Source organism: Ostrea edulis, chromosome 4 (assembly GCF_947568905.1).
Source record: "Ostrea edulis chromosome 4, xbOstEdul1.1, whole genome shotgun sequence".
NCBI lineage: Eukaryota > Metazoa > Mollusca > Bivalvia > Ostreida > Ostreidae > Ostrea > Ostrea edulis.
This window is the reverse complement of record NC_079167.1, coordinates 74294224-74366312: the sequence shown is the minus strand read 5'-3', so window position 1 is coordinate 74366312 and position 72089 is coordinate 74294224. Positions and strand designations below refer to the sequence as shown.

At 36.9% G+C, this 72089-nt stretch overlaps 3 protein-coding genes and 1 long non-coding RNA gene across 11 annotated transcripts; 3 read left to right on the top strand and 1 right to left on the bottom strand.

The window, feature by feature from the left end:
• The first annotated feature begins 13523 nt into the window (after positions 1-13523).
• On the top strand, positions 13524-28893 carry LOC125670836 (uncharacterized). Of its 7 annotated transcripts, none has more exons than XM_048906234.2 (10): positions 13560-13933; positions 15049-15097; positions 15468-15530; positions 15635-15731; positions 27262-27375; positions 27466-27533; positions 27903-28138; positions 28292-28355; positions 28438-28470; positions 28568-28893. In XM_048906234.2, exons 3-10 carry the CDS (start codon positions 15524-15526, stop codon positions 28624-28626), a joined length of 678 nt encoding a protein of 225 aa, XP_048762191.1. In that variant the 5' UTR covers positions 13560-13933; positions 15049-15097; positions 15468-15523; the 3' UTR covers positions 28627-28893. The 7 variants fall into 7 exon arrangements, with proteins under 7 accessions (XP_048762194.1, XP_048762191.1, XP_048762195.1 ...); XM_048906233.2 differs by having other exon boundaries at positions 13926-14105; XM_056163770.1 differs by lacking the exon at positions 13560-13933 and adding an exon at positions 14172-14858.
• Positions 28894-39308: 10415 nt separating this feature from the next.
• On the top strand, positions 39309-45384 carry LOC125670639 (eukaryotic translation initiation factor 4E-binding protein 1-like). Its single transcript, XM_048905932.2, has 3 exons — positions 39309-40546; positions 41753-41926; positions 44100-45384. The coding sequence occupies exons 1-3, from the start codon at positions 40408-40410 to the stop codon at positions 44138-44140; spliced, it is 354 nt and encodes a 117-aa protein (XP_048761889.1). The 5' UTR covers positions 39309-40407; the 3' UTR covers positions 44141-45384.
• Positions 45385-46842: 1458 nt separating this feature from the next.
• Positions 46843-63839, bottom strand: LOC125670698 (DNA polymerase beta-like). 2 transcript variants are annotated; one of them, XM_056163768.1, is made up of 14 exons: positions 63594-63839; positions 63323-63441; positions 60760-60884; positions 60497-60571; positions 59302-59360; positions 59064-59113; positions 58282-58333; positions 57820-57874; positions 56539-56611; positions 56245-56315; positions 54965-55051; positions 52959-53035; positions 50063-50202; positions 46843-47414 (listed from the first exon to the last, which is right to left on the bottom strand). In XM_056163768.1, the coding sequence occupies exons 2-14, from the start codon at positions 63384-63386 to the stop codon at positions 47320-47322; spliced, it is 1023 nt and encodes a 340-aa protein (XP_056019743.1). In that variant the 5' UTR covers positions 63387-63441; positions 63594-63839; the 3' UTR covers positions 46843-47319. The 2 variants fall into 2 exon arrangements, with proteins under 2 accessions (XP_056019743.1, XP_048761993.1); XM_048906036.2 differs by having other exon boundaries at positions 63706-63838.
• Positions 63792-66829, top strand: LOC125651638 (uncharacterized). Its single transcript, XR_008802633.1, has 5 exons — positions 63792-63911; positions 64476-64575; positions 65357-65493; positions 65759-65895; positions 66135-66829. It is a non-coding gene; the product is annotated as an uncharacterized LOC125651638 (long non-coding RNA).
• Positions 66830-72089: the final 5260 nt, after the last annotated feature.

The window sequence follows — 72089 nt, the reverse complement described above, 5'->3', positions numbered from 1 at the left end:
ATACAGTATCAGGTATTGTATCATGCAGTATCAGGTATTGTATCATACAGTATTGGGTATTGTATCATACAGTATTGGGTATTGTATCATGCAGTATCGGGTATTGTATCATGCAGTATCGGGTATTGTATCGTGCAGTATTGGGTATTGTATCATGCAGTATCAGGTATTGTATCATGCAGTAATGGGTATTGTATCATACAGTATTGGGTATTGTATCATGCAGTATCGGGTATTGTATCATACAGTATCGGGTATTGTATCGTGCAGTATTGGGTATTGTATCATGCAGTATCGGGTATTGTATCATGCAGTATTGGGTATTGTATCATGCAGTATCGGGTATTGTATCATGCAGTATCAGGTATTGTATCATGCAGTATTGGGTATTGTATCATACAGTATTGGGTATTGTATCATACAGTATCGGGTATTGTATCATGCAGTATCAGGTATCATGCAGTATTGGGTATTGTATCATACAGTATCGGGTATTGTATCATGCAGTATCGGGTATTGTATCATACAGTATCGGGTATTGTATCATACAGTATCGGGTATTGTATCGTGCAGTATTGGGTACTGTATCATGCAGTATTGGGTATTGTATCATACAGTATCAGGTATTGTATCATGCAGTATTGGGTATTGTATCATACAGTATTGGGTATTGTATCATACAGTATCAGGTATTGTATCATGCAGTATCGGGTATTGTATCGTGCAGTATCGGGTACTGTATCATGCAGTATCAGGTATTGTATCATGCAGTATCGGGTATTGTATCATGCAGTATTGGGTATTGTATCATGCAGTATCGGGTACTGTATCATGCAGTATCGGGTATTGTATCATACAGTATCGGGTATTGTATCATGCAGTATCGGGTATTGTATCGTGCAGTATCGGGTACTGTATCATGCAGTATCAGGTATTGTATCATAGAGTATCGGGTATTGTATCATACAGTATCGGGTATTGTATCATAGAGTATCGGGTATTGTATCATGCAGTATCGGGTACTGTATCATGCAGTATCGGGTATTGTATCATACAGTATCGGGTATTGTATCATACAGTATCAGGTATTGTATCATGCAGTATCGGGTATTGTATCGTGCAGTATCGGGTACTGTATCATGCAGTATCAGGTATTGTATCATAGAGTATCGGGTATTGTATCATACAGTATCGGGTATTGTATCATAGAGTATCGGGTATTGTATCGTGCAGTATTGGGTGCGTATCATGTAATGTAATGTAATGCAGTATTGGGTACTGTATCAGAGTATCGGGTATTGTATCATGCAGTATTGGGTATTGTAGTATCTGGTATTGTATCATGCAGTATCGGGTATTGTATCAGAGTATCAGGTATTGTATCATACAGTATTGGGTATTGTATCATGCAGTATTGGGTACTGTATCATACAGTATCGGGTATTGTATCATGCAGTATTGGGTACTGTATCATACAGTATTGGGTATTGTATCATACAGTATCGGGTATTGTATCATACAGTATCGGGTACTGTATCATACAGTATTGGGTACTGTATCAGAGTATCGGGTATTGTATCATACAGTATCGGGTATTGTATCATGCAGTATCGGGTATTGTATCATGCAGTATTGGGTATTGTATCAGAGTATCGGGTATTGTATCATGCAGTATTGGGTATTGTATCATGCAGTATTGGGTATTGTATCATGCAGTATCGGGTATTGTATCATGCAGTATTGGGTACTGTATCATGCAGTATTGGGTATTGTATCATGCAGTATCAGGTATTGTATCATGCAGTATTGGGTATTGTATCATGCAGTATTGGGTACTGTATCATACAGTATCAGGTATTGTATCATGCAGTAATGGGTATTGTATTGGGTACTGTATCATACAGTATCGGGTATTGTATCATACAGTATCAGGTATTGTATCATACAGTCTCAGGTATTGTATCATACAGTATCAGGTATTGTATCAGAGTATCAGGTATTGTATCATGCAGTATTGGGTATTGTATCATGCAGTATTGGGTATTGTATCATGCAGTATCGAGTATTGTATCATACAGTATCGGGTACTGTATCATGCAGTATCGGGTACTGTATCATGCAGTATCGGGTATTGTATCATACAGTATCAGGTATTGTATCATGCAGTATCGGGTACTGTATCATACAGTATCGGGTATTGTATCATACAGTATCAGGTATTGTATCATACAGTATCAGGTATTGTATCATGCAGTATCGGGTATTGTATCATACAGTATCAGGTATTGTATCATGCAGTATCAGGTATTGTATCATGCAGTATCTTGAATCTGAATAGATGCATTATGTAGTATTGTCTACTGCAGTATTCGCAGATTGTTATGGTATGGTAGCAATCAGAATTTCTTGTACATTTTATGGCATTTGCTAGTATGTAAATTCGCTCAACTAAAAGTCGACAGTTTTCAGCATGCAAGATGGTTTACATGCATTATAGCATTTTAACAATACTCATTAGCATTATGCCCATGCTTTATTAAGATCGAAGATCAGGGGGAGTATGTAGTTTTTTTTTTTGGTCTGTCTCTGTCCGCAACTTTACTCTTGGTCACAACTTTGATAAGAAATTCCATAATTGGCGGCCTGAAAGGTGAAGATCAGGTTATACGGCTGATAGGGCATGGTAGTGTATCAAGTAAATGAACTTGGTTATGATCTGGGGCACAGTAAATATTCCACTACAATGTGGATACATGCTTCTACCAGATCTAAATCCATCCAATAAAGTGGGACTAGACAATTTTTAATCTATGTAATACGCCAGTTTCGAGATACACCCGAGTTATTTCCCTTTGGAGAACTCTCGTATATAGTGAGGCGCGAAACAATTTGTTTACACGCGGGAGTGGGACTAATATCCATCACTGCGTAAGTGAATGTACTCAGTAAGTTTCACATACACTCTTAGATCACCCGAATTCGACTGATACACAAAATAAGTAAGTTATAAGTATTTAGGGAGTAATTAAATACATAGAATTCTTATCATATCACGTTATTTCGTTGGTCATAAGTACCATATCTAAGACATTACTTGCAAATATGACATTGTTTTTATGTTTCCACTTTAGTAAAACATTTCTTTCGATAGTATATTGTATTTCCCACATTTACATATTAAAAGAGAAGCCACTTTTAATACATTTCGTCATCTTCCTCGCTGACTGTAGGTCCACTCTGTCCCACTTCGTCATTCAAAGTTTCATTAAATGCACCTCCTACACAGAAGAGTTCGTATCTCGAAAATCCAACTCTCCGTTCAGGGATTCATCTAGTTTCCCTGAGAGTATGCAAGTCTTTAGGCCGGGGTTCGAATCCCGGCCGCGACAGACCCAAATCGTTCAAACGGGTAGTGACAGTTCCATCTCCAAACGCTCGGCATCAGGTGTGAATGTCACGGGTCCTCGGAGATGACCTTAAAAAACGGATATCCCGTGTCACAGTAGGTGTGGCACGCTAAAGAACCCTCACTGCTCAATGGCCGTAAGCGCCGAGCATAGGCCTAAATTTGAAGCCCTTCACCGGTCTTTGTGACGTCTCCATATGAGTGAAATATTCTCGAGCGAGACGTTAAGCAATATACAATCAATCAATCTATGACTCTGGACATTTATGAATTTTTCAAAAGTTGCTGTTGCTTCTCCAGTTTTATTATATATGACAAACTGTAAATCTACACCAATTCATCGTGAGACCCGTCATTCTGCATGCATTGTCAATGTTAAGTTACGTTTGTCGACAGTCACACTTGGCAATTGTCATGTTTGTCAATGGTAACGCTCGTCGGTGGTCACGCTTGTTAATAGCCACGCTTGTTAATGGTCAGGTTTGATAATGGACTTTTGCGAGAAGGGTTGACTTTGACAGACTCAACGGCCGACTTTGACACAATCATAAAATACGGAAACCTTTTCGTGACATATCTGTACATACATGAATAAGTGATGAACCGATGCATTGTACAGAAATGTTAGTTGTCCAAAGAGTACCGAGTTGTCCCGGTTCATTTCCATATTCGTACTGTTTCTGGAACAGTAAAGTCTATGTGACCTAATATCGCCACATATTCCTCCTGCACCCCCGCTCCCGTGGGGATCCGGGTTAGAATAGGTCCTCAGTACCCTTGCTTGTCGTAGAAGGCGACTAAATTGGGCGGTCCTTAGGACGAGACCGCAAAAACCGAGGTCCCGTGTCACAGCAGATGTGGCACGATAAAGATTCCTCCTGCTGAAAGGCCATAAGGGCCGAGCATAGGCCTAAATTTTGCAGCCGTTCACCGACAGTGGTGACGTCTCCATAAGAGTGAAACATTCTCGAGAGGGACGTTAAACAATATCCAATCAATCCTGCACCCCCGGAGCCTTAAGGATGGGGAAAAAATTTATCAAAGTTAAAGCATCTTCCCTATAACCTCATAGGGTTCACGGCGGGTGTGACCGGTCGACAGGGGATGCTTACTCCTCCTAGGCACCTGATCCCACCTCTGGTATGTCCAGGGGTCCGTGTTTGCCCAACTATCTATTTTATATTGCTTATAGGAGTTATGAGATTGATCACTGTTCGTTATCTTCACCTTTCATCTGTAAGAAAAAACTAAATGCATAGATCTAGGCCTCTACCGAAATAGTAAATTATATGATCTCCGGGGTAGACAGTGTAACGGATTTTTGTATACTGGTATGGGGCATACGATAATGTCCGATAGAATACAAATGTATATGATGGAAAACACCCGAGGTACTGCCGAATTGATCATACATGGTCACGTGGTAAAACCCTATTAATACGGCGCAAACTTGCAGCTGTGAGTTAGTCTGACGAAGATTATTGCAGCGTTAAAATCGGTGAGATCAAAGTTGAGTGTATTAGATAGTTTACGTATAGGCCTAAGAGTTTAACAGTGTTAGTAAGTCACCATTGCTATGCGATATGCTTAACATTGTCAATGTATGTTCCTTGATATGATTTAGTGAAGTAACTTTAGTCGCTTCGGGATCTAATACTGGTTATAAGCAACGCTGGTTGCTTGTGTTATATGTAACGCTGTTGCTTCAAGTTCAAAGCACCGCGGTCGCTTTGATGTGACTTGGCTAAAGAAACTATTTGATTGTTAGTTTGAAAGAAGCCGTGTGATAACTCCGTATACATCAATCAGTAATTTATTAACGTGGAGAATTTTCTATTAGGTTAATATGTTTATAATCGTTCCTAAGTAGAATATGTATATATGTGGATCTACAGTTGATAAATTCAGATCCTCAGCAAGTTATCTGAGGGGACCCTGTTGTAAATAGTATAATAACGGTAGCTAAAGATTAATCCGGAACGTGGACCAGAGTGATGACTTTCATAACGTATTAGGATTACTTTTCAATATTTACGTCCAATATTCGTGTTTATTATAAATGAAGAACGAATACGTACTTTATATTGGATAGAATAAATAGATATAAAAATCAACGGGGTTTGCATTGACTGCTACGTAACATGGCTATCTTTAAAAACGAAATCATTTGAAGTTGCGAGTTTTCGGTTCACATGGGGATTTGATAAATGTTTGAACAAAAATATACTGGGGAAATATGCCAGGACTGTTTTGATATTATGATGCAAGAATACAACGACCTGCTCCGTAAATCGAAGATTCTTATAGGGGTGGATCTGTAGATCTCTGGTATGACGAAATGTTTTCCAAGAGAGCTACAGATCTGCATTAGTGCAGATGCACATGTAATTCCGAATTGTCGGTACGCTTAGCATGCACTGTGTTGTATCTGTGTGTGTTTGATTAAATAAGCCTGTATAACGACTTCATGCATTTTTATGATAAAAGAAAACGCAAAGCTCTTGCATAATTTGCGATGACTTTTTGTAAAGTTTGAACATGAATCAATTCATGTGTGCGAGTTAGGATTTTACACCTACAATATATGCATGCATGCAAAAATGAAATGAATTGTTTTTATTGTTTGGCAATTGTCAGATAAATGAAAGAAGTTCAAGTGGTTTAAGACCTAACAGGCTTTAATAATTAGCATTTCGCAAACTCTATGGTCGTTATAACGATCTAGTTCGTCAATACAACCTATCATTAGGTCAAATGCCGTCTGACCTGTTCCATACCGATTGTTTAGCCGTTGTTGGCACACTGATTTTGACTGCGGAACTCCGTTTACCTGAACAGGATATAAGGCTCACGGCGGGTGTGACCGGTCGACAGGGGATGCTTACTCCTCCTAGGCACCTAGAGAAATATTACCATATCACTAGAAACGCTACATGTGGCTCTCTAGCGAAGCAGTAGAAATTCCTTACATACTGTTCGCTTCACTTCCTACGCTCGGGAAAGCTTCGTTCCGAAGCTTAGTATGGATCTTCGACGATTGTTTGGCACTTCTTTGGCAAAGACATCCGCCCTTCACGACAACCACCGTCGTCCGTACATGGACACAAAGTCCCAGAAATACTCTATCTGAAGCAGGTCTCCCACCAAACATCAGTCACTACCCTGCCACGAATTTGTAACGTGCAGTGGTTTGAACAGCCCGCCTTTGCTTTTGCGTGATCAAGAGACCCCCCCCCTCCCCAATCTAGCTCAATAGCGAGGCAGTAGAAGTTCCCTGTATAAATGTTAACAAGTCGATGTTACATAAATTTAACAATATTGTGCTTCCATACCATACTCAGGTTTAAATGTCCAAGTCAGCCGTTGACTGTGAAAGTCAGTCGTTCTCGCAAAAGTCCATTAGCCACGCTAAATGTTATACATCGTCCACCCTGTACCTGTGCCAAAATGTCGCCAATCCGTTACACAATGTTAATTCATAGAAGACAACTCAAACCTTTTGTACATTTCAAATTTGAAAGGTGAAGATAACGAACAGTGCATGATCAATCTCATAACGATCGCGGTAGCTCAGTGGTAGAACGTTCGCTTCGTAACCGATAGGTCATGAGTTCGAGTCCCACTCTTGCCATAACCGCGTCACACCACGGACGTAAATGTACAGAGTCCCACGCCAAACGCTTGGCATTCAGAAGTGTGAAGAGGTCTTTCGAATATGACTTTAAAACGATGGTCGCGGCAAGTGTTGGCAAGTTAAAGAACCTCACTGCTACGGCCCTGAGCTCTAAGCATAGGTCTAAATTTGTGATACGAGGGCGAGTCAATAAGTAACCAGCCTATCCCATTTCCGATTGACCGAGATGGTCACGATTTTCATGAAAGGTGAAGATTACGAATAGTGATCAATCTCATATCTCCTGTAAGCAATACAAAATAGAGAGTTGGGCAAACACGGACTCCTGGATATACTAGAGGTGGGATCAGGTGCCTAGGAGGAGTAAGAATACCCTGTAAGCATTCATGTCTTGTTCCGATGTTTATGGGTCTTCTGCACCATCTTATGCTCAGGTTAAATTCTGGGTAGGGGAATTCAAACGCGGTAGAACGTCTGTAGAAGATGAAACCAGGTATGGATGCCACCGACGAAGAAATGTGTAAGAAAGTTCGGGATCTGGTATACTCTGATTGGCGAATTCAGGTGGAAGAAATAGCGCAGGCATTAGGCATTTCACATGGTAGCGTTTCAACAATCTTACATGATCGTTTAGGTATGCGCAAGCTAACAGCCCGTTGGGTCCCCAAATCCCTTAGCGAAGAGCAAAAGGCAATCAGAGCATCAGTATGCAGCGCCTTGTTGAAGCATTTTAGGTCAACATATTTTCTTTTGCGTCTGGTGACTGTAGATGAGACTTGGGTTCATTATTATGAGCCAGAGATTAAAGCTCATAGTCGTCAGTGGGTAGGGGCTGGGTCCCCGAGGCCAAAGAAGTTCAAGACACAACCATCTCCTGGCAAGGTGATAGCCACAGTATTTTGGGACGCAAAAAGCGTTAATGTGTTGACTTTTTACCAAAGAGAAGTACAATAACTGTAGTGTACTATGCAAACTTGCTAGACCAGCTGAGAACCGCCATCCGTGAAAAACGACGAGGTAAACTCTCTAGAGGTGTTTTGCTGCAACAGGACAATGCGAGAATCCACACTTGCAAAGTTGCAATGGATGCTGTAAAGCGAAATGGGTATGAATTAATACCACATTCTGCCTATTCGCCTGACCTAGCTCCTAGCGACTTCTTCCTATTCCCAAACTTAAAATAGGATATCTTTGGACGTCATTTCCGGTCTGACGAAGAAGTGATGGCAGTTGAGGAGTGGGTCAATGGAAAGGACCTTGACATTTTCAATTCTGGGCTGACTGCACTTGAACACCGTTGGTCTATTTGCATCACACTAGAGGGCAATTACATCGAAAAAGAAGAGGTGGATCTCAACCGGAAATAAGTTAGACTGGTTACTTATTGACTCGCTCGTACTTCACCTACAGCTAGTGATGTCTAAATATGAGTGGAAAATTCTGAACGGGACGTAAAACAAAACAACAATCACTGTGATCCATTCTTTACTGTTTCAACCTGTATAATTTGGCTTATACTCCCATATCAAGACCAATGGACTCCACTTTTCCGCACTTAGAACCCTCTGTGCTGCGACCATAAGCAAGGGTAAAATGACAACCTGAACATTCTGCGGCGTCGTCCTTTCAATAGTGTTAGTTTTCACAGCTTGTAAATTCTACAATGTCGGTGCAACCTGCGGAGGACAGCGCGCAGATTTCACGACGTTCATCCTTCGTACAGTGTCAACTCATAGAAGATAGCCCATTTACCACATAATTACTGTATTATCGGTATCAACCCATATAGAAGTTCTAAGTTGTCCATTCTTTACACAATGTCAGCCTGTAGAAGACAGACCCAGATAAGGTAACGGCTCTATGTAACCTATCCTTCCCACAGTGTCGTCTTGTAGACTAGAGCCTATCTCGTCGTTCGTATTTTCCACAGTGCAATTTTTTTAGACGAGAGCCAATAAACCGCTGCGGTGGTCTAGAGGTTAGAGCGTTTGTCCCGCATGCGGAAGGCCGGGTTCGAATCCCGGCCGCGACAGACCTAAGTCGTTAAAGCAGGTAGTGACAGTTCCATCGCCAAACGCTCGGCATCAGGTGTGAATGTCATGGGTCCTCGGAGATGACCTTAAAAACGGGTGTCCCGTGTCACTGCTCAATGGAAGTAAGCACGGGGCAAGGGTCTAAATTTGAAGCCCTTCAGCGGTCTTGGTGACGTCTCCATATATGTAAAAAAAATTCTCGAGAGAGACGCTAAACAACCTACAATCAATATAATCGTCTTTTCCACAGTATCATCCTACAGATGGGAGCCTATAAATTCCTCGTCGTTCGTCTTTTCAACAGTAAATGAGAGCCTATTTATAAATTCCTCTTCGTTCGACTTTTCCACAGTGTCATCTTGTAGATGAGAGTCTATAAAGTCCTCTTCGTTCGTCTTTTTTTTTTTTTTTACAGTATCATCCTATAGATGAGAGCCTATAAATTCCTCGTCGTTCGTCTTTTCCACAGTATCATCCTGTAGAAGTCTTATGGTTTCTGAAGAGATGCATTTTAGCAGAATTTGCATCGCATGATCATTAATTAATTAAAATTGATGATCCAGAGGTTTCAACAGTCTCGTTTAAAATCAGCATTTTGCAAATATGCTCGTTATAACGATCTAATTTACAAATACAACCGGACATAAGGTTGAATGATGTCTGACGTGTTTCATATCAATTGTTAGACCGTTCTTGACATACTAATTTTGATTACGGATTACTCTGTTTACCTGATGAAGATATAGGGTTTATGGTAGGTGTGCTCAGTCAATAGGGAATGCTTACACCTCCTTTGCGCCTGATCCCACCTCTGGTGCGTCCAGGGGTCCGTGTTTGCCCTACCCTTAATTTTGTATTCTTTATGGAAGATTGATCCCTGTTCGTTATTTTCACTTTTTCATACATTGCCCATTAAAAATACATATTGCTGCAAAAGAGGTTGTGACTGTTTTAAGAGTCTATATCTTTCGGTGACAAAGTGGACTTATCCTTTGTGCTTTCTTTCGATGAGAATGCCGACATCTTCATTTAGACCATTAACTTCATATGTAAATGAAATTCAAGACTGTTCAAGTCATTGCATTCAATTATGATGTGAGGATAAAATTATTTTTGGAAGACGAAGCTTGCATCGATTCTCCATCCTACTCACTTCATACTCAGTATGGACACAGGCATGGACTGATCGTCTGCAGTGCCTACGTCACTCAGTATGGACAATACATGAACTGATCGTCTGGAGTGGTACGTCCCGTCGTCACAGTGAGGTTGGGTCAACTGTCACTGAGTGTCATAATTAGATACAGTATTCGGGTTAATGGCAACTGTCTTGGGTAATTTTGCCATGTGACAAGTCATATCTTGTTTTAGTAATATTCGGTAGTTGGTTGGTTGTAGATTGTTTAACGTCCCGCTCGAGAATTTTTCACTCATATGGAGGCGTCACCATTGCCGGTGAAGGGCTGCAAAATTTAGGCCTATGCGCGATGCTTACGGTCTTTCAGCAGGGAGGGATCTTTATCGTGCCACAAATGCTGTGACACGTTTGCCTCGGTCTTAGCGGTCTCATCCAAAGGACCGCCCCATTTAGTCGCCTAATACGACAAGCAAGGAATGCTGCGGACCTATTCTAACTCGGATCCCCACGGAACCTGTAGTTGATCATGAGTAACCAGTAACTAAGGAAAACTGACGGAAAAACAGTAGCCCCAAGGTTCACTGAATTTTCTTAGAGCTGGAAGCACCAACACCTGAAAATCCACAAAAACAGTTACAATATACCAAGGCTCAGTAGTTCAGGCTCTCAATAAGGATATCAGAAACTGGCTGGTGGTAAACTTCTAGAAACCAGCCGGTGGAATATTCCGGAACTCATTGAAAATTGGATTACTATAGTACTCAATCAATGACTGAAAGGGAAACCCGCCAAAATTGCAAAAGAAATTATATTTGATGCTTAGGCATGTATGTGGTTAACGACAGAAAGAGACCTTAATCTATCTAGTCTACGAAGGATAATGTTCCACACACTGAAGCTGTGCGTACTACGTTAAGTAAGGAGAGGAATAGCGGGTCTTTAGGATATGACCTTAAAAACGGTTGCCCCGTGTCGCGACTGGCGTCGGCACATTAAAGAGCCCTCACTGCTACGGCCCAGAGTGATAAAGTCTAAATATGTTCACCTACAATTGGTGACGTAAAAGTTTATGGAAGGGAAGAATAAAAAACCAATAAGCAACAACAAAAAACACAAAGATATATTTCTATGCCAGATTAATCGTGAAATTAAACTTGTTCCAGGTAAGGTATATAAGGCACCATTGTAATTTGTTTGTTTCTTTGATATTGCATGTCCCATTTGGGAATTTTTTTAACACTAATGTGGAAACATCACCATGCAGTGAAATGACACGAATTTTGACCTATGCATGGCGCACAAGGCCGTATTAGTGTGTGTCATTTTTCGTGCTAACGCCTACTGTGACTCGGGACCTCTATTTTAAAGGGCATCTCCCAAAGACCCCTGACTTTGAATTTCGCTTCTAATTGCTGAGCGTTTGGCGAAGGGATGGTCTTTGATACGTTAGACACGGAGATGGTATCTAGAAGCGAACACATGATCTTCAGGTTACGAAACAAGCGCCGTGTCCACCAGCGTACTGCGACCGGTGTAATAAAATTGATAATGGATGGGCTCCTTAAAGTATAAAAAGCTACTTCCAAAGATAATATATACAGATGAAACAACAACACTGAGAATCATTATTGAACTATCCCTGAAGTGTCGCTCCCTATTTCCTTGATTTTGAGGCATTTGAAAAATAGGACAGGGAATCATTATGAGAACATGGTGAAGATAACAATAATGGTTGTCTAAATTGGAGTACTACAGGATGCCTTCCTCTCTCCCCATCTTTTCTTGCTCGGAGTACTACAGGGTGGTTTCCTTTCTCCCCATCTTTTCTTGCTCGGAGTACTACAAGGTCGCTTCTTCTCTCCCCATCTTTTCTTGCTCGGAGTACTACAGGGTCACTTCCTCTCTCGCCATCTTTTCTTGTTCTCTATTATATAAAACAGCACACGCTGGACGATCTCAACCTCCGTCGAGTTGGCCCTAATAACACATACCAGAGATCAAATGCAGAGTAAATCAACAGTGGTAACTAAAAAAAAAAACAAAGTAAGGAATGATGACAGATATAGATGTTGGTTGGTTGTACGTGTATTTCTATAGAAAGTCAACAATATTGCTTATTATATAATCATAACCAGGCAGCATTGTCTCTAGTGTTCATGGTGAAATATGATTGTACTTTATATGTTAATGCATGTACATATTGAATTCATACATTTAAATGTTCTTTTGCATTTAACAGCAAAAAGACTTCCAAAAACCTGTATACACATGAAAATACATATGTTTATACATTGGTTCATTTACTGTTTTCACAAATAAATTTTCCAATCAAACATAAAACTTCTTAACTTTCATTATTTAAAATCCATATTAGTTTCTCAGAAGCTTCATAACAGAGAAATTTGAGTTGATTCTTGAGATGGTTTCTATGAATTGTAACTTCTCATCGTTATATTTTGAACAAACAAACAAACACGAAATGATGTTCGTCTTCAACCTCCTGCATCTCATATTGAAAGCATACTCTTAACTCAGGGGGGAATTCCTGTATACCTTCCCTGTTAATTGATGTGCAGAAATGCGGAGTTTAGTTATACTCTTTCTCTGATTGAAGTTATCAACAATAGAGAGTTAGTGTTCTCTTCCAAAGTTGTTTTTGAAAGTAGCATAAGTGCTTAGTTTGTCATTGTTTTGCAGCTCCTTTTCTTTCACCCATAGGTTTATAAAATAACATCTTATAATATTTGTAGCGAAAACAGGTTTCCCTATAAAATTATCAAGGTCTCTAGCAAACATAAATCACAGTAACATATGAAAGGTGAAGATAACGAAAGGTGATCAATGAAAGGTGAAGATAACGAACAGTGATCAATGAAAGGTGAAGATAACGAACAGTGATTAATCTCATAACTCCTATAGGCAATACAAAATAGAGAGTTGGGCAAACACGGACCCCTGGACACACCAGAGGTGTTCTCTAGAAAACATAATCTTCCATATAAAAGTATGAAGGTTTCTAAAAGGTTTGCTTTACATAGTAATTAGTTTTGATGGTCACCAAGAAGTAGCGGCCAAATTTGACGCTTGCAGCGCAGTGTCCTCTCTCTTGTCATGGCATTCAGTAGCTGCAGAACTATAGCTCTCTGAAAAAAATATTGGGACAGCTAGGCATTCAGTAGAAGTATTAAACTCAGTATGGTACATGAAACTGTTTAGTATATATTCCACTCATGTCCAGCGACTCGCCATTTCCGTCTCTATTGTAACGTTACGTGTTCTTCTCCCGGTCTTCCTCTATTGATACATATACAAATTTAGTCTGGTCCCCGCCCCCAAAACGAGTGATCAAGGAGTGACGGGGACCAGACTAGTACAAATTATATTACGAATAACGCCCATGTCTGATATGATACTGTACGAAAGCACGAAAAAGTTTTTATATCGAGTAGAGCGTTGATTAACATTGATTTTTAATTAGAGAGACCTGTCTATTAATGAAAGTGACCCGACCGGCCACTGTCATTAGTGGTATTGTACTCAGTGTAAATATTGGCCCTCTCTCTCTCTCGCTATTCTGAACTGGATTCTGGAGAGGTACAGCAGGATAATCGATTTTTTACTCATGATTAAATCATGTCTGATTATACGTGTGTACTTTGACGCGCTATGTCAATCTAAGCACGTGCCCTACAACAAGGACTACCCCCGATAGTTGTCAGCAGGTATGTACGGTTAGGCACAAGACGTATCAATTGTCAGTTTAGATTAGTTCGTCTGTCTGTTAAGTTTTAGAGGGTGTGGATGTGTAGATAAAAGATCAACTTTCGTTTTCAAACTCAAAGTGCGAATTTTGTAAGGATTAGCTGTTATTCTGCATAATTAATCATCTACATGGTATGTATGTATGTATGTATGTATAGAACTAATATAGTGTAAAGTACAAGTATATACGCATGTGTGTTAGGTCATTGCACGTGTACACGTGGACTGGTATATCAATGTCCAGGTTTCTGGGCATTACTCTCCAATACTTGAGGTCTCGGACCCCTCCTCGGAAGACATCTAATCAGCATCTAATTTACAGATCTGGAAGCGTTTTCCGGGAACTTCTTTATATTGTGTCTCTAATGAACTTTATGTACTGTACCATGGCTAAAACAGCCATAATCGATATCCGCTGTTTTCGGTTTCCATAAAAGGGATACATCAATCAGAACAGGTGCTATTTTATCCACCATCGTTTTCTTCCTCCTCCGATGCTATGTAATCGAGTTTGGTGATTACGTTGAATTTAGTGCAGATATTTCGTTGGGCTCACTTAAATATTGCTTGATGAGGCCCAGTGGGACAACTTTATTTTTCCGCAATGAAAACACCCTATCGATCTGGCTTAGACATGCAAGAAACATGAAATAGGGAATATTTAAACAACTCGGTACGCTAGCTTTTAGAATGCTAATGGGTTGTGATTTCCTGTCGTTGAGTATCCAAGAGAACGGGTATTAGCCCGGACGAGGAAATCGCCTCTGGTCTGCACAGGAATCTGATATAAAATATTTATACTCACGGATAATTTCTGATTTAATTACACTGTTTATAGGATATCCGATAACCGTGCTCAACACTACGTGCATCATATTTTTTATGGCAAGTTAACTTACTGATTAATTAGTTACTTTGAGTTTTTACTAATAATTATTGTAATTATTCTGCACACCTCATTCGGTCATTGAAGCATTCTAAATTATATATTGTACTCCAGAGGAAAACGTATACGTATTTACACATAACAAGTGGTAGTCAACAATACACATGGTACTATTTTTTCTTCAAATAGGTATAAATCAACAACATATAGTGAAAATACAGCCATGACGTGAAAAAAGGTTTGTATTCATCCGCCAACTTTTTTTAAAAATCAAGAATCTCAGAAAAGCGCAGGAGCTATGAATATTCTAAGGGAAGATCGGAGAATCCCATTGAAACATATTTCACTCCCCCCGATTCTTAAATCAACTGCTCCAACGTCTTTTAATGGCTTGGTCCTGCTAAGTGGAGGATAGATGAGGTCAGTCCTTCGGATATATATTGTTTCTCTGACGTGAAACTTTGATCAATAGAACCCTCTCTTGGTGTCGGAAGATATCCTGGGTTGTTGAAATAGGTAGATCAATGATGATAACAAAAACGACCAAAACAAGTTCATCCTGATTGATTTAATTGATCGGATTTCTAATTACGCATTTGTTTCTCAAGAGGTTTTTAGAATTAGTCTTGAGGAATGTCTTGGACCAGAGGACAACTCAGACAGGATGACTGGTGAGTCACGCTTTGTAAAAGCACAAAAAAATCTCTCTTGTGTCTATTTTTTCTTCGTTATTAAATTCTCCCATGATTTATTTGCACGTTACCTTTTGGTGCAGACGTACTGAATGTGAGGACAGTGGTGGAGCGTTTGCTCCAGAGGGACATTCCTGACCAGATCGGAGAGACATCTGGTGTGCAGTTTGAGCTTACAGGGTAATTAATCACTGCACTCTTATTTTAATGCTACTTAACATTTTGCACGCATAAACTCAACTCGTAACAAAAATGTTTGTGATCAAGAATATGATTTAGATTTACAAATATTTTAAGTAGATTCTTAATGTTACGCGAGTGCTTAATATTCGCGTTAATTCGCGAGAAGCCCACCTAATGAAATCAGAGATCATTTGGATTAAAATCTTTCGCAAATATGATAAATGTATTTTCGAAATATTTATCCTCCCGCGAATTGACATAGAATGGTGATTTCTTCACATTTTAAATCATCACGCAATAAATCAAAGGGTATTTGCAGTATACGAAATGTTTGAGAAATTCATTCTGGGAATTGAATCTATAGTACTTGTAACCCTAGCACCTTCGGAAAACAGCATTTCTGCAGATGGCAGCAATATACAAATATTGTTATGAAATTAACACGACAAACACAACCATTCATCGCCTGTCCAGGCTTCTATACAAACATTCACAACTAACACAGGCTTCTATACACACATTCACAACTAACACAGGCTTCTATACACACAGTCACAACTAACACAGACTTCTATACACACAGTCACAACTAACACAGACATTCACAACTAACACAGGCTTCTATACACACATTCACAACTAACACAGGCTTCTATATACACATTCACAACTAACACAGGCTTCTATATACACATTCACAACTAACACAGGCTTCTATACACACAGTCACAACTAACACAGGCTTCTATACACTCACAACTAACACAGGCTTCTATACACTCACAACTAACACAGGCTTCTATACACACACTCACAACTAACACAGGCTTCTATACACACATTCACAACTAACACAGACTTCTATACACACACTCACAACTAACACAGACTTCTATACACACAGTCACAACTAACACAGGCTTCTATACACACACTCACAACTAACACAGACTTCTATACACACATTCACAACTAACACAGGCTTCTATACACACAGTCACAACTAACACAGGCTTCTATACACACAGTCACAACTAACACAGGCTTCTATACACACACTCACAACTAACACAGGCTTCTATACACACAGTCACAACTAACACAGACATTCACAACTAACACAGACATTCACAACTAACACAGGCTTCTATATACACATTCACAACTAACACAGGCTTCTATACACACAGTCACAACTAACACAGACATTCACAACTAACACAGACATTCATAACTAACACAGGCTTCTATACACACAGTCACAACTAACACAGGCTTCTATACACTCACAACTAACACAGGCTTCTATACACACAGTCACAACTAACACAGGCTTCTATATACACATTCACAACTAACACAGGCTTCTATACACACAGTCACAACTAACACAGGCTTCTATATACACATTCACAACTAACACAGACATTCACAACTAACACAGGCTTCTATACACACAGTCACAACTAACACAGACTTCTATACACACAGTCACAACTAACACAGACTTCTATACACACATTCACAACTAACACAGGCTTCTATACACACAGTCACAACTAACACAGACTTCTATACACACAGTCACAACTAACACAGACTTCTATACACACATTCACAACTAACACAGACTTCTATACACACATTCACAACTAACACAGACATTCACAACTAACACAGGCTTCTATATACACATTCACAACTAACACAGGCTTCTATACACACACTCACAACTAACACAGACATTCACAACTAACACAGACATTCACAACTAACACAGACATTCACAACTAACACAGACTTCTATACACACATTCACAACTAACACAGGCTTCTATACACACAGTCACAACTAACACAGACATTCACAACTAACACAGGCTTCTATACACACAGTCACAACTAACACAGGCTTCTATACACACACTCACAACTAACACAAGCTTCTATACACACAGTCACAACTAACACAGGCTTCTATACACACACTCACAACTAACACAGACATTCACAACTAACACAGACTTCTATACACACACTCACAACTAACACAAGCTTCTATACACACAGTCACAACTAACACAGGCTTCTATACACACAGTCACAACTAACACAGGCTTCTATACACACACTCACAACTAACACAGGCTTCTATATACACATTCACAACTAACACAGGCTTCTATACACACAGTCACAACTAACACAGACATTCACAACTAACACAGACATTCACAACTAACACAGGCTTCTATACACACAGTCACAACTAACACAGGCTTCTATACACTCACAACTAACACAGGCTTCTATACACACAGTCACAACTAACACAGACATTCACAACTAACACAGGCTTCTATACACACAGTCACAACTAACACAGACTTCTATACACACAGTCACAACTAACACAGACTTCTATACACACATTCACAACTAACACAGGCTTCTATACACACACTCACAACTAACACAGACATTCACAACTAACACAGGCTTCTATATACACATTCACAACTAACACAGGCTTCTATACACACACTCACAACTAACACAGACATTCACAACTAACACAGACATTCACAACTAACACAGACATTCACAACTAACACAGACTTCTATACACACATTCACAACTAACACAGGCTTCTATACACACACTCACAACTAACACAGACATTCACAACTAACACAGGCTTCTATATACACATTCACAACTAACACAGGCTTCTATACACACACTCACAACTAACACAGACATTCACAACTAACACAGACACTCACAACTAACACAGACATTCACAACTAACACAGGCTTCTATATACACATTCACAACTAACACAGGCTTCTATATACACATTCACAACTAACACAGACATTCACAACTAACACAGACTTCTATACACACAGTCACAACTAACACAGGCTTCTATACACACAGTCACAACTAACACAGGCTTCTATACACTCACAACTAACACAGGCTTCTATACACACATTCACAACTAACACAGACATTCACAACTAACACAGACTTCTATACACACAGTCACAACTAACACAGACTTCTATACACACAGTCACAACTAACACAGGCTTCTATACACACACTCACAACTAACACAGGCTTCTATATACACATTCACAACTAACACAGACATTCACAACTAACACAGGCTTCTATACACACAGTCACAACTAACACAGGCTTCTATACACACAGTCACAACTAACACAGACATTCACAACTAACACAGACATTCACAACTAACACAGACATTCACAACTAACACAGGCTTCTATACACACAGTCACAACTAACACAGGCTTCTATACACTCACAACTAACACAGGCTTCTATACACACAGTCACAACTAACACAGACATTCACAACTAACACAGGCTTCTATATACACAGTCACAACTAACACAGACTTCTATACACACAGTCACAACTAACACAGGCTTCTATACACTCACAACTAACACAGGCTTCTATACACACAGTCACAACTAACACAGACTTCTATACCCACAGTCACAACTAACACAGGCTTCTATACACTCACAACTAACACAGACTTCTATACACACACTCACAACTAACACAGACTTCTATACACACAGTCACAACTAACACAGGCTTCTATACACACAGTCACAACTAACACAGGCTTCTATACACACAGTCACAACTAACACAGGCTTCTATACACACAGTCACAACTAACACAGACATTCACAACTAACACAGACATTCACAACTAACACAGACATTCACAACTAACACAGGCTTCTATACACACACTCACAACTAACACAGGCTTCTATACACACAGTCACAACTAACACAAGCTTCTATACACACAGTCACAACTAACACAGGCTTCTATACACACATTCACAACTAACACAGGCTTCTATACACTCACAACTAACACAGGCTTCTATACACACAGTCACAACTAACACAGACTTCTATACACACAGTCACAACTAACACAGGCTTCTATACACTCACAACTAACACAGGCTTCTATACACACAGTCACAAGTAACACAGGCTTCTATACACTCACAACTAACACAGGCTTCTATACACTCACAACTAACACAGACTTCTATACACACACTCACAACTAACACAGACTTCTATACACACAGTCACAACTAACACAGGCTTCTATACACACAGTCACAACTAACACAGGCTTCTATACACACAGTCACAACTAACACAGGCTTCTATACACTCATTCACAACTAACACAGGCTTCTATACACACACTCACAACTAACACAGGCTTCTATACACACACTCACAACTAACACAGGCTTCTATATACACATTCACAACTAACACAGACATTCACAACTAACACAGGCTTCTATACACACAGTCACAACTAACACAGGCTTCTATACACACATTCACAACTAACACAGGCTTCTATACACACACTCACAACTAACACAGGCTTCTATACACACACTCACAACTAACACAGGCTTCTATATACACATTCACAACTAACACAGGCTTCTATACACACATTCACAACTAACACAGACATTCACAACTAACACAGGCTTCTATATACACATTCACAACTAACACAGACTTCTATACACACAGTCACAACTAACACAGGCTTCTATACACACACTCACAACTAACACAGGCTTCTATACACACAGTCACAACTAACACAGACATTCACAACTAACACAGACATTCACAACTAACACAGACATTCACAACTAACACAGGCTTCTATATACACATTCACAACTAACACAGACTTCTATACACACACTCACAACTAACACAGGCTTCTATACACACAGTCACAACTAACACAGGCTTCTATACACACAGTCACAACTAACACAGACTTCTATACACACAGTCACAACTAACACAGGCTTCTATACACTCACAACTAACACAGGCTTCTATACACACAGTCACAACTAACACAGGCTTCTATACACTCACAACTAACACAGGCTTCTATACACTCACAACTAACACAGACTTCTATACACACACTCACAACTAACACAGACTTCTATACACACAGTCACAACTAACACAGGCTTCTATACACACAGTCACAACTAACACAGGCTTCTATACACACAGTCACAACTAACACAGGCTTCTATACACACAGTCACAACTAACACAGGCTTCTATACACACATTCACAACTAACACAGGCTTCTATACACACACTCACAACTAACACAGGCTTCTATACACACAGTCACAACTAACACAGGCTTCTATACACACACTCACAACTAACACAGACATTCACAACTAACACAGACTTCTATACACACAGTCACAACTAACACAGGCTTCTATACACACAGTCACAACTAACACAGGCTTCTATACACACAGTCACAACTAACACAGGCTTCTATACACACAGTCACAACTAACACAGACATTCACAACTAACACAGACATTCACAACTAACACAGACATTCACAACTAACACAGGCTTCTATACACACACTCACAACTAACACAGGCTTCTATACACACAGTCACAACTAACACAAGCTTCTATACACACATTCACAACTAACACAGGCTTCTATACACACAGTCACAACTAACACAGACTTCTATACACACAGTCACAACTAACACAGACATTCACAACTAACACAGACATTCACAACTAACACAGGCTTCTATACACACAGTCACAACTAACACAGGCTTCTATACACTCACAACTAACACAGGCTTCTATACACACAGTCACAACTAACACAGACATTCACAACTAACACAGGCTTCTATATACACAGTCACAACTAACACAGACTTCTATACACACAGTCACAACTAACACAGGCTTCTATACACTCACAACTAACACAGGCTTCTATACACACAGTCACAACTAACACAGGCTTCTATACACTCACAACTAACACAGGCTTCTATACACTCACAACTAACACAGACTTCTATACACACACTCACAACTAACACAGACTTCTATACACACAGTCACAACTAACACAGGCTTCTATACACACAGTCACAACTAACACAGGCTTCTATACACACAGTCACAACTAACACAGGCTTCTATACACACATTCACAACTAACACAGGCTTCTATACACACATTCACAACTAACACAGGCTTCTATACACACACTCACAACTAACACAGGCTTCTATACACACACTCACAACTAACACAGGCTTCTATATACACATTCACAACTAACACAGGCTTCTATACACACATTCACAACTAACACAGACATTCACAACTAACACAGGCTTCTATATACACATTCACAACTAACACAGACTTCTATACACACAGTCACAACTAACACAGGCTTCTATACACACAGTCACAACTAACACAGGCTTCTATACACACAGTCACAACTAACACAGACATTCACAACTAACACAGACATTCACAACTAACACAGACATTCACAACTAACACAGGCTTCTATACACACACTCACAACTAACACAGGCTTCTATACACACAGTCACAACTAACACAAGCTTCTATACACACAGTCACAACTAACACAGGCTTCTATACACACAGTCACAACTAACACAGGCTTCTATACACACATTCACAACTAACACAGGCTTCTATACACTCACAACTAACACAGGCTTCTATACACACATTCACAACTAACACAGGCTTCTATACACACAGTCACAACTAACACAGACTTCTATACTCACAGTCACAACTAACACAGGCTTCTATACACACAGTCACAACTAACACAGGCTTCTATACACTCACAACTAACACAGGCTTCTATACACTCACAACTAACACAGACTTCTATACACACACTCACAACTAACACAGACTTCTATACACACAGTCACAACTAACACAAGCTTCTATACACACACTCACAACTAACACAGGCTTCTATACACACAGTCACAACTAACACAGGCTTCTATACACACATTCACAACTAACACAGGCTTCTATACACTCACAACTAACACAGACTTCTATACACACACTCACAACTAACACAGACTTCTATACACACAGTCACAACTAACACAGGCTTCTATACACACAGTCACAACTAACACAGGCTTCTATACACACAGTCACAACTAACACAGGCTTCTATACACACAGTCACAACTAACACAGACATTCACAACTAACACAGGCTTCTATATACACATTCACAACTAACACAGGCTTCTATACACACAGTCACAACTAACACAGGCTTCTATACACACAGTCACAACTAACACAGGCTTCTATACACACAGTCACAACTAACACAGGCTTCTATACACACACTCACAACTAACACAGACATTCACAACTAACACAGGCTTCTATACACACAGTCACAACTAACACAGACTTCTATACACACAGTCACAACTAACACAGGCTTCTATACACTCACAACTAACACAGGCTTCTATACACTCACAACTAACACAGGCTTCTATACACACAGTCACAACTAACACAGACATTCACAACTAACACAGGCTTCTATATACACAGTCACAACTAACACAGACTTCTATACACACAGTCACAACTAACACAGGCTTCTATACACTCACAACTAACACAGGCTTCTATACACACACTCACAACTAACACAGACATTCACAACTAGCACAGGCTTCTATATACACATTCACAACTAACACAGGCTTCTATACATTCACAACTAACACAGACTTCTATATACACATTCACAACTAACACAGACATTCACAACTAACACAGGCTTCTATACACACAGTCACAACTAACACAGGCTTCTATACACACACTCACAACTAACACAGGCTTCTATATACACATTCACAACTAACACAGACATTCACAACTAACACAGGCTTCTATATACACATTCACAACTAACACAGGCTTCTATACACACACTCACAACTAACACATGCTTCTATACACACATTCACAACTAACACAGACTTCTATACACACAGTCACAACTAACACAGGCTTCTATATACACATTCACAACTAACACAGACATTCACAACTAACACAGGCTTCTATACACACACTCACAACTAACACAGGCTTCTATACACACAGTCACAACTAACACAGGCTTCTATACACACAGTCACAACTAACACAGGCTTCTATACACTCACAACTAACACAGGCTTCTATACACTCACAACTAACACAGGCTTCTATACACACACTCACAACTAACACAGACTTCTATACACACATTCACAACTAACACAGGCTTCTATACACACAGTCACAACTAACACAGACTTCTATATACACATTCACAACTAACACAGACTTCTATACACACAGTCACAACTAACACAGGCTTCTATACACACATTCACAACTAACACAGACATTCACAACTAACACAGGCTTCTATACACACAGTCACAACTAACACAGGCTTCTATACACACACTCACAACTAACATGTGATTTCCATTGTCGTTCTTCTTGCATTGTCAACCTCCCTTCGATTCTGTGGAGCTATTGAATGAAAGGAAGATGAAAGTCGTTGCTGAAGAATGTCCCAATTTCAAAACAATTTCCCAATGGACCAAGACTAATTGAACGGCACTTTCCTTCTCTAGAGGAAACAGACTCTCGCTAATACTTTTTCACCCCCTCTTCCTTCTTCCAATATGCATGCAAGTAACGGTATACGTAATGGTATATACAGATATGCTAGTAATGAAAACTTTTGATGGAAGTTTCCGACCCTTTTAAAGAAAGATCTCGACTAACTTCTATGATAAAGAGAGGATTTAATTCTATGCCACTGTTCTTAACGATACTTGTTACAAACTTTTTTAAAAAAAAAAAAAGAACTAAATTTGTTTTTATAAGTAAAATATAAAAAAGAATAGTTTACTGCACGGAATGTAATTTATTCCCATGGTTTCTCAATAAATTCCAAAACAGTGGGGAACATTTGTATAGATTTACATGTGTATAGGAAGGGGTCATATATTTTAACTTTTGAGAATAGAAAATTTACAAGTCTTTTTTTTTTTTTTTTTTTTTTTTTTTTTTTTTATCAGAATTTTGCTTGATTTTATTCTTTGATAAGAAAATATTTTGGGAGTTGATTAGGGGTAGAATACCTTAACCCATTTGTGGTAGTGCTTTCTCGTCCATACGTAAATGACTATTTCCTGGCACCTGCTATAAACCATTTCCAGTCAATGACAATGAAATGAGCAACTATATCGACACCAAAGGAACTGTAACTGGGCGAAAACGGACCAAATCGTGATTCGAATCTCTAGTCAGATGCTCTACCAACTGAGCTAACTGGCCACTGGCGATCGAACCCGTCTGACCGCTACATTCGTCTCTCCTTAAATGCCTTCACCCTCGAAGACACACGGCAGGACTTTCACCAGCAAGGGGTGGTCAACGGCGCCAAATGTAATAGGAGAAGAGAGTGCAACAGACCAGACCTGAATATGAGCCCGGGCCCCCATGAATCTCTAGTCAGGTGCTCTACCAAGTGAGCTAACTGGCCCCCGGCGATCGAGTCCGTCTGACCGCTACAGAACCTTAAATGATATGAAGGTCACTTTAGTTCTTAACCAAATTATAGTGGGTCCAACACCTATTGCTCAATATTTTAACTACAGCAATCAAAGTAGCGCTCTTCCCACACTTCTCGCCGACCCAGCCGAAGAACGTGTAGCACGGGAAAGCACCGAGTACTTTGTTGTTGCTGTCATTGCCTTATTTGGTGATATTCCAGGGTTTAGGTTGGATCACAGTTTGGGTCTGTAATGACCTATGATTGGTTTGCAATTCGATAGTCTGTAATCCTAATTGCCCGTGTATAGAACTTCACTCTGTCCGTTGACCCTCAGAAGTCGATATAATGTTCCACTGTACGTTGAACTTCCATTCCTGTGTGGCATTGTTCCACTCCAGTTGTCTATATTACCGGGGGGGGGGGGGGCTTAGACTTTTTTGCATGTTGGAATTCCAGTGGTCACAGATTCACAGATTCAAAAGGTGGCTTCAGATAGAATTACAAAAGGAATATCAACAAAAAAATTCTTGGTTATTTAAAAATAGGGTTTCTGATTCCAATTACGAAAACGTACTGCTTCGTCATTTACTTTTCTCTTATATTTCTTTTAAAATTGGCATTGTTTTCACCCTCGACAGTTGCAAACTAGTTCGATCCAGTTTTTTTTAGTACCAACTGTCCGCGTAATCATTACACCATATATGGAACGTCGTGAAGGTCAAAGGGTGTATTGCCTATATAACGAATGGGTCAACGATATGATATGTATGCCCCTTCAAAGAAGAGGGGCATATTGCTCCGCACAAGTCTGTTGGTCGGTAGACCAGATTTTGTGTGCTCAATCTCTTGAGAACCATTCACTTCATCGTAGTGATGTTTCATAAGTGGGTTGGTTACGAGTAGAAGAGAACCCCTATTGATTTTTAGGTCACATGGTCAAAGGTCAAACTGGACATAGGAATATACTGTCTGCTCAATATCTTGAGAATCCTTTGCTTGACAGGCATCATACTTGGTACACTGGTACATCTTAAGGAGTAAATGACCCCTATTGATTTTTAAGTCACCTGATTAAAGGTCAAGGTTAAACTGGACATAGTAATAGATTGTTTCCTATATTCAAAGAATAATTTGCTTGATTGACACCAAACTTGGTACACTGCTACAGCACAAGGAGTAGGTGACCCCTATTGAGTTTTAGGTCACATGGTCAATCCACCCTGGACATAGGAAGATATCGTTTGCACAATATTTTGAAATGATTTGGCACTACTATCATTTAAATGATACATGTGTATAACCCTTTTTAATGTTGCACCATGGAGACATAGATGTTTTACAAACATTTCTTGTTTAGTACTTAGATATAGTTTATAAATATTTTTACGAGACCGATAGAGACATGGAAACTTCAGAAATGATAAAAGGATGTCGTGACCTACAATATAGTATCGTCCTTGACCTTGATGATAAAAATTCGCACTATTTACTTTGAATTTTATTTATCCTATATGCTTCCTGTACAAGTTTATCCACCTTACCCTCTAAAATCTTTAACCATGAACGAATCAAGTGGTTTCATTACGGGAAAATGAGTCCGTCTTTGTCTTCTTTTTGCACCACTTCCATTAAAGTGGTACATTATAAATATAAAAATTTAAATAAAACACACTCTTCAAAGATTGATAGGCATTTTCTATGCTTTATTTTGTCTCTCATTGACATGAATTTTATGCAAGGGAGTTAGGAATGTGGGGGGGGGAGGGACAGCAGTATTCAGAAACGCCTACCTCTATAGGGGCCTACAGCCAAGTACTTCGTTTGGAAGACTTTACAATCATATCTTGTTATTATTACATTCAATCTAAATATACACTGTTATGTCATATTCCACACTGAATTATCCCCCTTTTCATCTATTTTCCCCGCCAGGATGCGCACTACTAACCTTCATCTTCCATCAGCTGCTTTGATACAAGACAAAATCTCCGCAAAACGAGGAGGACTTAGCATGACGGGAAAATATCGTTTCACTTACGGTAGTTTGTAAGTATCATAAGAATTACTATTATTAATTATAGATGTTTGCAGTTAAATTTCGATTGGCTTCCAAATCCTCGTACTTCGTTCTTGTAGATTATCCGGTGACGGGGATTTTGACGTCATCGTTTCTGGTCTTTCATTGGTAATCAGCCTCCAACCGCGTAAGTGCCAAGGTTGATCGTAAGCAGTTAGAAAACTTTGAACACTTTTAAACTGTTTATAATGTTACACATCTACTAAATCTACATGTAATTTCCCCGGCAGTCCAGAACAGAATATTCAGTGCCAAAGTGGGAAGATGTCTCAATCTAGGTTACAGAGGATGAGACACATTTCAGGAAGATTTAATTGCAGTGAATTTGGAAATTTTACAGTTCTTGAAATACATGAAACAAAAATTGTTGTCTTGCGTATCATTAAATACTTTTGAAATCGTTTACAATGGTTAGATAAACTAATTAATTTTGTTTAATCAAAGCTTTTAATCCCCATCACCTTTAATGCTACTCCGTTTTTCCTCTCACCCACAGGACATCACCAACACCGACAACACAACCCTCGGCACGCCAGGGCTTCCCCAGTCAACTCCTCTCATGGGGACCAACACACTGCTGATCACGACACCATCATGAGGTTCATTCACCACGGTCACGTGGTGTGTCAGGTGAAAAGCGTGAAGATTAAGTTCCGCGGAAAATCTTCCCGCCTCTGTGGATTCCTGACAAAGGTGTTTTCCAGGTGGATTGCCACACAACTACAAGTCAGCGTATGTACCTTCCTCTTCAGGCGTGTATGTAAGATTATTGTTCAGGACGAGACGATGATATGGATAGATAAATACAAAGAGAGGGAATTACTATTTTATATGAGGTTTCTATGACAGAGGTTAAAGAAAATGATAGCTTGTTTTCATTTGTAGACGGCAGATTTCGTAAAGAGTTGGTTTAAGGAAGAACCAGACATGTCTGTTATAGCATTGATGGGTAAGATTTTAGCCCGAAATTTGTTTGTTCAGAATCATCATAATGTTACCATGGAAATAAAATGTTGCATCTTTTCTTGCAGCACTCTTTGCAATGAATGACCAAAATGCAGCCGGTAAGTAATGAAGCATTATACCCTTTAATGGTTTACATGTATTCATTGATTCTAATTGCTCCAGCAAGGTTGCTATACCATGTTTCATTTTTTTCAGATGAGGAGGAGTCTAGAAATCGATGCTGGAGATTCCGAAGGAGACGGGAGCTTCATTAGATCACGTGACATGTTAATCTCAAACTATGGTATTTTTTCCTCAACCAAGGAGACTGGATATGAAGTAGATCACATGCCCATGTTCTATGAAACTTTGCCTGTCATGATGATTCCGTGCTATAGACAATGCGGATATACCAGAGTTTTGTAGACGTCAACGTTTATTTTGTTATATTTTATTATATTTTTTAATTTTATAATATTTGTAAAGTTCTACATTTTGATTTACTCGTAAAACAAATAAAATACTCAAATTTATGTAATAAATGTGATTGGCCTCCGTACTTATACACTTTACATATATTTACATTCCCAATGCTTTTGCCCTTGATATCACTATATATTGTAATGATAACCATGTCTTCATGAATGCGTTGCAGATGTCAACAATGCTCGTACGAATCTTGACAAATATTAATTAACGGCTAGGAATTCCAACAAAAAGAATGATGGAATGTGAATTTCAACTTCGCTCGCGCTTCATAAAGGATGTTGCCGTGAAGCGTCGCAATTCATACCTTTATATATTTTCAAAAATGAAAGGCACTGGCACAACTTTCAACATATAATGCTCATGGCATCGATTTATATTCTTACACTGTGATCTCGTAATTGCGTACGTCATGAAATTGTTATTTATATAAAATTAAGGATTATCTCCCTCATTCATAGCTCGTATCCTCAGACGAATTTGGCTCCAGTCTTTGGCACTCTGTTTTTCCTTTTAGTTCTTACAAGTTCATTGTTATTTCGGATTTCCAAAATTTCGGCTTGAGCATCACTGAAGAGACATTATTTGTCGAAATGCGCATCTGGTGTATCAAAATTGGTACCGTATAAGTTTTTCATTATTTATATAAAGCAAGTGTTCTTTGCTTTTGCGAAGCCAACAACTGGTAAGACAATCGGGCATTAGCATGAGTGTTAAAGTGCTGTGTACTCTGGAAGGTGGTGTCATAATGCAAGGTGGTTTTTTTTTTTTTTTTTTTTACTGTGTGGGTGTAAATACAAAATTAGAAGTAGTTGTCATATTGTAATTTTTGTATTTATCCTCGCATTAAGACAATGGTCTCATAACACATGTGAGTTATTGTGCCTTCCCAGCCCGTTTCTTGGCTGATTCTTCGTCCCTATCGATGTCGGCAGTACCCTGCCTGCTACTTGGCTGGTTCTTCGTCCCTCTCTGTGTCCGCTCCCTGGCTGGTTCTTCGTTCCTCTCCGTGTTGACAGTGACCTGGTTGATTCTTCGTTCCTCTCCGTGTTGACAGTGACCTGCCCGCTCCCTGGCTGGTTCTTCGTTCCTCTCCGTGTTGACAGTGACCTGCCCGCTCCCTGGCTGGTTCTTCGTTCCTCTCCGTGTTGACAGTGACCTGCCCGCTCCCTGGCTGGTTCTTCGTTCCTCTCCGTGTTGACAGTGACCTGGTTGATTCTTCGTTCCTCTCTGTGTTGACAGTGACCTGCCCGCTCCCTGGCTGGTTCTTCGTTCCTCTCCGTGTTGACAGTGACCTGCCCGCTCCCTGGCTGGTTCTTCGTTCCTCTCCGTGTTGACAGTGACCTGCCCGCTCCCTGGCTGGTTCTTCGTTCCTCTCCGTGTTGACAGTGACCTGGTTGATTCTTCGTTCCTCTCTGTGTTGACAGTGACCTGCCCGCTCCCTGGCTGGTTCTTCGTTCCTCTCCGTGTTGACAGTGACCTGTCCGCTCCTTGGCTGGTTCTTCGCCCCTCTCTGTGTTGACAGTGCTGATAATTTATGTAATTAGTGTAAATGCCCTCTCTTGTTGATATTGACATCTTTTAAAGGGGCATTAGCTGTCATTTTGTTATTAAGAATTAAATTCAATGAAAATTGTTCTATATTGATATATATTTCAGTATTTAATTATTTCATACACTTAATTTTCAATCTCGAAAGCAGGCACATGAATGTGTAATTTTGGTGATTAGATAAGTATTACATGTATCTTGCAAGATAATAATTCTTCCTTATATATTTCTGGCTATTGGTACTTACACCAAAAGTGGTTATCTAATGTAGTTTTATTAGGTCTCCTCTTGTATTTGTACAAAACAAATGTTTTTCTTAGTCATTAATATATATTCCTATGTCATTGAAAGATTTTGAGAGAGAAAGGTTGCCATCACTTTTACAGCTAATGCCCCTTTAAGTGGATAGCATGTTTAATTTATGATATAACTGATATAAAAGTGCCAGTCTATTTAAGAACCATTCAGATGGTGAATTTCCCCCAATAAATTCTCCCGCATATAGATGGCTAATTTCTCACGTTCTTGAGAAAAATCGAGACAAGCTACTGTCAAATTAGTTAATGTTACATGGTTTCAACAGTCTCGTTTAAAGTCAGCATTTCGCAAATTCTATGGCCGTTATAACGATCTAATTTGCAAATACAACCTATCATTAGGTTGAATGCTGTCTGACGAATTTCATGCCAGTTATTAGGCCGTTCTTTAACTTCTGATTTTGACTACAGATTACTCTGTTTACCTGATCGAAATAAAAGTAGTCATGACGGATATGACCGGTCGATAGATGCTTACTCCTCTTGGGCACCTGATCTCCCCTCTGGTGTGCCCAGGGGGTTCGTGTTTGTCCTCCCTTCAAGTTTGTATTCTTTAAGACTTATCAGACTATCTTTGATCCATTCCATTTTTATTCTATATTTACCATTTCTGTTATAAAATTGTTCATTTGTATTATCTAATTTTTCATTTGTATTGTATCCGAGAAATTGGTTTTTTTTATTTGTTATAGAGGATTTCATTGGTCAATTATCAAAAACGAGCGAGATGCTCGGTTACTCAGCTTATGTACAGGACTAGATAAACACGGGATTGACAAGCGAGGGGAAGTTCAGTAGAATCTACATATAACGATATAGTTCGTCAATACAACCTATCTTTGGGTCAAATGCTGTCTGACGTGTTTCATACCGATTGTTAGGCGATTCTTGGCACACTGATTTTAACTACGGATAATTCCGTTTACCTAATCAGGATATAGGGCTCACGGCGGGTGTTACCGGTCGACGGGGGATGCTTACTCCTCCTAGGCATCTTATTCCACTTCTGGTGTGTCCAGGGGTCCGTGTTTGCCCAACTATCTATTTTGTATTGCTTATGGGAGTTATGAGATTGATCACTGTTCGTTATCTTCATCTTTAATATAGGTAAACAATAGTTATGAAAAGATATGACCCAAGGCTTGATAATCGAACCATGATTTAAACCAATGAGATCCTAGGTAACAAATAAGAATAAACAATCCTCCGGATACAATACAAATAAAGAATTATACAATACAAATGAAAATTATGCAATGCAAAGGAAATTTTTTACAATATAAATAAGAAAATTGTACAACACAAATGAAAAATATACAATGCAAAATTTACAATACAAATAACAAAACTACACAATACAATTGGAAAATTTACAATACAACTGAAAAGTTATATAACGCCAATGGGAAATAGAAAATACAAATGGAAAGCATACAACACAAATGAAAACACATCAACACAAATGAAAACTTATACAATACAAATGAAAAATGTGCAAAACATGATTTTTAACAATACAACTGAAAAACTATACTACATACAAATGGAAAAGATTAAAATTTGCAACGTTTGATATGCCACAGAACACTGGCCGTTTTCTTCACGTTCAATATTGTATGATTTGAAATAATAATGAAAAAAAGTTTTAAATACTTGTATTCCAACATTATTTTGCTGTGAGATATGCTGTAGTTTATTTGAAAACAACTTGCAATGATTGATTGTATATTATTGAACGTCCCTCTCGAGAATTTTTCACTCCGCATATGGAGACGTCACCATTGCCGAGAGAAGGGCTGTAAAATTTGGGCCTACGTATTCACACCGACGCGTACAATGAGCAGTAAAGACGTAAAATATATATATATATAAACGTAATATTATTGTAATTATTTTCAAAAGTACCGGATTACACAATAGTTGGAAGGGGCTGTATTTTGCAGCGAGTTGACATATTACAAACGAAAACACTGTTGTTTTCTTTTACATCACAGCAAAATTCACACTTCTAAATCTGGTGCCAGATATTCTAGATGAGAAGCATTTATACTTTGAAGAAGGGTTACTTAAACTCTGTATATGAATAAAATTATTGATGTTAAGTTGATAAGTTGATGCATCTTTCCATTGTGATTTCAGTGGCGGAACCAGGATTTGTCAAATAAAAAAGAAGGGAGGAGAATGAGTTGTGGGAGGGATCAATGTTTGGAGACTTTTTAGGTTACTATCACTGGGTAATTTAAAAATGTTGAAAACCTGGTTAACTGTTTTCAGGGAATACCAGGTATGTCCAACTTTTCAATTTTTATACTAAATCTCAAAATGTACTGAAGCTAACATGCTCTTTTATAAATAAATATAATTTATCTACAAATGACACATTATAATTAAGCTTTATTTGTAATTCACGCATTACAACAGTCTAAATGAGGTTAATGAATATGTTGGGCCTTTAGCAATTATTGCACGTGATTGTGTTGGTGCCAATAGATATTGTTTTGCATTGCATTTAAAACTTGAGAACTCCGTTGTATATGGAGGTGTTGGGCGAATAAACCATAAACCACAATTTATCGGGAATTCCTACAGTTTTTGTGACGTACAATATTACATATAAAACCAGTAGTATTATAGGGTTATTGAACTTATATAGGTGAATATTGGCACGAGTTGGCTGTGAAAATGCACGAGCTTGCGAGTGCATTTTGACAGCCAACGAGTGCCAATATTCACCTATATAAGTTCAATAACCCTTTTATTATATAGCTAAAGTATTTAGTTGTTAAATTATATCCCTTTTCACTCAAACTACTCCAAAACAGACGAGAATTCATCAATATTGGCATCTAAGGTGAAGGTGTGCAATAACAGCATGCATTTCTTAACTGTTCAATATTTAACCCGTCATTAATGCATGAAGCAAACTGATTTTGTAAATGGGGACATCATAATTTATGTACAGTAAAACATTTGGCTTGAGTAAATATCAAATACCGCCTCTGTCAGATTCGGAGGACCGTCGTCTGCCATTTTGGCTTGTTTACGTCGTTACGGTAACGTCAATATTGAACGCTCATACTCGGAATGTTTCGGGCGCATACAATTTACGCAATGCAAAGTTAGCGTTCAATAAATTCTCAGGATATTGAACGCTAACATTCTCTAGATTTTACGCAGATTTTATAATAGACTATTTATTAGCTATATAATAATAAGGTTTATGTCTGTAGCCACTTACAAATGTGTAATATATTCGTTGTGAAGCAGACAGCGACACGGTTCCTGTCCAACGTTCTGATATTGGTGACCCGCTAAACCGTTGTATTGCTATTTTGAATTATAAGAAAATGGACAAACACAGGACTTGAATAAGTATGACATTTATTTCACAAATGCGTGTACTTTTTGTGCTTTCCTCTAAAATCACGCATTAGTCAACTGTCTTCGAAAGTAATTGCTACCATTTCCAATTTGATACATTTAAAAGAAAAATTCACAGTATTTGAAAACACATCTTTCTGTATAACGTTCTGTATAAAACAGCACAAAAATCAATACTTTCATTGTGCTGATTAAACAGAGAAACATAAAAGAAGGCGATTTATTCTCATTTTATGGACATTTTCAAAACATCTTCGCTTTCAAATGGTTTTCTGTATTTGTAGGTTTGTCGATGTGGATATATTAGTTCAAAATTCCTGGCTCTGTGGGTGAGGAACAAACGAAACCTCATTGGATCATATCATATAATATGTCGTCGTGTGTCACAAGATCTGTTAATATATGTAGGTGTTTTTATGAGCGCATTTCCCGGAAAAACGAGTAGGCCACTTGCGCATATGACATTTTAAGTGCAATGATATCAAAACAAATATCTTGAAGATCTTTCAGTGAATCTTCCTTAGATATGACCTCTCTTTGGATCAATTTTTTGTAGTTTATGTCATGTCCCCTAGCTAGTAGTTATTTGTCTTTGATATAAGTAGTTCCTGTGCCAATGGGATGAAACGGCAGCCGACGTCTGTTTCACCACATTCATTCTCTACCCAGAGTTCCGGCAGCGTCTCCATATGAGTGAAATATCCTCGAGAGGGACGTAAAACAATATTCAATCCGTGCGCAGAAGCTTGCGTAGAACGCCCTCTGGTGAGAGAAAACGCTGTGCACTGGTTCTGAGGTTCTTAAGTTTTGTCTCTGTTTGAAAATAACAGTCCGCTGTGAACAGTGCCCAATTTCATAAATCCTATAAAAATACTAACTTGAGAGTAGGGCAAACACGGACCATCGGAAACATCAGAGGCGAGATCGGATGAGTAAGCATTCCCTGTTGACCGGCTACATCTGCCATGAGCCCTTGACCAGGTAAACGGAGTAATCATTATGTAAAGAACGGCACGAAACACGTCAGAGCGCATTGGACCTAACGACAGGTTGTGTTTGCAAGCAAAAGAAAAAAAGGATCAATGTAACGACCACAGAATTTGCAAAATGCTGACTTTAAACGACACTGTTAAAACAACAGGGTTTTGACACAATCTGGGCAAACTTGTGTTTATAGTATAATCCCATATTATAATATATACACAAGTTTGCTCAGATTGTGTCAAAACCTCTGAGGTTGAAACCCCTGTAACATTATTAACATATTTGACAGTAGCCTGTCTTAGTTTAAAATTTGATCATACGCGAAACTTGTTCTCGTATTGAATCAGTTGAGAGATATTAACACTATTTGCAGGTGATAATGGAATATTGCTACTTTTAAAATACTGGAAGTTGACGATGGAATCATAGTTCAAATGCTGTTGGTTATTCTTCGGGTTTGTAATTCTTGCCTTGACGTCAAGAATACATGCATTATGTAACAAACTACACGAATTACGCAACTTCCGAGATATCAGCTCTTCTGTGATGGAGGTACGTTCAGTATTCTGTCGAACGCTTGGGTGGGTACAAGATGTCTACACGTAGTCCTATATATATTATAGACTAGCTATGTAAATAATTAAGGATAAAAGTTATGAAAGCGTAAATTTTGTTTATATCAGCCGTTGGTATGCATTAAACTGACCATATCAAGAATAATATTTGTTTGGATTATGCCATTAAATATATTTAATTGTTTTTATTTCCTCTTCCGCACCCGTGAGTGATATTTTAATCAAATAAAAATTGTGATTGCAGTGTTGTAAAAAGTTATCTACCCTTTGTGAAGAGTCCAAGACAGCTAGGCCAGGGCCAAATCAAAGCTTGAATATCCGAGGAAATCGTTCCTTTTATGTCTACGTAAAAATGTTTAAGCCCTAATGTGACTTTGCATAAGCATGGTTCAACGTAGAAAAAATTAATATTGTTTAATTTAATCAATGATCAAAGAAAATACATATGTTCTCACCTTTTTAAAGATGTCAAACATACATAAACAGAAAATCGCACATTTTCCGTTTTACAGCTTTTTTAAAAATTACATAAAAGCTGGTTGAACTGACAATTTTTTTTTAATTTGAACAATTTAAACACCTACGTTATAAGTAAATATGAATAAATTGTGGATTCAGGACATCATTGTATAATAGACATACCTACAGTAGAGGGAATACAGCATAGGAGTGAGTGTAATAATAGACATATCTACAGTAGAGGGAATGCAGCATAGGAGTGAGTGTAATAATAGACATATCTACAGTAGAGGGAATGCAGCATAGGAGTGAGTGTAATAATAGACATATCTACAGTAGAGGGAATGCAGCATAGGAGTGACTGTGCTTGACAACCTTTAAATGATTTTTCATATAGAAAAAAAAATATTATAATTTTTTCAGTATCAAATACATGTAGTTTACAACTTTTTAAAATTGTACTTAGTTAATAAAGTCTCTACAAAAGCTATATGCTATCATGCACAACGTTGTACTTAGTTAATAAAGTCTCTACAAAAGCTATATGCTATCATGCACAACGTTTAAAAAAAAAATTGAAAAAAGGACCTACATGTACGATGTCTATGGAGCCGAATTAACATAAACTCAAATAATTGAAGACATCTTCAGTTATTTGAAGATATCATCAATTCATTTGATGCGCACAACAATTGAATTAAAGATCTCTTCAAATAATTAATGATATCTTCAATTCTGAATTATTGCGCGCATTAATTGAATTGATGACAGCATTAATTCTTCAGCTGAATTGATGCGCGCTTTAATTGAATTAATGATCTCTTCAAATGAATTAATGATATCAACAATTGAAGAGAGCAATAATTGATATAATGCGCGCATTAAATCAATTGATGAGAGCAATAATTGAATTGATGCGCGCATTAATTCAGTTATTGCTCTCTTCAATTGAATTAATGATATTTTTAATTCATTTGAAGAGAGCAATAATTCTTTTAGAGAGAGCAACTATATAATTAAAGGTATCTTCAATTCAACATATCCACAATTGAATTAATGATATCTTTAATTGAATTGTTGCTCTCTTTAAAAGAATTCCTTATACAAAAGCATTATAAATGATTTAAAGATATCTTCAATTGAATTAAAGAGATCATCAAATTATTTATACCGAGCTCTGAATTAATTATTACGAACAATATTTCTACTAAATTGATGCTTTCATCATTAGCGCGCATCAAATCTATTATTGCTCTCATTAATTCAATTAATGCGCGCACCAATTGAATTGAAGAGAGCAATAATTGAATTAATGCGGCCATTAAATCAATTATTGCTCTCATTAATTCAATTGATGAGCGCATTATTTCAATTGATGAGAGCAATAATTGAATTGAAGCGCGCATTAATTCATTTGATGAGAGCAATAATTTATTTAATGCACGCATTAATTCAATTAAAGAGAGCAATAATTGAATTGATGATATCTTCAAATAAATGAAGATATCTTCAATTATTTGAGTTTATGTTAATTTGGCGCTCCATAGACGTCACTTAAGGATAAAACTGCTTTAAATGGACGTAGAACTACCCAAATATTTGACCGTTTTCTATATATATATATATAGAGAGAGAGAGAGAGAGAGAGAGAGAGAGATTATTTACCATTTGTAAGACTTACATACGTCTTTGTTTTACCGAGTTCCTTGGTTTATATTACCGGTATTGGTCTAAGGTTAATAGGCAGGCAAAAGAAATGCGTACCTTTCACAGAATTTCACGTTCTGGGTCTTAGGGCATATAATGATATGTTGATATGTGAATTCAGAGATGGAAAAATATACTAAGGAATGAACAGAAATGTAATATGTAACTTAAATGAAATAGGAGATGAATTTCATTACTTATATTCACACACACCATTCCTCCCAAAGGTAAATTTAACGCAAATTACCGTTGTCAAAAAATAGATATACATATATATATATAAATGCGAGGGGAGGGGCTTTCACTCACCTTTGGATGATTTAAGTAGCTATATAGATCGACAAAAGAGAGAGAGGGAGATTTTCCAAATTAGGGTCCAATATTGTTACTTTGTTTATAAACATATTTTAATACCAGCACCTGTAATATAGTACAATGCATTCACAGCTTTTCAGAACCTTTAAACTCTATAATACTGTACAGAACAAGTACGAATTTACATTAAATAAATGAAGAAAAAAACACCCCAAAACAACACCAGCTTGAGTTGCTACTGCACAAATATCAATATTTACTTAGGTTTGAGTAGTGTTAATCACGCAGAAGACACCACAGCGTCTTCCATATCTGCTTCGTACTCAGATATTTTATTGAACACCCATTATTACCTGCATATGGTGTTTATGTCTCTCAACTGATTTGATACACAAGAGCTTGTTATGAGTATAACCAGTTTTTAAATCGAGGCAGGCTACTCACAATTTGATATAACAGGGGTTTCAACAGCTTCGTTTAAAAAGTTAGCAATTCGCAAATTCTATGGTCGTTATAACGATCTAGTTTGCCAATACATCCTGTCATTGGGTTATATATGCTGTCTGGCGTGTTTCATACCAATTGTTAGGCCGTTCTTTATACACTGATTTTGACTACGGATTACTCCGTTTACCTGATCAAGATATAGGGTTCACGGCTGGTATGATCGGTCGACAGGGGATGCTTACTCCCCCTAGGCACCTGATCCCACCTCTGGCCCATATGTCCAGGGCTCCGTGGATTATAAAGCGTAAACTGACCCAAGCCAGGTTATACTCGTATAACTTGCCCCAGAATTAAAGTCATTCCTTAAATAACTTAAAGTTAAAGAGATATCTCTTTCAGAAAATGTAATAGAGATATATCTTGAAGTTGATGACCCTAATAAATTAACTACAATGGTTACTCCCGTCTATGACCTTCGCCTTTAATTGTATGACGTAATAATTAAGTGCACATGATCAAAATGGCTGAAGATGTAGAGAAGGTTGTCTCTACGATGTTGAGCAGTAGATCTAGTTGATTTGTTTGACAAGGTGAATAAAGATAGTATACATGTTCAAGTTTGTATTTTTCATTCATTCATTCATTATTATAATTATTATCATTACTATCATTATTATTATTCTAAATTTATATAGCGCTTTATTTAATTCAGTAACCGTGCACAATTAGGGCCTAACCTATTAAAGTGTTTTACATGTAAAACAAAATAAAACCAAAGAACAATAAATGCATAATGAAAAAAAGACATAAAATAATATTAAACTGTAGTAGGAAAAACTGTTTAATGTGTTTGTTTGTTTTGTTGTTGTTGTTTTTTAAAAAGATAACTGTAAACATGAATACCAAATTAAATGCAAGTTTAAAAAGATATGTTTTATGTAAATCTTTAAAAGCAGCTAATGAATCTAATTCATAAATGCCAAACGTGCAAATGCCTGCATCTCGTCTCTTCAAACTTCTGGTATGCAACACAATTTTGGTGCACTTCCGCTTTGGGGAGCATTCCATGTGCATTTAAAAATGATTTTTGAAAATTAATAGAGACAAATATATCTATCTTGAACTAAGAAATCTTACATTTAGAATCTTATAATGACATATCTAAAAGTGAAATAGATATCTCTTAAATAACTTAAAGAGAGGTCTTGATGTTAAAAAGATATCTCTCAAAGTCAAAGGGATATCTCTTTAAGTGAAAGAGATATCCCTCAAACTAAGAAAGATATCTTACTTTAATTAACTTTAGAACGGCTTGCCACATGATTTTCGCGTTATCACCCTACCAAAAAAAAAAAAAAAAAAGGCTAAAAAATCCGTTTGTCTGGAATGAAACTTCGCCAAACAAATAATACATCACACAGTGCTACAATGCTACGAGCATAGTCTTTGAGTATCAAGTAGAAGCGGGGGTGGGACCAGACTATATATAGTTAGTCTTCAAGAAAAAAGGGCCATCTTGAATATTCATAATTTAGATACTGGTTACATTCATTAGAAAAAAGTAACTTTGATTTTGACACTTATTTATATGCTAGCCATAGAATATGAATATGAACAGATGTTAGTTTAACCTTAACAATTTCCCATTTTAATACAACCCCCTAAGCACAAGATCTCGAAGGGGAAGTTGAAATAACGTCATCCAGACCATGTGACAGTGTGTTGTGGTTGGAACATAAACAGGGAAAGTTGAAGAAGTGTATGCTGAATTTAACGAGACTGTCAACAGCTGGCAAGAAGCTCTTTTAGGAAATAAATAAATTTTGCAAATATAATGTCATCCCAAGGCTCGCCACAACAGCTATTTTCAGGCCGGGATATTCCTAGAAGAGTGGTTTTAAACGATATAGCTCAACTACCTCATGATTACAGTACAACACCAGGAGGGTCCATTTTCTCGACGACACCTGGAGGTAGAGCTAATTACATTTGTCTTTATACCTGTATTTAATTTGCATGATATTTTTTGCATGTTCAAAAAGTTTATGCATGCTGTTATACAATGTTTTTTTGTTTTGCGTTGTAAACAACACGATTCTTGTTTTCAATATGGCTGACATAACCACGTGATATTTGTTTTTTTCATGGCAAAACACAGGATTAAATAGCATTGAATGTCTTTATTTATTACGATTTAATAGCTGATTATGCCATCAAACAGAAATAGTGATTTGAAACATTGAAAGTTTTTGCATTACGAACAAGCGCTGAGGACCATGTGCTCCATGCCGTGCACACCTGTGACGTCATATTGTTTTGTTGCTGAAGTACGGACAGTGCTAATCTTTTTAATTGTCATATCTCTGTTACACCTTTTCTGTGACATAATATGGCGTGCATTTCTTTGTCAATATGCTCCAGGCGTAGAATGTGTGTCAAGTGACCAACATGTCATTTCAGTGAGAGAGTGCTAATTGCTGTCTGGTAATTGTGTAACCCATTCTATTGATGCATGCAATCTTTTCATGACCCAGATATTTATTATTAATGTGCCAGACAGAGATTTATTAAAAATAAATATAATTTTAAAGAAAATCCTAACGGCGGAAGTCTTTGAAATTTGACGCATTAAAAATTTAGGTGACCCGATGAGATTGAGTGGCCGAGTAAATATTGACATATTCTGGTCGGGTCGGGGTGTCATGCACTCCCGAGGCATGTTATATTTAGCAATATGCAGCCGTTGACCTCATTCTAGGCCTAATAGTGTCAGCAAAACTTTTTCTGTCAATGCTCATTAGATTGTTACGCGCAAACAAAAGGCTGATGCAATCACTGTAGATAAAGTTTAGTATCAGAGATGTGTTCCTTGAACGGCTTTGATATTTATTGTTATTGGATAAGGCACTATAAATAAGTATATATGACTAATAATACAGCTGATGAAACTGTTTTAAAGCATTTATAAAGGTTATTTTCAACAAATATGATCTTTAGTAAATTTGCTCTACAATATGAAATGTGTAAGTGAATCCTTCTTTCTTTCTTTTTGTTTGTTTCCAAGATCAACGGAGACCTGCAAACTAAAGATCCTTGACTTTATGAGTCATGTTTTTTATAATATGATGAATCAAGCAATTTCAAATATGTGTGTATATAATATAACATTCTGATTACAGGCACGAAGATATTTTATGAAAGGTCATTTTTACTTCAATGTCGAAACTCACCATTGACAAAAAGTCCCCCTCCCAACATGGCCAAGATCCCTGGGGTCACAGTTCCGGGGAGAGTGGACGCCCCCAAGGAGAATGGGACGGAAGTCATCAATGATGAAAATCAAAAGAAGAAAGGTAAAACTTGCAGAATCACCTTAAAGTAATTAGTTAAGGTGTTCTTATTATCAATAAGCAGTGGGGGAAAGTTCAAAACTATTCTGTTGTCTACAAAATATGGTGGACATGTAAGGATTGTTTCGTCTGTCCATCTGGATGAAGTCACATTTATGTACTTAGTATCCACAATGCTGGGAAGTTCTTGGTATAGTTTGAAACACAGGGGCTAAGCCCGTTTTGGGCCCGAACTCTGTGATACCATAAATATAGAAAGGGGTCTAACTCTGACACAGATAAAAAACTAACCACTAGTCACTGGTTCTTAAAATAACTTGAAATTTGGCATGCAAGTAGTTAAAACATTAACCTATGCAAGGAAAACGACAAATTACGCATAGCTTACCTAGTTTAACTTTAAGATTTTTTAGGCATTGGAAGCGAGTGGTTAGTTTTTTATCTGTGTCAGAGTTAGACCCCTTTCTATATTTATGGTATCACAGAGTTTGGGCCCCAAACGGGCTTAGCCCCTGTGGTTTGAAACACAATTGTCCCTATCAACAACAGCATGAAGAGGGTAAGGAAATCCAATTTCCTTACATGTGCAGTTACATGACACAAAGTAAATTTATTGAAGGGAATCCACATTACATTGGTTTTATACGTTTGATTACAATGGTAGAAATACCACGTAGAGGAGAAGCTGTAAGCTCAAATGAGCTTTCCTGATCACCGGTTGTCCATCGTTCATCTGTCTATCTATAAACTTCACACATTTTAGACATCTCCAGAACCACAGGGCCAATAGCAACCAAACTTGCCATAAAGCGTCCTTGGGTAAAGGGGGATTCAAAATTGTTGAAATGAATGGTCATACACTTTTCAAAGGAGAGATAATTTTAAAAAAAATATATTTTTAAGAATAGCAGGGCCACACTTTTTCATATCAAGGTGCAAAGTATTGCAGATGTTTTCAATTCAGATGTCCTATTTCATGAACACTGGGATTAAGATGGGACCTTAATCAGGGATGAAATTTTACATGATACATGAATGTGGGGGGGGGGGGATCTTTTAAATTCTACCCCAGAACAGGGAGGTCATGTTAGTCATTGATTTTTAGACATCCCCTTGTTATGTGGATTTAAGTTCAGTTAAGTCACAAACCCATGCAATCGTAACTACTCGGCTATTTCCGTAACCGCAAATGAACCTCGTATGTGGATCGACGCCATCAGAGTTGGTTGTTACGTATACATAAACGTAACTTTGACGTCACAGTCGTACGTTACACTATGAAACGTGAACTTTCAAATGCATCTAAGATATTATACACATCTAAGGTATTGTACCACTATCAATTTCCACTTGCATGTTATGTATTAGAGTGAATAAGACGTTAATGATACCAAAACTGAATCTGTGGTGAAAATATAAATAACATATTATTCAGGGATTCGGTTCTGGCCTTTTAACTCTCATCCACGGGCGCGCTTCCGGCGAAGAAATGCATCGATTTGATGCAATTTTTGCGCCGATCCACGTCCGAGTCTTCTTACCGGTTACGGAAAAAGACGAGCGCGTGATCCGATTGAAACCCATGCGGCTTGGTTGGGGTCATAATATGGGATCAAAAATTTGTCATTGGATTAAAGAGAGTAATGATCTTGAATTCTTCTGAAGAACAGCAGGGTCAAGGTGACTCAGGTGAGCATTGTGGTCCACGGGCCTCTTGTTCACCACATCACAGTTTTTCTGTTTCTGTCTGTTCGAAATATTTTTACTGCATAAAAATTGTTAGTTTATTCTTATGAATGTTTATGATCGCACACACCAAACTTTCCATACAGACGCCTGGCAAGCACAGGGAATTTCATTAGATAGTGAACTGAATTTAAACTGTTGTAACTCAAACAGAATTCATTTCAAAGTAGGATTAAGGATGAATGTCTCTATAATTGTAAACTTTATTTAGTTCTGTGCAATTAACCATAAAGTGTTATAACTACCCCCCCCCCCCTCCCCAAGAAAAAAAAAGAGAAAATGTGTTAGATGAATAATTTCTTTATTTTAAAGAACTTCCAAAGCCTTTAGGAGGTATTTCTAGTTAGCCATGTCATTGAAAATCAAGATTAAAATAATTGATGAACATACTAAGTGACAATTCTGAATAGATTATTTTTTTTCTTTTCAGATGGCCACGAGGAGCAGCCTCAGTTTGAGATGGACATCTAGGTGCACACTACCCATAATGCCTTTCAGTTTTCAATAGGACTGTACTTTTATTTTTCAGAGGAAGTTATTGTAAAAACCTATAGCGACTAAGTCATATTTCGTAATGGACATGTTTATATAGCATTATTTTCGAGTCAGTACCTCCTATGTATTTTTAATTACGTTGTAGTTTTTTACGAGACAGAAAATCCAGACTTCCCAGCTGTATAAACTATTATGTGTATTCATTGCATGTTTTCAGTCTATTGTCGTTGAGGTTTTTTTGGGTGCTACTAAGCAATGTTTTCAGATTACAAACTGTAATTTGGTGCAAAGTAGAAAAACAGCCAAAGAGATTACACTGTGTGAAGATTTTTTTTTTTGTATTCTCTAAAAATTTGGCTGGATTATGTTCATGTCATAATGCAGTACTTGTATGTACATGTACTTTATTTTATATTCGTAATTTTGCAAAAAACTTTGTACAGTTCTTTTGTATGTTTGTTTAGGTTGAACTTTGAACATCTTGTTAACTGCTTTGTAATGTAGTTAATATGTTAAACATGTTACTGTACAATTGCGGGTTTCATGAGAATGATCCGTCCTTGAAATTAAAGAATTTTGGATATTTTCCTCGACTTTAAACTTCCTGTATTGTCTGAAAACTCTAATGAGTAACATTTTGATTCTAATGTGAAAGAAGATCTCAAGAGATAGGGGTGGAAACTATCCAAAATTAGGCAAACTGATGGAATATTTCATGTATTTCTGTGTATATGTAATTAATGAATTTAAGAATGGAATTACGAGAAATTGTTTCGAAGGATTTATTTTCAATTGTGAAATCAGAAAGCCAGTGTATTGATCTGTTAATGTTTCAGTTGTATGTTTTGATAGTGACACATTTTCAGCTTGATCTCTTCATCCCAATTGTTTTTGGACTTGAAGATGCTGTAGGACTTTCAAGTTTAAAAAACTCTGACAGTTTTTGTTACAGGATATTTTGTGACTAATGCTTGCATTTTTTGGTGCATATTTTGTTGGATTTTGTCTGTACCTCATGACAGACTAGCTGATTGTGAAGATCTGGGTAACATTCCATGCTAAGCGATGATGTCTTTGAATGTAAAAAAAAAAATGAGATAGGGCAGCAGTATTCCAGGGGTCGTGTCCAAGCTTTCGTGGATTATGCAGGAGTTACAGTTTTCCTCTGTAAACAAAAGTCAGTATCAAATTTGTCGTTATTAAAAATTTTGGAAAATGTTTTTACAGTCTTTTTTATTCGACATCTTTCCACGACACATCAACACTGGTTTCATATTCTTCATCATGATACTCCAATTATCATGTCTATTCAACCTCCAAAAGGAGGTGTGTCACAGCCCCAAACTAGGTCATGTTGACCTCATTTGGAAATCATTAAGTATGCACAGTGAAACTATTTCCAGATTGGATCTTGTTTACCACAAATCCAAGGATGATCAAATCCTGTCTGTCCCAGTGAATGCATCTTTGTGTGGTATGTGAATGCATCTTTGTGTGGTATGTGAATGCATCTTTGTGTGGTATGTGGTATGCATCTCAAAAGGAGGACACAACTTTAATTGGAATTCATGACCAACCTGTCATTCTTGCATTCCTACATTCCCTCCCAATTCATTTCCAGCATCTGTGCCAGTCCAGGGTTTCCAATCCAAACTCTAGTCTGCTCTCTTGTAGAGTTCAGATAAGAAACCCTTGGCTTGCAAAGATGCATTTTCAGGGGATAAAAATCTTCAGATTCATTTTGTCTAGTGCAGATTAAAGTTGCTTAAATCCATTACCGCTGGGGCAAAAATAGGAATTCTAAGAGTTTTATAAATGCTTATACATGTACATGTATGAAGAATCTCTAGAGGGGCAAAAAAATATTGCAAGCTTTTCTGAACTACAAAGGCAGAATTTGTTGTGTGGGAATGTAATCCATTTTGCCCTAACAAAGGACATTCTCTTACCAGAGGGTGTGTTACACAAGCTTCAGATATGAGGTGTGTACGGAACTTTGGGTACAGAATGAACAAAGGAGGCAGGGCAAAGTTTCACACTCTTCTGTGTCCCAAACTTCCAAGTTATTGTCTTTATAGCAAGTTGACACAAAATTGTGTTTCATGAGGAACTTATTGAAAATGCTTTAACCATAAGTAAACGAGATACATTTTTACCGTACCGGGATTAATAGCTGGAGCTATTGTCATGCCCCTGCCCCGGTGTCTTTGTCACTCTTTTGGGAAAAACTTGGAACTTTAGCTACATCTTTTTGATCCAAGTAAGTGGAGTAAAGCTTCCCATTGAGCTACATTGTCTTCTGACAACTTGATATCTAAACCAACCAGCTTTTTCTCTCGGCGACATGCTCTTTGAACAAAGATGACTGTTTTGTCAATTACTGCAGCATGAGGAATTTAAACCATTGCCTATCGAAAGTTGTCTTTCAACACCATTAGAAAATAACCCACATATATATCTCTGAATTACAAAGTAACATTTTGATAGTTTCAGTAGCAATCAATGATTGGCATCATATACTATATGTGTACTTATTTGTGTAGGATTCATACATTGGTGATTAGCAAGGAACAAACCATGAAAATGGCTGCTGCTCTGAAAGAAGGAACTAATATTTGTAGAGGAAAACATACCATTATATTTTATCCTACAGTTAAATAACTGACACTACATACATGTACACTGTATCATTTCAATGATAAAACTTTAATTGCAGTCTCGTGTATATACACTCATGTATAAATATATAACAGTGATGAAGGACCATTTCATTAGCTGCCAGAGTCCATGAGGTCATACCAAAGTCAGATTTACAGGACATTCAATACAAACCATAGTCAGATTTACAGGACAATAATTACAAATACAAACCATAGTCAGATTTACAAGATATTCAATACAAATACACACAACATACACAGGTGACATTTCTCCTTAACAATTATTACATGCAAATACTAAGACAATGTCATCTAATGTTACAAGCAAAATGCATCGAATGAAAAACAAACCTTACATTTCTCGTGGTTGGTTTGTTAACTACTCCACAAAATTCTAAATAGATGTATACGCATACTAATGAAGAAGATGATGTGAATTAATCACAAAAGATTATTGTTTTGACAAAGAATTCCTGAGGTGATTAATGTGACTGATTACGAAATCCTCTGATATGGCTGTTTGTATTCCATTCCAAGATAATCAAAGATGTCCTCCTCTGATGTCACTGGGAGGGGCTCACCAGGGGTCCCTAAAAAATTATACAGAACATAAATGACAGAAAGGATAATATCAGGTGCAGATCCAGATGGGGGCCTGAGATTTGTCAACAAGAGGCCCAGGGGCCTTATAGGTCACCTGAGTATCATGTAACAACCTTCCAATGTTTGAATTAGGTTTGTGTTTAAATATAAGAATTTTACTTTTGGATGGAAGAAACATTGAATAGCTATGTGGTCAGCCCCGCCTTTGCACCAGAACCCCTGACCCAGGGGCCATAAATTTCAGTTTTGAAAGAAGCATCCTTGATCATCATTATCATACTATTAGTTTGTCTACTTAATACCCAGCAGCAGCAGAGAAGATTTTCAAAGAAATAAAATGCATTTTCACTATATGATCAATAGGGCCCCACCCTAATACCAGAACCCCTGACCCAGGGGCCATGAATTTCACAATTTTGAAAGAGGCATCCTTGCTCATCATAACCATGCTATTGGTTTGTCTACTTAATACCCAAGGACAGAGAAGAAGATTTTCAAAGAAATAATGCATTTTCACTATATGACTTATAGAGCCCCACCCTAGCACCAGAACCCCTGATCCAGGGGCCATGAATTTCACAATTTTTAACAAGAGGTACTGTCAGCAATGCTCACTAAGAATACCCCCCGCTTACCCCAATCTCCCAAAGGGTGTTGGTAATAGGTATAAACTACCTCTTTTCTGAGTGTTGCTACTTCAATGTCCAGTGTGCATGACCTTTGACCTTTTAACCCCAAAATCGATAGGGAACATCTTCATCCCATGGGTAGTCCATATGTTTGATATGGTGACTGTAGGTGGAAAGGATAACGCTTTAGAGCCCGGAAACCATATTGCTACTTCAATGTCCAGTGCGCTTGACCTTTTGACCCCAAAATCGACAGGGAACATCTTCATCCCATGGGTAGTCCATATGTATGATATGATGACTATAGGTGGAAAGGATAACACTTTAGAGCCCGGAAACCATATTGCTACTTCGATGTCCAGTGTGCTTGACCTTTGACCTTTTGACCCCAAAATCGATAGGGAACATCTTCATCCCATGGGTAGTCCATATATATGATATGGTGACGGTAGGTGGAAAGGATAATGCTTTAGAGCCCGGAAACCATTGCGTCTACAGACGGACGGACAGACGGACAACCCGATTCCAGTATACCCCCCCCACAACTTGTTGCGGGGGGTATAAAGAGGCATCCTTGCTCATCATTACCATGCTATTAGTTTGTCTACTAAATACCCAGAGAAGAAGATTTTCAAAGAATTTCTACATTTTCACTATATGACCAATAGAGCCCCACCCTAACACAAGAACCCCTGCCCCAGGGGCCATGAATTTCACAATTTTGGTAGAGGGCTCAACGCTCATTATAATTATGCCCACAGTTTGGCTTCTTGATGTCCAGGAGTAAAGAAGAAGATTTTTTAAAATTACACTCATTTTGATGGTTTTTGCCCCACCCCTCAGGCCCCAGGGGGGCAGGGACCACGAATTTCACAATTTTTGTTCCCCTCCACCCACAGATGCTATATGCCAAAATTGGTTGAAATTAGTTCAGGGGTTTCAGAGAAGAAGCTGAAAATGTTCAAATGTTAACGCACGACGACGGACAAAAACAGATAGCAATAGGTCACCTGAATGAATTCAGGTGACCTAAAAATAAAGAGTTTAAAAAATTTAATTAGACCTACAATTTATAAATCGCATGATAATTTTCTAACAGATATTGTGCAAATTACACACAACATACTGCAGGCATATTGTGCAATATTCAATTTGTTTCCACACTTTTTGATGATATTTAAGAAATGAATTTCATTTTTGAAAATATATGAGGGTATATAACTGCTAAGCTTCATGCCAGCATATACCTTTCATGAAGTGAGGTATAAACTGTGAAGATTTACATCAGCACACTTCATGAAGTGTGTGGCACATTGCAGTTCATACCCTCATGTATTTGAAAAATGAAAATTTTTACATTTCACTTTCATTTCTGTTGGAATTCTTAGCCATTAAAATAGACCTGCTATATTTATCACAACATTGCTATGCATAGCGATATGTCCCCCGCTGCAACAAAAAAAGTTGGAAGTGCAAAAATCCTAAATTTGCAGAATCAAAATTGTGGTGTAATATTATCAACTACATATTGTGACTAACAATCCTGCAAAATTCGTACTAAATCTGTACAGTGGTCTCTGAGGAGTTGCACAAAGTGTTCCTATAGTGTAGCATGTACAAATTCAACAAAGTCCCATAACTACTGTAAAATTTGTCAAATCAAAATGGCAGCACAAAATGATCAACTACATATGGTGACTAACAATCCTACAAAATTCAAACAAAATCCGTTGAGCGGTTTCCAAGGAGTTGTGTCCAAAAAGTAAAGTGTGACGGACGGACAGACACCAGTATTTCTATATCCCTCTCCATGTTGCGGCGGGGGACAAAAATTCATACACACATTGTTCATAAATGCATTGCAGTCATAAGCAAATGGCTATCATTTCAATTTGTAAAGATATCAAAGGCAAAAATATTGGAAATATGTTAATAGCGCAATTGATACATTAAAAAAAAAACTGCTTAAATAACTGCATCAGAACTTTGATAGTTTACACCCTTACCGGTGCTGCCGATAGGTCTAAGGGTATACTCATTCAAGGTAAAGCCCACCTCCAGGGCATGGGCCCTCATGTTCTTGTTAAAGACATCACTTCCTGTGAAGTACAGCAAAGCGCAGTAGTACTGGTCATGTGGTATCAACCTGTCCAATGAGAACAGAGCACACAAAACATTAGAGGGTATTTTGTTATTCTGAGTAAACTATCGGTACATTCTATTTACAACTGATATACATGTAGAACAAATTAGTTTTATAACGAATTTGTTATATTTTAATTATGAATTCGCTATGAAAGTATATCGAATTACGCTAATGGTGAATTTTTATAGAGTGTCCGCAGAAATTCGCTATATCAAATTTTACTGTACACTACCCTGGCAAAAAGGTTCAGCGACAACACATTTATTCTATGGTATCATGCATACACATTTTTTCAAATTATTTCATTTTACACTCCACTCCACTTATATTGAAGTCTCTAACATTAAACTAAATTGAAGTAAAATAAATCCCCAGATCTGTTATTTATGTACTTCAACATCGGTTAGGCCAATTCAACTTAATTAGTAGATTATCATCTGGGGTCACTAAAAAATAGGGAAGGGTGGGAGGATTTTATTTTTTAATTTTTATTTTCCGAGAAAAAAAATGACAAAAGGCATCACACAAAGTGTTAATCAAGTTAACATTCAAAGAATCCTTGGTAGAAGATATAAAACCAACATTCTGCGACTTTAATCATTCACTCATGTCACTGGAAACCAAATTTGTTTGAAATCATAATTTTAGCTAAAATTAAAAAAAAAATTGGGGTGGGCCCTTTTTTGAGGGGCAGGTGGGGATGATAATCTATCACTTAATTTTAATTGGCCTTATATTGAACTTTATACATTGATATAATGAAAATTCAGGTCAGTTCCTTGAAATTCTGCTTTTCCTACGTATGCATTTAGATTTTATACAGTATCAGCAAACTTAAATAAGTCTTTCAAATCATTAATAGAATTTTGACACCACCCTGAAACCTAACCCTTACCCCTAGTATCATGCAATTTACAATTTTGATAAAAGACTACCTACTCCTTCTAAATATCCATTTAGTTTCAATTTAGTATCAACAGCACTAAAGAGGATGTTAATTAAATGTTTTACACATAAACACTATATACTAAGTTTGGCCCTGCCCTGGGGTCAAAACCCTTACCCCGGGGATCATGAAATTTACAATTTTTGTAGAGGCCTTCCTGCTCTATATTATTATGCATTTAGTTTTCCTTGTACATGTACAGTTCTAGAGAAGATTTTTTAAATTGGTCAATTTTGAGCAAATGTTTGCCCCGCCCCTAAGGCCAATGGGGTGCAGGAGTCCTGAAATTTACAATTTATGCCCCTCTTGTTCCAAAGATGCTTCATACCAAATTTGAAAAGGATTGGAATGGTAGTTATCAAGAAGAAGTTAAAAAAATTATTGTTCACATTTAATAACTGACCATTTTGGTCCCACCCTAATACCAAATCCCCTACCCCTGGGGTCATCAAATTTACAATCTAAGCAAAGGACTACCTGCTCTTTCTAAAAATATCCATTTAATTTCAATTTAGTATCATTAGTATTGTTTTGCCAAAAATAACAAAAAGACATATTTGAATGTATCATAGGTATGATTGTATCAATAAGCATGGCTTAAATTTTGCTGTTCTGGCTACACCTGATAGATGGTATCAACTACAAAGTACTTTGCCAGAAACAGCTTTATCCTCATGTGACTTATCAATATCAATGGTTGAAAGTTGAAAAACTGTATTAATTTCCACTCAATATAGTTAAATTAAATTAATAACCAAAGAAAATGTGTATGTTGCCACCTTTTTAAAGATGTCAGACATATAAAAACAGAAGTATATATTAACATCAGAAAATCGCACATTTTTGTTATACAGAATAATAAAAATAGATAAAAACTCTTTGAAATGACAAATTTTAAATGTTAACAGTTAAAAAACCCTGCTAATTCATAAATACATATAAATTAATTGTGGATATTCGGGATGTGCAATAAATATACAGTAGATGGAATACCAGCAATAGAGTTAATGCCCTTGACAGCATTTTTTAAATTATAAATATATGATTATCTATGGAAAATATAAAAAAAAAAATTCAGTATCAATAGTTTACCAGATTTTTTATTTTATGAAGTGAATAAAATTCTTTTGAAAGATATTTCTATCATGCGCAACGTTTAATTTAATAAAGCTTTTTGCTAAATCCTATGACATCACATGAGGATCGATCAACCTTAATGCAAATATAAAGTGAAAAGGTTCGAAATAACTCCTTTATTAATGATTAAGACATTCATATATATATATTTCTATGATTTTTTAAAATAGGACGGTCATTTTTTTTTGTTTTTTGGATATATAGGGCTTTATAGGGATTTTAATGACTTTTAGGGAAAATATAGAAACCTTCAAGTTTATAGAAAAATATAGGAATAAATAGGGACTTGACACCCTGCAACTGTAGTGAGAGTGCATAAATTTAATACCATCTTTAAAAAAAAATTACCACTTTAGTGTAAAAAGAAATAAATGTCTCAGTTGTTTACATCATAATGGTTATGATAAACGACAGCAGAACCCTACACATCAGTCAAGCTCACATCACTGTCAGTTTTGAGGCAGTGTTAGAAGGGAAGAAGTCCAGATTAATATTGCTGAAATGAAGGTGTGGGAAGGCACTCCAAATTAAAACAAATTAAAAAGTTTAATTTCAGTTTTAGCTACATGTATTAAACTTGATAATCATAAAGGACAATAGATTACAAAATCCATGTGTTTAAAAACACCAGCTGACATAACAGGAGCACATCAGGATATCTGATTACATTTACCTGATGTCAATCCTTCTAAATGGTCGTTCTTTGGAGGTACTAGGACTGGATCCAGATTCTAACACCCGACAAACTCCCTGGAGACAAAACAAGAGCTTTTTGTAAAACATGTATGCTTCCTTCACTTATTCATAGTGAAGAGCACCACTCACTGAAGAATAAAATCTACAGGAGAACAAGAGGCCCATGGGCCACATCACTCACCTGAGTCACCTTGGCTCATATTAATATTATTTTTCCTATATATTCACATGTAAAACTTTGATCCCTATTGTGACCCCAACTTACTCCCGGGGGCCATGATTTTAACAAACTTATATCCGAAATATGTCAGAAAACTTTCATGTAAATATCAGCTTTTCTGGCTCAGTGGTTCTTGAGAAGAAGATTTTTAAAAAAAATTTCCTATATATTTGTATGTAAAACTTTGATCCCTATTGTGGCCCCATCCAACACCCGGGGGCCATAATTTGAACAAAAATGAATCTGCACTATGTCAAGAAGCTTTCATGCAAATCTCAGTTTTTCTGGCCCAGTGGTTCTTGAGAAGAAGATTTTTAAATGACCCCACCCTATTTTTGCATTTTTGTGATTATCTCCCCTTTGAAAGGGACATGGTCCTTCATTTGAACAAACTTGAAAGCCCTTCACCCAAGGATGCTTTAAGCAAAGTTTGGTTGAAATTGGCCAAGTGGTTCTGGAGAAGAAGTCGAAAATGTAAAAAGTTTACAGACAAACGGACAGATGACGGACAACAGGCAATAAGAAAAGCTCACTTGAGCTTTCAGCTCAGGTGAACTAAAAACAGACCAGATTTCTTCTTATAGCACTACACAAGATGTGGGAGAGCATAAAATTTGTCTGGTCAGGAAGTGACCTTGACCTTAGACATATTGACCTGTTGAGCATTCGAGATCATCAGCATATTGATGTGTATCAGCCTACTAAGTTTAAAGTCTGTATTTCAAAGCATTCTTCAGTTGCCTGTTGCAGAAAATGTGGGCGACCGACTGACATACAAACCTGTACATATGCAAAGCAATAAAAGGGGGGGGGGGGATCCTAACACTGCAAATTACACCCATCCAAAATATATTCAATGATGCATAGTATAAATCCAAGAAAGGTTTAACATTGAAATAAACAATTCTTTAGTAATACCTGACAGTGTTATTTTTCTCTTAACAAAATGTTAGTTCAAAGATAGCTCTGTTTAATATGAAATTGAAGCAAACATAATTACTTTTCAAAATATATTTCCCACTTATACCATCAGAGAACATTAGTGTTGAAAAATCGGGAAAATTTCATAATCGATAAATGGTCATAATCGGAAGAACTGTTTCAATCAATGATTGATATAATCGATATTTACATGTAGTTAATAATGCTTATTATTTTGGGGGTTATTTCTGTTTAGTTTTATGGATATGTGCAGCACACACACTAGCTGGTATCACTGAATTCCCACTTTTCAATGTGGAGTCCACTCTGACTCTCCCCCGCCCATTTCTCGATATAAATGCGGGATTAACAGTCAGATGAATCTTGGATTAGATATCAATTAGTGTACAGGCGACAATCGATTATGAAAACTAGAATCGATAATCGAAATCAAAGAGCCAAAAACGATCAACAATCAATGACAATCGTTTCATCACTAGAGAACATATACACAAACTGGATCACAGTAGACCTATCATCATTGATTTTCTTTATGATTACCAATGATACTGATACACACATACATGTATGTGCAAAGCATCATACCGCTTCTACTTTGAATGGTGATATTAAATCAGATTTAGCATTAAACAACTGCCTTTCTCTAATACACATTTCATGTTTCTCTGAAATGGTTGTTTTGCAAATGAATATTTCATCTCCAGAAAGCATTAAGCTTAACTGCTGTGGATTCTCCAAGCAGGAAGTAGAGGGCGATTGACCTCCCCTATTAGGCTACTGCCTGAACAATTAAATATAAGCAGAATATAAAACATGCGTACCATGTACTTAAAGTCCCCATGAGACAATGTGTCTGTGATCAGTCCTTTCTTCTCCAGTCTCTTCACAACTTGATGTAGGAGATCTGTCTGTACACAAAGTAAAGGAGAGAAAACACAGGCTGAATAATGCAGCGACTGTCAGATATTTCATACATCACAATGTGTTTCCCTAGCTTACTATAGAAACTTAGTTATAACTGTTAGGATAGAAAACACAGACTGAATAATGCAGCGACTGTCAGATATTTCATACATCACAATGTGTTTCCCTAGCTTACAATAGAAACTTAGTTATAACTGTTACGTGTATTTGTACACTGGAGACTTGTCCTAGTCCTATCCGTTATATCTTGGACATACTGTAAACTTTGTTATTTTCATTCTGTGTTATTTTTATCCAGCAGTTTTTAAAACGTAAGAATTTCTTTATGCTGTTAAGAGATATCTCCCCTTTTAATATTCGCACTGATCTAAATTTGTCCAAGGAAACCATAATAAATGTGCGGCACAAGGAAAAATTAATTCAATTTACAGTATCTACACAGTACAGTAAACCACATCTATATCGAGGTGCCATGGACGAACAATTTTGATTGGTTATATATCCAATAAGTTCTTAATGTGTTTTAAAATTAATCAATATGCTGTAAGCGTGAATTCATTCTAAGCGTGTTCACTGTAACCATGTTTTACTGCACATACTGTAAATCTCATCCTAACTAGTCACACCCAGTGCCAAATTACTGTAAAATTTACAGAGTTTTGAAGGAGTTTACAATTCATTGTTTTTGTGGCACAGACTTATCCACAAATTCAAGTCCTCCATGAACAGGAAAGAGACAACCATCTTAGAGAATGACAACTCTTTCATCAGAAAATATCTCTACAGTCGAGCATCATCTGCATCTCACAAACGCATGAACAGCTTTATAGTCCCTTGTCCATCTAAACATTTTAGCAATAATGGCTAGCTCAGAAAATTGAAGTATTAAACTGCCAATATGCCAAGAGAGTTGCTGGACACAGCTCAAACTTTTCATCCCTTACATTTTCCTTAGATGTGTTGTAAATATTTAAATTTTTTATTCGTTACACTTCCCTTAGATGTGCTATTCCTCCAATCTTTCACATGCTACTTTTCCTTACACAATCAAAATTAAACCACAGAGAATGTGGGATTCAACAGTTTTTACATCCAGAAAACGGGATATAGATTACCCAGCTTTCCGATGAACAAAACATTCAGAATCTGGCAAGCTACACAGCACCGTGAGCCTCACCTTTCCTTTGGTTTTTGAAGTGTAGTCCGGGTGAGTCAGCAGGAAGTCTATGTCCCCACTGGATTCAGCACCTTGAGGAAATCAAAAGTTGTTATTTACCGATTAATCATTATGGGAATCGGAGTTATTTATAGATACAAGAATCAGATTAATCATAGATCAGGCTACCAATGCTGCTGTCCATATTCACCAGAGTTTGTAAAAGTGATTATGTGTATTTAAGTAGCAGTTTTGCTACCCAGAAGCTTCAACAATTTATCTCAAACCCTTGCTTGTGAGGATTTATATACCTACCTCTTCTAAAGCTGCCACATACTCTTGCCTCAAATTTATCATCCAGCTTTCTGATCTCATCAAAGGCAGTGTCCTGTGAAACACATGTCATATGTACAGTGTTATTAACCCCTACAATCTGACAATTAACCGTGCCTACAGAAATGTTGTATAGAATAGTCAAATATTGTACAGAATAGTCAAATGTTTCTCACTAAAATTGAAATTGTTACAGAGAAAGTTGTTTTGATAAGATACACAACACAGTAAACAATAAAAAATGTATTTCAAAAATAAAGAAAATATGCCATTACAGCACAAGTTTTGATTTCAAAACAAGATGTGTTTGTGAAACACAAATGCCCCCGATAATGGCCAATTCCGAAGATGGCCAAGGTCACAAGGGCAAATATCTTGGTACCAGTAGAAAGATCTTGTCAAAAGAAATGCTTATGTACAATATTAAAGCTCTAATATGTACCATTTAGAAGTTATGACCAATGTAAAAAAAAAAAATTAAAGTAGGTCAAATGTCAAGGTCAAAAGGTTCAATACCAACGGAAAGATCTTGTAACAAGGAATACTCATGTGAAATATCAAAGCTCTATCTCTTACTGTTTAAAAGTTAAAAGGTTAAAGTTTTCAAAAAGTAGGTCAAACTCCAAGGTCAAGGTCACAGAGTCAAAAATGTTGGTACCCATGGAAAGGTCTTGTCACAAGGAATACTCATGTGAAATATCAAAGCTCTATCACTTACTGTTCAAAAGGTATTTGCAAGGTTAAAGTTTTCAAAAAGTAGGTCAAACTCCAAGGTCAAGGTCACGGGATCAAAAATGTTGGTACCCACGGAAAGGTCTTGTCACGAGGAATATTCATGTGAAATATCAAAGCTCTATCTCTTACTATTCAAAAGTTATTAGCAAGGTTAAAGTTTTCAAAAAGTAGATCAAACTCCCAAGGTAAAAAATGTTGGTACCCACGGAAAGGTCTTGTCACAAGGAATATTCATGTGAAATATCAAAGCTCTATCTCTTACTGTTCAAAAGTTATTAGCAAAGGTTAAAGTTTCAGACAGAATTACAGAATTACAAAATGACAGACAGGACAAAAACAATATGCCCCCCCCCCCCCCGATCTTCGATCTTGGGGGCATAAAAAAGTTCAAAGTAAGTAAATAATATTTTGCTTGATGCCTGAGCCCTGTATTTTCTAACAACAACAGAAAGCACCATGTTAAATTCTGCATTTCCTCAACTTTGCAACTTGCCAAAATAAGCATGTTCTTGGAGTTTGAACAGCTACCTGAATCTGCTCCATTTCAGCTCGAGGAATTCTCTTTTCAAAGTCTTCAAAATGTCTGTGAAATACATAGCACAAAGTTTCAGCATTTAATGAAAATGATCTTGAAATGTCTTCTGTCAAACTTTTGCAATGCAAAAAATTCTTATTTTCAGAACTACAGCTAACCAAAGTTATGCCCCTTGGTCACCATCCCGCATCGAAAAACCCAAGTTTTCACATTTTGACCTTTGCAGGTTTTTATTTGTATCCTTTATAATTTTCATTTTAAGATTAAATAAACTTTCAACTGCTACATTGCCCCAAAATGGGATAACCCATAAATTGGTGCAAAACTTTCATATTTACTCCTAAATTTCAGCAAAGAAGGAAAAAGTTGGTTTTTCATTGCAAGATGGCAGCCAAGTGACATAACCTTGGTTAACTGTTAACGAAAAATAGTGGATTTATATTTGTAAAACTTACTTGACTCCTATTTGTTGGTGGTGATTAAGTTTTTCTGGATGTTTTCTCAACTCTGAAATTCAAGGAACACTTCTAAACAAGTCTCATATAAAGATCACTTTTACCAAAGATTTTATAGTATAAATAGTCTCAGTTCAAAGCATATTCTCACAATGTGCATTATTCCACATTTTCAGTGTATTTGATTTCTGGATGTCTTTGAATATAGGAATAAAATCTGTTATAAAGGTACTCTTTATATAGTGCACTGTCCATATACAACACACAGACAAATTAGTACTCATGTATCCCCTAGTATATAGTACTTTGTTACAAATTAGTATTGATATTATCACTAGTATGGTACTTCATTACAAGTTTATAGTACCAGTTTATCCCCTAGTACATAGTTGCCATGGGGATAAAAAGTGAAGTCTTAAATTTGAACCATTTTATCTCACAGAAACCAAAATATCACAATGTAAAAATCTAACATTGCAGGCTAGTAATCTAACATAGTAGGCTAGTAATTTGACATAGCAGGCTAGTAATCTAACATAGCAGCTTAGTAATCTAACATAGCAGGCTAGTAATTTGACATAGCAGGCTAGTAATCTAACATAGCAGGCTAGTAATCTAACATAGCAGGCTAGTAATTTGACATAGCAGGCTAGTAATCTAACATAGCAGGCTAGTAATCTAACATAGCAGGCTAGTAATTTGACATAGCAGGCTAGTAATCTAACATAGCAGGCTAGTAGTTTGACATAGCAGGCTAGTAATCTCTTGTAAATATTTACTACCTTCGATGGAGGTGATCCCCTCCTGAACCAACTTCTGAGCTGCAGCAGGTCTGTAAATATAAATCACATTAACAAAACCGATAATCTTTTATGACAAATCACTGAAATTCACAAGTGTTCATATACAATGTACATCACTCTGGTGAACAGAAAGTAATATTATGTACATCACTCTAGTGAATAGAACATACTGATATTGCTGTGTTCTATCATTTGTCAGATAAGTTTCTGGTCTTACCCTATTCCTGTAACTTTTGCCAGTTCATTAATAGCCACATTGGTATCATCTGCTCTTATCTGTTGAAACAAAAAGTTAACAATTATGTTCACTTTTCAGTAAACTACATATGAATCCACTACAAGTGATAATCAATTCTGAAATTGCAGTCTGAGAAGAAACTTTCAAGATTGGATCTGTTTAACTCTGTGAATCAAAAGATCTGTTTTAGACCAACTGTGGCACAAAATGTTGTATAGTGTCTGATGCTGTTTTGTCCTGATATGTTGTCTGTTGCTAATTTGTCCTGATATGTTGTCTGTTGCTATTTTGTCCCAATATGTTGTCTGTTGCTATTTTGTCCTGATATGTTGTCTTGCTAATTTGTCCTGATATGTTGTCTGTTGCTAATTTGTCCTGATATGTTGTCTTGCTATTTTGTCCTGATATGTTGTCTGATGCTGTTTTGTCCTGATATGTTGTCTCTTGCTGTTTTGTCCTGTTGGCTGTTGCTATTTTGACCTGATATGTTGTCTGATGCTGTTTTGTCCTGTTGTCTCTTGCTGTTTTGTCCTGATATGTTATCTGATGCTGTTTTATCCTGTTGTCTGTTGTTGTTTTGTCCTGATAAGTTGTCTGTTGCTGTTTTGACCTGATATGTTGTCTTGTTATTTTGTCTTGATATGTTGTCTGTTGCTATTTTTTTTATATGTTGTCTGTTGCTGTTTTGTCCTGTTGTCTGATGCTGTTTTGTCCTGTTGTCTGGTGCTATTTTATCCTGTTGTCTGATGCTATTTTGTCCTGATATGGTTTCTGATGCTATTTTGTCCTGATCTGTTGTTATTTTGTCCTGATATGTTGTTTGTTGCTATTTTTTTCTGATATGTTGTCTGATGCTGTTTTGTCCTGTTGTCTGATGCTGTTTTGTGCTGTTGTCTATTGTTGTCTGTTGTTATTTTGTCCTGTTGTCTGATGCTGTTTTGTCCTGTTGTCTGATGCTGTTTTGTCCTGTTGTCTGATGCTGTTTTGTGCTGTTGTCTATTGTTGTCTGTTGTTATTTTGTCCTGTTGTCTGATGCTATTTTGTGCTGTTTTGTCCTGTTGTCTGATGCTGTTTTGTCCTGTTGTCTGATGCTGTTTTGTGCTGTTGTCTATTGTTGTCTGTTGTTATTTTGTCTGTTGTCTGATGCTATTTTGTATGGTAACTGTAAACTTACCTTTTCTAATTTCAATAAGGATCCAGTGTCAATGTACTCATCTATTTTCTTTGCAATTTTTTCACCTACTCCATCCTTTGGAAGTAAAAAAAAATTATTACATTTCAGACATCTGGGATCCATTTATTGGCATTTAATCAAACAAGTCACTAGGGCTTGAAATGGCAATGAATAAATAATAGTTATAGATACCTCAATATTTCATACTGAATGGCAAGTTTTTTAAAATCCCATTTTCCTAACACTCAAAACAATGGACCTACCAGTTTCTTAGCCTCTGCTCCACTCTTGATCCGTGTTGGATGCTTAGCCAGGACACCCACTGCTTTTCTGTAGGCATTATATTTGTGCATTTGTCTGTTGACATTTTTCTCATAATTTGCCAATTCTGAAAATTAATTAATTTGTTTACAATGCATCATATTTATCGTGCACAATATTTGTTTCATTGGTGGTGGCAAGTAATTAAAAAGGGGTGAGAAAAGGATGGTGGGAGGTACAGTAGGGTCGAAAGAGGTAAGAAAGTGGTATGGGTCATTCTCAGATAATCAGCTGGGAATGACCCACAGGTATGAAATTAAACAATTTCTTCCCATTTAAAGTAATTCCACTCTCCTGTGATGTCATCAGATTTTGCAAAATCAATGATTTATTTAGATTTATGCATGATAGGAACATGAATTTTATTAGAGTCTTTTCCAATAGGTATTGTAAAAAGTCTTGTTAATAATAAACTATTTCAAAAGTCTAAGTTATAGATGAATAATCAATGGTACGTTTTAAAATATTGAATCCAAGGGCAATAACTCTGTTTTTATTGATTTCTTTATCAAGTCTATTATGCAATAGATTTGCTTTATTTTTTACAGACATTTTGTATATTTTTGTGAAGATACAGTGTCATGAAATTGTTATGAATGCTATTATATCGTCATAACCAGTTTGTATGAAATTTTAAAACGCTGTTTAACCCCTTCTCTACCGTACCGGTCAATTTGACCGGTGGCGCGTAAAAACGGGACAGCGCAAAAGGAGTGCCTCTAAATCTTTCAAACTACGGTCATAAGATATATGATCTATATATCATATTTTTGGAAATTTTCTCTATTTTTTAACTATGTAAAAATCAGTTAAGTAAATAAAGCTATTAAATTAATAAAAGCATTTAAAGCGAAAGATGGCTTTGTCTAAATATGACGCAACGCTTTGTCGCAAGGCCATTTTCCCCCTCGATACGATTTTTTTAAATCTCCCGTATGAATGCACTATTTTCATTTTATGACCTTTGACCTTAATTCTCTTCATTATATTTTTTGTTAAAAACCTTTTAAAATGATTAAGATCTAGTCAAAGATTATATTTTTAAAATAATGTGACATTTACTAATCATCATGCAATGTAATTATGTTTGAATTGTGTCGAATGGATGTAGAACGGCAAATTATGGTCAAAATTACACCATGAGTGTTGTTACTTAGCAACCAAAAATATTTGTTTGTCAATAAAATTGATTAATTTGATTGTGATGTTTTTGTAGTATTTCAAAAGACATATCAGCTCATACATTTAGAATTTCCTATTTTTGACTCAAATCCAGTGAGAGGGGTCGTAATATATATATTCCAGAGAAAAAAGATTGCAAAAATTTGCACTTAAATGACCTTTGACTCCGTAGAACTCTTTGGGGTCATGGGATAACATGACAAACTTTATGAAAAAAATGTTCCTTGTCCAATTCATAACAAAATTAAATATCACATGCCTACCTAAAATCGTGATACATGTAGATGTAACTCGATTTAAAAATATTGTCATTTAGTCTTTAAAAACCTCTAAAATGTGCCGGTAGAGAAAGGGTTAAGGAAAATTGCAATTTTCTGACTGTGATATATGATTCTGTTTATGTGTGTCTCACATCTTAAAAAGTGTGATGACCTATGTATTTTATTTGATAATTTGTTAGTTTTAACTCTAATGAATGGAAATAAACAAACTTTTAAAACTTGTATCAGATAAAACTGTGAGTATGGAGTTACCTTAAGAATCATAAAGATGTCAGAAAGCACAGGGTGGGGAGGAAAAAAAATGCAATCGGCATGATGAAGTCCTCCTCCACTTTCAGGCACGAAGAGGAAAGGCATATAACTTTAATATTGTACAGAAAAACTTTCTATCCTGATAAAGGTGAGATGAGAGTCAAGGTCACAACCTCCATGTATAAATAGGTCTAACATGTATACACAACGACATGACGTCTGTCATTGTCATTTAGAACAAGGCAGACATAATGTCTTCATTTAGCTAGTATAAATAGCATTATAAAAATACACATTTCATCCACACTTCTCAAAGTGTGTCTTTTAAAAACAGTGAATTTTTTATATATATATTTACAAATCATCTTTTTAACAAGAGCTGTTACACTATCAAGGCCAAAATTGACAAAATAGGATTTTAAAACACATATATGCCTTAACAAACATGTGTACCAGTAGGCTTAGTCAAAAAGATTTAAGTTTTACAGTAATGATTAGATCTATAGATATTTAAAATTGTTATTGTATATCCAAAGAACATCACCATGACACCAACAGCAGTTTCAAAGATTGGGGGGGGGGGGGGGGGGGGGGGGGGGGGGGGCATGGGTCCATTCCACCCTCCTCCTCTTTGGATCCTCCCTTCTTATTTTTAAATCTTGCTCCTCCCTCCTTAAAATATTTTCCCTCAACCTCCTTTCATCTTTTTTCCATTGTCCATATATAAATAGGCAGTCAAATTTAATCTAGCTAATTTGTGCCGGAAAACCTGTAATTTTGTAATCCCTACCCGTCAGGAAGTCACAGAAATCCTTGTTGGGATTGTCAGTCGTTGCATTCTTTCTCTTGCTCATCTTTGCAGTGTGCCACCGGTGACGCTATTGTTGATATAGACTAGAACGGGGTTTACTAAAATAAGCAAAATACACCAATCAACCGCTGCTTAATGGCTTAACTTTTTTGTAATATTTTACTTCTATCGCGTCAAATACTATCCAGAGCTATTGTCTGAATATGTAATTACAGATGTTAATTGATTTAACTAGATCTAGGGCATATACTATAGTTTTGGGGTTTTTCGTCTTCTTCTCTACACGCAAGTGTGTCTTATTTGGGAAAGGCAAAGGGAAACATTTTTTAAAGAAATAACAAAAAAAATATAATTTAAAATACCAATACTGTCAAATAAACACGTTCACTTGATTTACAACCAGGCTAAATCATAGTAGGCCCCCTATATTTGGTCTATTATAAGCCGCTAAAACAGAATAGACTGTAGCCTGGTTCCCGAGGCCTTCCGATGTGCAAGCACGAAGGCCAGGCACTCACTGTCGAATGGATTCTTCCACTGATCAAAATCCAATATGGCGGACTCAATGGTAAGTAATGGGAATGTACGTAAATGAGCGTATCATGGCTTAATTAGCTGTGTCACTTTCGATTTTATGTCATTAATTGCCAGAGACAGACCTTAGGAAATGTATAATACTTGGTTTTCCATGTGACACGCTTGTTTGATATAGTCTTATCCCTTTGTTTTCAAGCAAGTAGGTGATTCGTCAACTCGCATATTTTTTACGTGTGTTAAATTAAATCTAACCGTGTCACTTCGTTTTTTCTACTATTGTTGGGTTGCATAGGGTTGCTGGTGAAGATATAGACTGAGTTTTATAGATGACACGCACCAGTTTTCCTATTTCGAACTGGCAATTTCAGATAGAATTTCCTCCTCATTTTTGGACAATTTTTGATTACATATAGATCTCACGACGTGCTTTACTTTGATAAGACTATAAAGGCTATAGCTGAAGTTTAAACGATTACTTTTTTGTGCGATGATGGAGGTGTTTTAAGCTTTTATTGGACTTAAAGTGTACAATTTTACAGATTCTCGAAATTATATACATGTGTATCACTATGTATATTAATTGTTTTAATTTCAGATAATTTTCCATACATATGGAAAGAAGAAACATATGATAGTGGGTGAAAAAAACACCCTCATATATAATGCTTCATGAATATGCAAAACCATGCCAACAGGTATAATAAGATGTATATATTGCTTGTGTAGGAGATAAGGCTATTTATTCATTTTATAATTCAGTATCATGGTCTCTGACAGTGTCAATTATTTAATTCTTATGTAGACCTGCCAACTTTATGCTTGATCCAATAGGCTTGATTTAAAGTTTCTGTTGTTACTTTGGTTTACTGTGAATATTCTGCAGATTTCAGAGGGAATCACTAACAATTTCATTGTCAACAGTTACTATTCCTCTCTGACTCACAGTCCCGCTTGTCCAAAATTATATCTGTAGGTCGGCCCACAGTTTTTATATATTGCCAAATGTTATACATTGAGGTATTCTATATTTGTGTTAGCATTATATTTTGCATTTGTTTGTAACTCAAATTCTTTGTCTTCTTTATGAGAGAACTGAGTTCATACACTTCAATTTAAAAATCTTATGTAGTAGCCAGGAATTCTGTATCTAACAACAAAAACAAATTTTACATAATTTGAAGTACATGATATGGCGCTATAGTAACATTCATTGTTATGCTTTTGCACAAACTCGTTGGTACTGCTTGGATTTGATACTAAATTCACACCTGCTAAAGCTTCAAAGAAAAAAATGTAGAAGATCACCATCTGGAGAAACCCTCATTCATTCCCAAAAACAAAGTTTTGCATTTATGTTCCTCTCACTGTATTGAAAATTTTGTCTAGTGGTACTTGTGTACCAAATTAATGATTCTTAATATAGTTTTGTGAAGAAAAGAAAGATAACCAGATTGATCTCTTTATTTTACCATGTAGTCTACAGACTCCAGATGGAAAGAGATGGAGAAAGAATTTCTAAAGGGGTATTCAAGGACCCATCCTCCTCCACACTAATTCATATTGGAAGGAATTGACATCCAACTTGAATAAAGAATTACAGACTTCCAGAACAGGTTAACAACTACATCAATTTGTTACAGTCTGTTATTTCAAGTTTCCCACCTCTTATAGCAATAATAAAAACAATTATTTCTGGCATCTAAAGGTGAGTTAAGAAGTTTATCATATTCTAAAATATGTTCCCTTTGTTAGTGGAAGAAATTCAATCCCAAATTGATTAAATTCAATACTGACATTTTCTGGATTGATAAAACACAATAGTGACAAATGCATGATTTTTTTGTATATAATGAACTGACCTACCTTGTTTTATTTCAGGTGCATCATGGGGATCCTTTTAAAAAGGAGAGGCCAGATCATCAGATGATTTTATTGAAAATGAGAAATTTCTGAGTGGAAGTGACGAATGTGGCATGCATACAAGCAGACATCAGCATTCCCTCCCTCTTGTTTGTGTAAGTAAAACCTGCATGAATATAAAACTTTAGAAGAAAAGGAAATATATTGACATTCAAAATTCACAGTTGGTTGTTCATCTTCTACAAAAATTACAGACTTGTTTCATTATTTATCTATGATAAAATTATGACATAATTAATATTTATGATGTATGTGTATTGTGTATTTACTACTATTCCTGATACAAATCTTTACTGATTATACTGATGTTTGTGACATTGTTTATAATTTTTAGATCAGAGGTGAGCTTTTTGAGAAAGACTCATGGAGGAAGTTTGAGAGTGTCAGTTCTCATATCAAAAAGTTAGCTAGCAGTAGGAGGAGTAGCAATTCATTCCACATTATGACATGAGAAATACGTGACTAGAAAGACCTTAAAAAGGAGATTTGGCATTGTTTCATGTGGAGATTAAAGAACCTTCGAAATATATAACACAGACATGTTTCAGTTTCTTGGGGATAACACTTATGAGGAATTTTGCTAACTTTCAGATTGGAATGTGTTGCACAAGAAATGCTTGATCACAACCCTCTTCTGTTAAAAACCTTTTCTATGCAAATAATTAGTGTAAATGAAATTTAACTATTTCATTAGTAAACATGTTTTCTGCGCAAGTGTGTGTCTTTGACATTAAATGCTATGATATTGTCGTATTCTTAAACAATGGAAGATCTCTACTAGTTCTTTCAAAGGAAAGCCAACAACAGGAATCGAACCTGTTCCTCCATCGTACAGATACGAAAGTGTGCACCATTACACCATGTTGGCATACATTAAGAACTGGTAGCCTTGGAGAGTAAATATTGCATTATTCTGTACAGTTGATACTGGTTTGTGTGATATATGTATATATATATATATATATATATACAAGTATATATAATGTATGCCTCATGTTTGGTAGTCATCAATAAAGCATTTGAATTGAATATATTCCTTGTTCAAGAAGAAAGTCTAATATTCTGAAATTTAAATAAATCTAGCATTTCTGTCTGTGAAATACCTTTAAAACTAGTTCAAAGAAATGTCTTTGTAACCCAGTGATTATCTGGGTCAGAATAGGTCCTCTGTACCTGATTGCATATTGTGAGAAAAGAGTGATCATTGAATAAGATTATAAACTGAAATCTTGTTTCACAAGTGTGACACAATTAATTAAGAACGATCTCACCCTTACTGGTGAAAAGACCAAAGTATCAAGTATAGGTCTAAATACAAGCAATTGATGGTGACCCTTGAATATGAATGAATTTTAAGAAATAGAGAAACAAATAATGACTAACTTACATATTAAAAACTGAACTAGCATAAGATTGCAACATAATAGGTCCTGAAAATCATTGGATGGAAGTTCTTGGGTCCATATGAGTGAAATATTCTCGAGAGGGACGTTAAACAATATACAGTCAATCAATCATAAGGCCAAATTAAAACTTTATTGTCCATTTTCACATTGTATGTGTTTACACAATTAGTGCATGTAGGTGTAACTTCTATCTTTCTAGGATAAAATGCTATGCCTTGCTTAATATCAATTATTTACAACATGTAAGGGAGACTCATAAACAGCTAGCAGTTGCAATAATATTTATACTGCTTTACAAGGATAACCAGTCAAAATGAGTGGAGGAAATTCGATCTGAAATTGCCGGTTCGAAATAGGAAAACTGGTGCGTGTCATCTATAAAACTCAGTCTATATCTTCACCAGCAACCCTATGCAACCCAACAATAGTAGGAAAAACGAAGTGACACGGTTAGATTTAATTTAACACACGTGAAAAATATGCGAGTTGACGAATCACCTACTTGCTTGAAAACAAAGGGATAAGACTATATCAAACAAGCGTGTCACATGGAAAACCAAGTATTATATATGTCCTAAGGTCTGTCTCTGGCAATTAATGACATAAAATCGAAAGTGACACAGCTAATTAAGCCATGATACGCTCATTTACGTACATTCCCATTACTTACCATTGAGTCCGCCATATTGGATTTTGATCAGTGGAAGAATCCATTCGACAGTGAGTGCCTGGCCTTCGTGCTTGCACATCGGAAGGCCTCGGGAACCAGGCTAAATAGACTGACGATCGTCATTTCGGCACCTAGTTAAATCGATACCTAGTCATTTCGGCACGTAAACACATGCAAGTCATTTTGGGATCTTGTAGGTCAATTTCACAATTAATCTATTTGGGGGGTGGGGGTGTTGTGTTCTCTTATTCATTAAATCTATATTTGTTGGTATATTAAGAGGTTTGAGTTTTGGGGGATCAAGATAGATAACTTTATTTTTAAATCTGAATGTTGAAATAACAATGGAACATAACCTCCAAGGAGCTTTTAGGCTGACACATAACATACTGTAACAGGAAGGGAAAAATGGAGAGAATCAGACCAGGATTTGAACCTATACCCCCCCCCCCCCCCCCCCCCCCGAATCTGAGCTATCTGGCCATCAACGATCTGCCAGTTTGGCAGTCAAATTCTTCCCTCCTTAAATGTCTTCACATCTTCAAGACACCAACCCAGGATAATAATAATAATGATAGCCTTTATTTATCCAGGATAACACAAATTAGCATATAGCAAGTTTCCATTGTGGTCCTGCATTAAAACATACACACAAGCATAAAATTAACCTCTAAAATTAGTATCTAAACATGAATACGATATAAAAGGAAAAGGAGGGTTTTGGTGATGAGGTCTTCCAACAGTCTGTTGGAAATCCACTGGGCACGAATTGTGCTCCTTTGTTAGCTGACCTCTTTTTATATTCCTATGAAGCAATTTGTTCAGAAACTTCTGCGTGAAAAGAAAAAATATCTTGCAGTGGCCTACAATTCGACATTTAGATATATCGACGACGTTTTATCTATTAACAATAATAATTTTCAATCATATGTCGATTCGATATATCCCTGTGAACTCGAAATAAAAGACACCACAGAGTCGTCCACTTCTGCTTCATATACTTAGATATTTTATTGAAAGTAGATATTAACGACAAACTAACAACTCAGCTTTATGACAAACGGGATGATTTCAGCTTTTCCGTCGTCAATTTCCCATATTTATGAAGCAATATTCCATTATCACCTGAATATGGTGTTTAAATATCTCGATCTCAACTGATTCGATACGCAAGAGCTTGTTCTGCATATAGTCAGTTTTTAAATCGATCGGGCAAGCTACTGACAAACGTCAAGTTGATGGTACAGGGTTTTCAACAGTCTCGTTTTTTAAAAGGTCAGCATTTCGCAAAATCTATGATCGTTATAACGATCTAGTTTACCAATATAACCTATCACTGGGTCAAATGCTGTCTGACGTGTTTCATACCGATTGTTAGACCGTTCTTGGCACATTGATTTTGACAACGGATAACTCCGTTTACTTGGTCAAGATATAGGGCTCACGGCGGGTGTGATCGGTCGATAGGGGATGCCTTACTCCTCCTAGGCACGTGATCACACCTCTGGTGCATGTATTTATCCAGGGATCCGTGTTTGTCCAACTCTCTACTTTGTATTGCTTATAGAAGTTATGAGATTGATCACTGTTCGTTATCTTCACCTTTCATGATACTGGACCGAACGGTGTACTTGAAACTGATGCCTGTCAGTGCAGTGACGGATTTAAGGGGAGGGGGCTAAAATGTACTAAACGATAAAAGAAGCATTAATTTCCTCCACTCCCGGAGAAATAAATGACAAAATCTTTTGATTTCTTGAATTTCTTTATATGAAGAACTTAATTTTTTTTCAAAAACCCTTAAAATTTGCGTCATTTTAATTAATTTCACCTTATGAGAAATTATAGAAAATAGTACAAATAACTAAATAGGAGACATATTTCAAGCCATATATGATCTGTAAAATCCAGGAGCTTCCGGGGGCTTCGCCCCATGGGCCCCCACTAGAACTTCGTTCTTACCCCCTGCCTCATAAAGTTGCGCCTCCCGTAACCGCAATTCCTGGATCCACCCCTGCAGACAGCAATCTTACAATATCGCGATACATCAGTCAAAGGCACAAAACTGTCACCAGCAATGTGCGTATTCGGACTTCGGACGCCCGATTCGTGACTTCATGCCCATTCTTCCTGGTCGAACCGCCACGGTAGCCCTAGAGGTTAGAGCTAGTGTTAGCCCCGCATGCGGAAAGCCGGGGTTCGAATTCCGGCCGCGACAGACATAAGTCGTTAAAAACAGATAGTGACAGTTTCATTGCCAAGCGCTCGGCATCAGGTGTGAATGTCACGGGTCCTTGGAGATGACCTTAAAAATGGATGGCCCGTGTCACAGTAGGTGTGGCACTCTAAAGAACACTCACTGCTCAATGGCCGTATGCGCCTAAATTTGAAGCCCTTCACCGGTCTTGGTGACGTCTCCATATGAGTGAAAAATTCCCGAGAGACGTTAAACAAAATACAATCAATCAATCAATCTTCCTGGTCGCTACAAACCACACGATACATGGTGCGATACTCTATCGAAAAGGGAGGAGGGGCTTTAATAAATAGACACGTGAAAGTAGCTGAATACGACACGACTATCTCCACTTGTAACTGGTGACCACGTAGGCCAGAATGCACGTAGGCAGCTAAAACCAGATTTGTCCAAATCCGCTAAAATGGGACAAACGGGACAGCTGAATTGATGCGCGCTTTAATTGAATTAATGATCTCTTCAAAGGAATTAATGATATCAACAATTGAATTGATGCGCACTACAATTCAATTTGAAGAGAGCAATAATTGATATAATGCGTATGGAGCGCCAAATTAACATAAACTCAAATGATTGAAGATATCTTCAGTTATTTGAAGATATCATCAATTCATTTGATGCGCGCAACAATTGAATTAAAGATCTCTTCAAATAATTAATGATATCTTCAATACTGAATTGTTGCGCGCATTAATTGAATTGATGATAGCATTAATTCTTCAGCTGAATTGATGCGCGCTTTAATTGAATTAATGATCTCTTCAAATGAATTAATGATATCAACAATTGAATTGAGGCGCGCTACAATTCAATTTGAAGAGAGCAATAATTGATATAATGCGCGCATTAAATGAATTGATGAGAGCAATAATTTAATTGATGCGCGCATGAATTCATTTGATGAGAGCAATGATAATTATTGCTCTCTTCAATTGAATTAATGATATCTTTAATTTATTTGAAGAGAGCAATAATTCTTTTAGAGAGAACAACTATATAATTAAAGATATCATCAATTCAACATATCCACAATTGAATTAATGATATCTTTTAACTGAATTGTTGCTTTCTTTAAAAGAATTGATGCGCGCATTCATTCCTTATACAAAGATAAATGATTTGAAGATATCTCCAATTGAATGAAAGAGATCATCAAATTATTTATACCGAGCTCTAAATGAATTATTGCGAGCAATATTTCTACTAAATTGATGCTCTCATCAATTGAATTGAAGAGTGGAATAATTGAATTAATGCGCGCATTAAATCAATTATTGCTCTCATTAATTCAACTGATGTGCGCATTAATTCAATTGATGAGAGCAATAATTGAATTGAAGCGCGCATTAATTCATTTGATGAGAGCAATAATTGATTTAATGCGTGCATTAATTCAATTAAGAGAGCAATAATTGAATTGATGATATCTTCAAATAATTGAAGATATCTTCAATTATTTGAGTTTATGTTAATCTGGCGCTCCATGCTGTTGAAGTCCACCAATTTGACCAATATGTGATATGCATGGATGATGGATGGATCCTGCAGAGTTACATTTCGCAATAGGAAATTCCTTCGAAAATACAAACTCGTGAATAACCGTCCGAAGAGAATGTAGAACTGTAGGTCTGCGATCTGTCCCAATATTTTTTCAAAGAGCTACAGTTTTGTACTAGTATTTTGTAAATGGTCCTCCTATTTTAATTCTTTTCCATTCTCAACTACCGTGTACACACCGCATGTGACAGCGTGGCGAGAATTCCATTAATAGCCGAAAGCAAAAGCCGTTAAGGCATATACCTATTCTAAGGTTCAATCTATTTTTTAATACAATATGTATATATATTCTGGCCTTTTTAAATTGACTTTTAACTGGTAGAAAAGGTGAAGATAACAACATTAATCAATTCCTTACTCCTTTAAAGAATACAATAATTAAGAGCAAGGCAAACATGG

Excerpts from the sequence above, each read along its gene's own strand:
- LOC125670836 (XM_048906237.2), top strand. Across the intron at positions 27,534-27,902 it reads GGTAATCAGCCTCCAACCGC|GACATCACCAACACCGACAA; the intron begins GTAAGTGCCAAG and ends TCTCACCCACAG. Across the intron at positions 28,139-28,291 it reads CCACACAACTACAAGTCAGC|ACGGCAGATTTCGTAAAGAG; the intron begins GTATGTACCTTC and ends TTTCATTTGTAG.
- LOC125670639 (XM_048905932.2), top strand. The coding sequence starts at position 40,408 with ATGTCATCCCAAGGCTCGCCACAACAGCTATTTTCAGGCCGGGATATT. Across the intron at positions 40,547-41,752 it reads TTTCTCGACGACACCTGGAG|GCACGAAGATATTTTATGAA; the intron begins GTAGAGCTAATT and ends TTCTGATTACAG. Across the intron at positions 41,927-44,099 it reads TGAAAATCAAAAGAAGAAAG|ATGGCCACGAGGAGCAGCCT; the intron begins GTAAAACTTGCA and ends TTTTCTTTTCAG.
- LOC125670698 (XM_056163768.1), bottom strand. The coding sequence starts at position 63,386 with ATGAGCAAGAGAAAGAATGCAACGACTGACAATCCCAACAAGGATTTC. Across the intron at positions 60,885-63,322 it reads TTTCTGTGACTTCCTGACGG|AATTGGCAAATTATGAGAAA; the intron begins GTAGGGATTACA and ends ATTAATTTTCAG. Across the intron at positions 56,612-57,819 it reads CTGAAATGGAGCAGATTCAG|GACACTGCCTTTGATGAGAT; the intron begins GTAGCTGTTCAA and ends TGTGTTTCACAG.